This window comes from Hyla sarda, chromosome 5, assembly GCF_029499605.1.
Source record: "Hyla sarda isolate aHylSar1 chromosome 5, aHylSar1.hap1, whole genome shotgun sequence".
NCBI classification, from domain to species: domain Eukaryota; kingdom Metazoa; phylum Chordata; class Amphibia; order Anura; family Hylidae; genus Hyla; species Hyla sarda.
Window position 1 is genome coordinate 162,994,694 of NC_079193.1, and position 72,089 is coordinate 163,066,782.

General features: G+C 42.2%; 1 protein-coding gene across 2 annotated transcripts; it reads right to left on the bottom strand.

The window, feature by feature from the left end:
• Nucleotides 1–22,452: 22,452 nt before the first annotated feature.
• On the bottom strand, nt 22,453–47,567 carry CCK (cholecystokinin). Of its 2 annotated transcripts, none has more exons than XM_056518441.1 (3): nt 47,431–47,567; nt 44,694–44,945; nt 22,453–23,068 (listed from the first exon to the last, which is right to left on the bottom strand). In XM_056518441.1, exons 2-3 carry the CDS (start codon nt 44,941–44,943, stop codon nt 22,932–22,934), a joined length of 387 nt encoding a protein of 128 aa, XP_056374416.1. In that variant the 5' UTR covers nt 44,944–44,945; nt 47,431–47,567; the 3' UTR covers nt 22,453–22,931. The 2 variants fall into 2 exon arrangements, with proteins under 2 accessions (XP_056374416.1, XP_056374415.1); XM_056518440.1 differs by having other exon boundaries at nt 22,467–23,071.
• Between the last annotated feature and the right edge of the window lie 24,522 nt (nt 47,568–72,089).

Here is a 72,089-nt window from a genome sequence, read left to right on the forward strand (position 1 = left end):
CTGCAACATTTTTTTTTATAAGTCTCTTTAAATTAATCTTTATTGCTTGTGTGGTAGCCCAGTACAGCATTTCTAGCTGCTACCCATTGGAGTTGTCTTATTAAATAAAGGTTTGTCGAATGCATAAGGTGTCTATCGAGTACTGGATAGTATTGCAAACGTGTTTATCTGCATTGCATATTTGTCTGTCTGGATTCTGAATATATATATATTTTTTCTTGCAGCAGAATTCTAGTGCATACACTGAGATTTAACTTTCTTAAATTGCCTTGCATTTCATGTACAGCTGAATGGTTGATTTGGTCACATAAAGTCTCCTAGCCAAAAGATGCATGATAAAGTCCCAAGCCCACCTCTTCTCTCCTGGAGGAAGAGGTGAACCTCAATCTGTTCTAGTCAAAGTTTAGGTCTGGCTTTTGCTAGAGACACTCATACTTTAACTAGTTCTAGTCAGTACCACATGTACCCAAATGTTGCTGTCCAAAAGTCTAATTAGAGTCCTGCTGCTAGGATTCATTGTCTATTTTGAATAAACTTTTAAGGGGGAAATATAACCAGAAAGTGTAGTGCTTATAAAGGACCTTACTTAATTTCACTGGTTTATAGTGGGACTTCCCTGCATATGCTTCTATAAGTGTCGTGTCACAGCCAAAAGAGTGTTATTGCATCTAATCACCAGTGAAAATCCTCAGCTAGCAGTTTTAGTAATTTGGACTTAGAAATATAGAGCTAGAAAACTGTAAATATCAGCATACATATATACAGAAGTTGTTTTCATGTACACTTGCTAGTGCACTTCAAGATTTCCAACACCCAGTTAAGCTGCCATCAAAGCACTACCTCAAGGGACAATGGCCAAATCTGCATTCTCCTCACTCCTAAGCTGTACGATAGTAACATAGTTCATAAGGTTGAAAAAAAGACCAGAGTCCATAGAGTTCAATCTATAACCCTAATGGGTCCCTACTGAGTTGATCCAGAGGAAGACAAAAAATCCTCATACTAGAGGTATAAATTGCTTCCCGACTCCAAATATGGCAGTCAGAATAAATCCCTGGATCAACCTTCTGTCCCTATAAATCTAGTATACATAACCAGTAATGTTATTATTCTCCAAAAATGCATCCAGACCCCTTTTGAACTCTTTTACAGAGTTTGCCATGACCACCTCCTCCGGGAGAGAGTTCCACAGTCTCACTGCCCTTACAGTAAAGAATCCCTGTCTCTCCTGGTGTAGAAACCTTCTTTCCTCTAAACGTAGAGGATGCCCCCTTGTTATAGATACAGTCCTGGGTATAAATAGATCATGGGAGAGATCTCTGTACTGTCCCCTGATATATTTATATATAGGTATTAGGTCTCCCCTAAGCCTTGTTTTTTCTAAACTAAATAACCCTAATTCTGATAATCTTTCTGGGTACTGTAGTTCTTCTATTCCCTGTATTACTCTGGTTGCCTGTCTTTGAACCCTCTCCAGCTCCACTATATCTTTCTTGTACACTGGTGCCCAGTACTGTACGCAGTATTCTATGTGTGGTCTGACTAGTGATTTGTACAGCGGTATAATTATTTCCTTGTCATGGGCATCTATGCCCATATTGATGCACCCTATGATTTTATTTGCCTTGGCAGCAGCTGCCCGACACTGGTCATTACAGCTAAATTTAATGTTGACTCCCAAGTCCTTTTCCATGTCAGTCGTCCCAAGTGTTCTCCCATTTAATACATAATCCCAGTCCGGATTTTTCTTCCCATTCTCTTACATTCTCTTAAATTTATCAGTGTTGAACCTCATGTGCCACTTCTCAGCCCAAACCTCCAACCTATCCAGATCCATTTGTAATAGTGCACTGTCCTCTATAGTGTTTACCGCTTTACAGAGTTTAGTATCATTGCTACTTTATTCTTCAACCCCTCTACAAGGTCATTAATAAATATATTAAATAGAACAGGACCCAAGACTGACCCCTGTGGTACCCCACTAGTAACAGTCATGTCATGGTGAGCGCTCCGGTCCGGTGTCCAGACCGTGAGCGCCCGCTGCCATATTGCAGCCCATACCTTACCTGTTGCTGCACGGCTCTCTGCCTCCATGCACGCACGCCCCCGCCTCCTAGGTCGCGCGTGCACCGGCTTCTCCAGATTTAAAGGGCCAGCGCACCACTAATTGGTGCCTGGTCCTCTCCATACGTGTTATAAACCAGCTCCTCCCCCTCTTCCCTGCTGGATCTTCAGTGCTTATTGCCTGAGATTAAGCGTACCCATTGTCTGTTGCCTAGCCTGTGTTCTGACCCTTCCGCTATGTTAATTGACTACGAACCTTCGCCGCCTGCCTTGACCTTCTGCTAGTCTGACTTTGTCTCTGCCTCATCCTACTGTACTTCACCTCGCCCAGCTACCTGTGTGGTGGGGTCGTATCGGGGGTATTGACCTGGGTGTCGCCTGCCACAGCAAGCCCGTTTTGTCTTGCGACGGACTCTGGTGAAGGCCAGCGGCACCTTAGACTCTTCTCTCCAACATGGCCCTTGTCATAAGCCACCCAGGTCAGTGGATCCACACCCTGCACCGTTACAAGTCACTCAATCAGAATAAGTACCAATAATAACCACCCTCTGTTTCTTATCACTGAGCCAGTTACTTACCCACTTGCACACATTTTCCCCCAGTCCAATCCCTCTCATTTTATGCACCAACCTTTTATGTGGCACCGTATCAAATGCTTTGGAAAAATCCAGATATACGACATCCAGCGATTGCCCCTGGTCCAGTCTGGGGCTCACCTCCTCATAAAAGCTGATCAGTTTAGTTTGACAGGACAGATCCCTCATAAACCCATGCTGATAACGAGTCATACATTTATTTTTATCAGGAAACTACAAAATAACATCCCTTAGAAAACCCTCAAATAATTTACATACAGCGGAGGTAAAACTAACTATAATTCTATAATTCCTGGGGTCACCGTTTGACCCCTTTTAAAATTATCGCACCACATTTGCCATGCGGCAGTCCTGGGGAACAGTCCCTGTTACTATAGAGTCCCTGAATATAAAATATAGGGGTCTGTCTATTAAATTACTTAATTCCTTTAGAACTTGGTGGTGAATGCCATCTGGACCTGGCAATTTGTCTATTTTGATTTTTTGTAGGCGGCATTGTAATTCTTCCTGGTTTTAGACAGGTGACCTGTACTGGGGAGTTTACCTTATCTCTCTGTATTTCACTTGGCATTTCATTTTCCTCGGTGAATACAGTGGAGAAAAATTTGTTTAATAAATTTGCTTTTTCCTGATCCCCATTTATAATTTCTTCCACATCATTTTTTAAAGGGACAACATTTAAATTTTTAACCTTTTTACTATTTTTATAGTTAAAGCGTACCCGTCAGATCCAACAAAAATTTTTTTTTTTTTAAATATATCACTCAGTACCTAATCCTGACCATGTAATTTAGCTCACTAGTCTGAATTCTTCTCTGTGCAGGTCACTGTGCAGGCCCCCTCCCTCAATATGCTGTAAGCTCACATCTCCCCTAGCATTAGCAAAACTACAACTCCCAGCTTGTCCTCACTGACAGTAGCGGGACATAAACTGACAGTGGGAGGATTTTTCCTCCAGCTGTGGGCCCTGCGCTCACAGCTGTCAATCAAGGAAGTGGGTCCATTACATAGGTGATGATGCCTGGACACAGCAGGACTAGTATGTATCCAAGCAGGCAGGGGGTGCAGTTGTTTGACTGGCTTTTTCGGTATGAAATACTGAAAATTTTCTAATGAAAGCAATTGCAAAACCTATTTTGGCATGCTTTACAACAAGTTTTTGTATCTGACAGTGCCCATTTAAAAAACATTTTGGGGTTAGTTTTACTCTCTTTGGCAATGAGCCTTTCTGTCTCTATTCTTGTGGCTTTTATATACCGTATTTATCGGGGTATACCACGCACCGGCCTATAACACGCACCCTCATTTTACCAAGGATATTTGGGTAAAAAAAGTTTTTTACCCAAATATCCATGAAAAAATGAGGGTGCATGTGTGCGCGTGTATACCCCGATATACCCCCAGGAAAGGCAGGGGGAGAGAGGCCGTCGCTGCCCGCCTCTCTCCCCCTGCCTTTCCTGGGGTCTAGAGCGCTGCTGTCGGCCCTTTTCACCCCCTGGTTATCGGAGCCAGGGGGAGAGAAGGGGCAGCGGCACCCATTGCCGGCGCCGCTGCCCCGTTGCCTTCCCCCATCCCCGGTGGCATAATTACCTGAGTCCGGTCCGCGCTGCTCCAGGCCTCCGTCGTGCGTCCCCAGCGTCGTTGCTATGCACGGCGCGGCGCTCTGACGTCATGCGCCGCGCCGTTCAGCGCATAGCAATGACGCCGGGGACGCACGACGGAGGCCTGGAGCAGCGCGGACCGGACTCAGGTAATTATGCCACCGGGGATGGGGGGAGGCAACGGGGCAGCGGCGCCGGCAATGGGTGCCGCTGCCCCTTCTCTCCCCCTGGCTGACCAGGGGGTGAAAAGGGCCGACAGCAGCGCTCTAGACCCCAGGAAAGGCAGGGGGAGAGAAGCGGGCAGCGACCGCCTCTCTCCCCCTGCCTTTCCTGGGGGTGTATCGGCGTATAACACGCACACAGACTTTAGGCTAAAAATTTTAGCCTAAAAAGTGCGTGTTATACGTCGATAAATACGGTATATATATATATATATATATATATATATATATATTTTTTTTTTTACATATTTAAAATTTTTCTCTATAGCTTTTTAATGCTTCTTCACTGCAGTTTTTTTTGTCATTTAACCCCTTAATGACCAAGCCCATTTTCACCTCAAGGACCGGGCCAATTTTATTTTTGCGTTTTCGTTTTTTCCTCCTCGCCTTCTAAAATCCATAACTCCTTTATATTTCCATGTACAGACCCATATAAGGGCTTGTTTTTTGCGTGACCAATTGTACTTTGTAATGAAACCAATAATTTTACCATAAAATGTACGGCGAACCCAAAAAAAATTTTTTTAGGGAGGAAATTTAAATGCAAAACAAAATTTTGCACATTTTGGAGGGTTTTCTTTTCACACTGTACACTTTACGGTAAAAATGACATGTGTTCTTTATTCTGTGGGTCAATACGATTAAAATTATATGGCTAGATACTTTTATATTTTTGTACCGCTTAAAAAAAAACTAAAACTTTTTGTACAAAATCAGTAACCTAAAATCGCCCTATTTTGACCACCTATAACTTTTTCATTTTTCCGTATATATGGTGGTATGAGGGCAATTTTTTTGCGCCATCATCTGTAATTTTTTTAGATACAACATTTGCATATATAAAACTTTTAGATAATTTTTTATTAATTTTTTTGAATAAAATGTGACAAAAAAAGCTGCATTTGTGGCCTTTTTTAATTTTTTACGTTTACACCATTGACCGTATGGGATCATTAACATTATATTTTGATAGTCCGGACATTTACGCACGCGGTGATACCAAATATGTTTATTAAAAAAAAAAATCCGCTTTTTGGGGGTAAAATGGGAAAAACGGACAATTTTCATTTTTATTGGGGTAGGGGATTTTTCACTTTTTTCAAAACTTTTTATTTTTACATTTTTCAACTTTTTTTTTACACTTTTTATGTCCCCATAGAGGACTATCTATAGCAATCGTTTGATTGCTAATACTGTGCAGTGCTATGCATAGCACACAGCACTGCTCAGTATTATCGGTGATCTTCTGCTCTGGTCTGCTCGATCGCAGACAAGAGCAGAAGACCCCGGGAGCCGGCCGGAGCTAGGTGAGGGGACCCCGGGCTGTCATAGTTACATAGTTACATAGTTACATAGTTAGTACGGTCGAAAAAAGACATATGTCCATCAAGTTCAACCAGGGAATTAAGGGGTAGGGGTGTGGCGCGATATTGGGGAAGGGATGAGATTTTATATTTCTTCATAAGCATTAATGTTATTTTGTTCCAGGAATGTATCTAATCCTGTTTTAAAGCTGTTAATTGTTCCTGCTGTGACCAGTTCCTGAGGTAGACCGTTCCATAAATTCACAGTCCTCACGGTAAAGAAGGCGTGTCGCCCCTTGAGACTAAACTTTTTCTTCTCCAGACGGAGGGAGTGCCCCCTCGTCCTTTGGGGGGGTTTAACCTGGAACAGTTTTTCTCCATATTTTTTGTATGGGCCATTAATATACTTATATACCTTTATCATATCCCCCCTTAAACGTCTCTTCTCAAGACTAAACAATTGTAACTCCTTTAATCGCTCCTCATAGCTAAGATGTTCCATGCCCCATATTAGTTTAGTCGCACGTCTCTTCACCCTTTCCAACTCCGCAGTGTCCCTTTTATGGACAGGTGCCCAAAACTGAACAGCATATTCCAGGTAAGGCCGTACCAATGATGTATAAAGGGGGAGTATTATGTCCCTGTCCCTTGAGTCCATGCCTCTTTTGATACATGACAATATCCTGCCGACTTTGGAAGCAGCAGCCTGACATTGCATGCTAATCTGTAGTCTGTGATCTACAAGTACACCCAGATCCTTCTCTACCAGTGACTCTGCCAGTTTAATCCCCCCTAAGACATACGATGCATGCAGGTTTTTAGTACCCAGATGCATAACTTTACATTTATCCACATTGAACCTCATTTGCCAAGTGGATGCCCAGACACTTAGTCTATCCAAGTCATCTTGTAACTTATGCACATCCTCTATAGACTGTACCGTGCTACAAAGCTTGGTGTCATCTGCAAAGATAGAAACAGAGCTGTTAATACCATCCTCTATATCATTGATAAATAAATTAAACAGCAGCGGGCCCAGTACTGAACCTTAGGGTACACCACTAATAACCGGGGACCAATCAGAGTACGAATCATTGACCACCACTCTCTGGGTACGATCCATGAGCCAGTGTTCAATCCAGTTACAAACTAAAATTTCCAAACCCAAAGACCTTAACTTACCTGTCAGACGTCTATGAGGGACAGTATCAAAAGCTTTAGCAAAATCCAGAAACACTATATCCACAGCCATTCCTCTGTCAAGGCTTCTACTCACCTCTTCATAAAAGCAAATTAGATTGGTTTGACAACTTCTATACTTAGTAAACCCATGCTGGCTATCACTTATAATACAATTATCCCCTATGTATTCCTGTATGTAATCCCTTATAAGTCCTTCAAACAATTTACCCACAATGCACGTTAAACTTACCGGTCTATAGTTTCCTGGGGAAGACCTAGAGCCCTTTTTGAAGATTGGCACCACATTCGCCTTGCGCCAGTCCCTTGGCACAATACCAGACACCAGAGAATCTCTAAATATCATGAACAGGGGTACAGATATTACTGAACTTACCTCTCTAAGAACTCTTGGGTGTAGTCCATCCGGTCCTGGGGATTTGCTTACATTTAAATCACTTAACTTACCTTGTACCATCTCTACATTAAGCCAGTTCAGTACATTACATGATGTGTTACCAGCACTGACCTGGCCAATGTCAGCTCCTTCTTCCATAGTGTATACAGAACTAAAGAACCCATTCAGTAGCTCCGCCTTCTCTTGATCGCCTGTGACAACCTCCCCATTATCATTATTAAGGGGTCCTACATGCTCTGTCCTTGGTTTTTTTGCATTTATATATCTAAAAAAATATTTAGGATTAGTTTTGCTTTCTTTGGCCACCTGTCTCTCATTTTGAATTTTTGCTGTTTTTATTACATTTTTACAGATTTTATTAAGCTCTTTGTACTGTTTAACCCCTTAAGGACCAGGCCATTTTATACCTTAAGGACCGGAGCGTTTTTTGCAATTCTGACCACTGTCACTTTAAACATTAATAACTCTGGAATGCTTTTAGTTATCATTCTGATTCCGAGATTGTTTTTTCGTGACATATTCTACTTTAACTTAGTGGTAAAATTTTATGGTAACTTTTATCCTTTCTTGGTGAAAAATCCCAAAATTTGATGAAAAAAATGAAAATTTTGAATTTTTTGAACTTTGAAGCTCTCTGCTTGTAAGGAAAATGGATATTCAAAATAAAACATTTTTGGGTTCACATATACAATATGTCTACTTTATGTTTGCATCATAAAATTTATGAGTTTTTACTTTTGGAAGACACCAGAGGGCTTCAAAGTTCAGCAGCAATTTGGAAATTTTTCACAAAATTTTCAAACTCGCTATTTTTCATGGACCAGTTCAGGTTTGAAGTGGATTTGAAGGGTCTTCATATTAGAAATACCCCATAAATGACCCCATTATAAAAACTACACCCCCCAAAGTATTCAAAATGACATTCAATAAGTGTATTAACCCTTTAGGTGTTTCACAGGAATAGCAGAAAAGTGAAGGAGAAAATTCACAATCTTCATTTTTTAGACTCGCATGTTCTTGTAGACCCAATTTTAAAATTTTTGCAAGGGGTAAAAAGGAGAAAATTTTTACTTGTATTTGAAACCCAATTTCTCTCGAGTAAGCACATACCTCATATGTCTATGTTAATTGTTCGGCGGGCGCAGTAGAGGGCTCAGAAGGGAAGGAGCGTCAAATGGTTTTTTGGGGGCATGTCACCTTTAGGAAGCCCCTATGGTGCCAGGACAGCAAAAAAAAAAACACATGGCATACCATTTTGGAAACTAGACCCCTCAGGGAACGTAACAAGGGGTAAAGTGAACCTTAATACCACACAGGTGATTCACGAATTTTGCATATGTAAAAAAAAAAAAAAAATGTTTTACCTAAAATGCTTGGTTTCCCAAAAATGTTACATTTTTAAAAAGGATAATAGCAGAAAATACCCCCCAAAATTTGAAGCCCAATTTCTCCCGATTCAGAAAACACCCCATATGGGGGTGAAAAGTGCTCTGCTGGCGCACTACAGGTCTCAGAAGAGAAGGAGTCACATTTGGCTTTTTGAAAGCAAATTTTGCTCTGGGGGCATGCCGCATTTAGGAAGCCCCTATGGTGCCAGAACTGCAAAAAAAACCCACATGGCATACCATTTTGGAAACCAGACCCCTCGGGGAACGTAAAAAGGGGTAAAGTGAACCTTAATACCCTACAGGTGTTTCACGACTTTTGCATATGTTAAAAAAAAAAAAATTTACCTAAAATGCTTGGTTTCCCAAAATTTTTACATTTTTAAAAAGGGTAATAGCAGAAAATACCCCCAAAAATTTGAAGCCCAATTTCTCCCGATTCAGAAAACACCCCATATGGGGGTGAGAAGTGCTCTGCTGGCGCACTACAGGTCTCAGAAGAGAAGGAGTCACATTTGGCTTTTTGAAAGCAAATTTTGCTCTGGGGGCATGCCGCATTTAGGAAGCCCCTATGGTGCCAGAACCGCAAAAAAACCCCACATGGCATACCATTTTGGAAATCAGACCCCTCGGGGAACGTAAAAAGGGGTAAAATGAACCTTAATACCCTACAGGTGTTTCACGAATTTTGCATATGTTAAAAAAAAAAAAGATTTTTTACCTAAAATGCTTGGTTTCCCAAAATTTTTACATTTTTAAAAAGGGTAATAGCAGAAAATACCCCACAAAATTTTAAGCCCAATTTCTCCCGATTCAGAAAACACCCCATATGGGGGTGAGAAGTGCTCTGCTGGCGCACTACAGGTCTCAGAAGAGAAGGAGTCACATTTGGCTTTTTGAAAGCAAATTTTGCTCTGGGGGCATGCCGCATTTAGGAAGCCCCTATGGTGCCAGGACAGCAAAAAAGAAAACACATGGCATACCATTTTGGAAACTAGACCCCTCGGGGAACGTAACAAGGGGTAATGTGAACCTTAATACCCCACAGGTGATTCACAACTTTTGCATATGTAAAAAAAAATAAAAAAAATTTTACCTAAAATGTTGGTTTCCCAAAAATTTTTGATTTTTAAAAAGGGTAATAGCAGAAAATACCCCCCATAATTTGTAACACAATTTCTCCCGAGTACGGCGATACCCCATATGTGACCCTAAACTGTTGCCTTGAAATACGACAGGGCTCCAAAGTGAGAGCGCCATGCGCATTTGAGGCCTAAATTAGGGATTGCATAGGGGTGGACATAGGGGTATTCTACGCCAGTGATTCCCAAATAGGGTGCCTCCAGCTGTTGTAAAAGTCCCAGCATGCCTGGACAGTCAGTGGCTATCTGGTAATACTGGGAGTAGTTGTTTTGCAACAGCTGGAGGCTCCGTTTTGGAAACAGTGGCGTACCAGACGTTTTTCATTTTTATTGGGGAGGGGAGGGGGGCTGTGTAGGGGTATGTGTATATGTAGTGTTTTTTACTTTTTATTTTATTGTGTGTTAGTGTAGTGTAGTGTTTTTAGGGTACAGTCGCACGGGCGGGGGGTTCACAGTAGTTTCTCGCTGGAAGTTTGAGCAGCGGCAGAAAATTTGCCTCAGCTCAAACTTGCAGCCGGATACTTACTGTAATCCTCCGCCCATGTGAGTGTACCCTGTACGTTCACATTGGGGGGGGGGAACATCCAGCTGTTGCAAAACTACAACTCCCAGCATGTACGGTCTATCAGTGCATGCTGGGAGTTGTAGTTTTGCAACAGCTGGAGGCTCCGTTTTGGAAACGGTGGCGTACCAGACGTTTTTCCTTTTTATTGTAGGGGTATGTGTATATGTAGTGTTTTTTACTTTTTATTTTATTGTGTGTTAGTGTAGTGTTTTTAGGGTACAGTCGCACGGGCGGGGGGTTCACAGTAGTTTCTCGCTGGCAGCTTGAGCTGCAGCAGAAAATTTGCTGCAGCTCAAACTTGCAGCCGGATATTTACTGTAATCCTCCGCCCATGTGAGTGTACCCCGTACATTCACATTGGGGGGGGGGGGGGGGGGACATCCAGCTGTTGCAAAACTACAACTCCCAGCATGTACGGTCTATCAGTGCATGCTGGGAGTTGTAGTTTTGCAACAGCTGGAGACACACAGGTTGTGAAACACCGAGTTTGACAACAAACTCAGTGTTTTGCAACCAGTGTGCCTTCAGCTGTTGCAAAAGCTACAACCCCCAGCATGTACGGACAGCGGAAGGGCATGCTGGGTGTTGTAGTTATGCAACAGCCGGAGGCATACTACTTTGGCTGGGGATGCAGGGGATTGTAGTTATGCAACAGCTGGAGACACACTGGTTTGCTACTTAACTCAGTGTGCCTTCAGCTGTTGCAAAACTACAACTCTCAGCAGTCACCGACAGCCAACGGGCATGCTGGGAGTTGTAGTTATGCAACCAGCAGATGCACCACTACAACTCCCAGCATGCCCTTAAGCTGTTTGTGCAAGCTGGGAGTTGTAGTTACACAACAGCTGAAGGTACACTTTTCCATAGAAAGAATGTGCCTCCAGCTGTTGCAAAACCATAAGTCCCAGCATGCCCATAAGTGCATGCTGGGAGTTGTGGTGGCCTGCCTCCTCCTGTTGCATAACTACAGCTCCCAGCATGCCCTTTTTGCATGCTGGGAGCTGTTGCTAAGCAACAGCAGGAGGCTGTCACTCCTCCTGCTGCTGCTTGATCGCCGCACAGGTCAGTCCTGCCGCCGTCGCTCCTGGGGCCCCGATCCCAACATTAACGCCGGGGATCGGGGTCCCCAGCACCAGGGGTGCACGTCCCGCACCCGCTCACGTCCTCCGGAAGAGGGGCGGAGCGGGTGCGGGAGTGACACCCGCAGCAGGCGCCCTGATTCGTCGGCCGGTAATCCGGCCGACGAATCAGGGCGATCGTGAGGTGGCACCAGTGCCACCTCACCTCTGCAGGCTCTGGCTGTTCGGGGCCGTCTCTGACGGCCCCGATCAGCCAGTAATTCCGGGTCACCGGGTCACTGGAGACCCGATTGACCCGGAATCGCCGCAGATCGCTGGACTGAATTGTCCAGCGATCTGCGGCCATCGCCGACATGGGGGGGCATAATGACCCCCCTGGGCGATATGCCGCGATGCCTGCTGAACGATTTCAGCAGGCATCGGGCACCGGCTCCCCTCCGGCTAGCGGCAGGTGGCCGGGAAAGGACGTACTCCTACGTCCTCGGTCCTTAAGGACTCGGAAATGGGGGCGTAGGAGTACGTCCATTGTCCTTAAGGGGTTAAATGTTATAGCTGACCCATCAGATTTGTATTTTTTGAAGGCTATTTTTTTGTTGTTTATTGCTCTTTTAACATCATAAGTCAGCCATGTAGGATTTAGTTTTAATCCTTTATATGTGTTCCCCTTTGGTATATATTTAGCTGTATAGTTATTTAGAGTTGATTTAAAGATGTCCCATTTACCTTCTGTATCAGTATTTGACAACACCTCCCCCAGTCTATGTCCTGTAGTGCAGCCCTCAGCCCAGGGAAATTTGCCTTTTTAAAGTTATATGTTTTTGCCTTCCCTGCCTGTCTTTGTTTTCTACATTTTAAGTCAAAAGTAACTATATTGTGGTCGCTATTACCAAGGTTTTCCTGCACAGTTACATTACCAACCAGCTCTGCGTTGTTGGAAATGATCAGATCCAACAAGGCATCACTTCTTGTTGGGTCCTCCACAAACTGGCCCATAAAATTATCCTGCAATAAATTTAGGAATTGTCGCCCCTTTGTAGTTTTAGCCAACCCCGGACCCCAATCTATATCTGGATAGTTAAAATCTCCCATTATTACCACTGTACCTGCCCGGGCGGCCCTCTCTATTTGTTTATGAAGCCGACCTTCTATCTCTTCAGTGATATTAGGGGGTCTGTAGATTACACCAAATACTATTTTTTCAGTATTTCCCTCCTTTTGTAATTCTACCCACAATGATTCCACATCCTCAGAATCATCACACACTATGGCATCGTTCACACTGACTTTCATACCACTTCTTACATACAGACAGACTCCACCACCTTTTCTGTTCATTCTATCCTTGCGAAACAATGTAAACCCCTGCAGATTGACAGCCCAGTCATGCGAGGAGTCCAGCCATGTCTCAGTGACCCCAACTATATCAATATGTTCCTCCAGTATCAAGGCCTCAAGCTCCCCCATTTTATTTGCTAGGCTTCTGGCATTTGTGAACATACACTTTACATTTCCATCCTTTATGTTATTGGGGTTAATGGGATTCAAGGGTGTAAGTTTTATTTTCCTATGAAGCTTATTCCTATTAACTATTCTAACCCCTCCCTCCGCTCCACCCCCAGGTACATTTATAATTCCCACCTCTCTATCTACACTATCTTCCCCCTCTTTGCTGTAGGTTCCCTCCCCCCAAGTCCCTAGTTTAAACACTCCTCCACCCTTCTAGCCATCTTCTCCCCAAGCAAAGCTGCACCCTCCCCATTGAGGTGCAGCCCGACCCTACGGTAGAGCCGGTAACCGACAGCGAAGTCAGCCCAGTTCTCCATGAACCCAAACCCTTCCTTCCTACACCAGCTTCTGAGCCACTTGTTTACCTCCCTGATCTCCCGCTGCCTCTCTGGTGCGGCTCGTGGTGCTGGTAGTATTTCAGAAAAGACTACCTTGGAGGTCCTTGCCTTAAGCTTGCGGCCTAAGTCCCTGAAATCATTTTTAAGGACACTCCACCTACCTCTTACTTTGTCATTGGTGCCAATATGTACCATGACTGCTGGGTCCTCTCCAGCCCCGCCCAACAACCTGTCAACCCGATCCGCGATGTGCCGAACTCGTGCGCCAGGCAGACAACACACTGTTCGGCGATCCCGGTCTTTGTGACAGATTGCCCTTTCTATCCCCCTAATAATTGAGTCCCCCACCACTAGTACCTGTCTGGCCTGCCCTGTACTCCTCCCTCCCTCCTTACTGGAGCAGACACCCCCCTGGCGGTCAGGGGCGGTATTCTGCTGCAGTTCTGCTAGCTCTGTAATGGCATCCCCCTCATCAGCCAAGCGGGCAAACTTGTTGGGGTGTGCCAGTTCAGAACTAGCCTCCCTGACACTTTTTCCCCTACCCCTCTTTCTAACTGTAACCCAGCTAACTGCCTGACTGTCCTGCAACTCCGTCCCACTGTCCTCCCCCACCTCTATTCCTGAGAGTGCCTGCTCAGTGAGCAGGAGACTCCTCTCCATGTTGTTAATGCTTCTCATTGTTGCCAGTCGCCCCTCTAGATGCAGGATCTGGGCTTCCAAACGGACAACTAGCACACATCTCGCACAACAATATGCACCCTCAAACTGTTGTTCAAGGATTGCATACATTGAACAGGATGTACATTGGACTGCATTTTCCAACATGGAGGCCATCTAGTTATGGGGATTTTACAAATGTATAGGAAAAAACAGACAGTCAAAATGACACTTAAAATTTTTTGTAGACCTTGTGGGTTCAAAAATTAAAACTCACAGCGATCTCAACCTCCTGCTTTCAAACTCCAGTTTTTGAAACTCCTCTTTCACGCCCCCTCTTACACAGCAACACTCAGAAAGAGCAAGCTCTCAATAAGAGTCCCAAGCTAAGATTTATACACCTGTGCCCAATCTACTCCTCCTCCCCCTAGAGGTGGAACAGAGAAAAAAAAAAAAAATAAATGAAAAAGGGTGTTTAAACTCTAACAGTTATCCCACTATGTGCAAAAGAGAAAAACTTACCCAAAATATGAATGTGAGCTATAGGCAGTCGCACCCACTCCACAGATTCACTCCGCACAACAGATAATCACAGTTTTTGAAACTCCTCTTTCACGCCCCCTCTTACACAGCAACACTCAGAAAGAGCAAGCTGGATGATCGGATCGCCACGGCAGCGCTGTGGGCGATCCGATCATCCAAGCAAAGTGCCGCAATGCTGCAGATGCTGTGATCTATATTGATCACGGCATCAAAGGGGTTAATGGCGGACATCCGCGCGATCGCGGATGTCGGCTATTACGGGCAGGTCCTCGACTGCTGCTAGCAGCCGGAACCTGCCGTGTATGACGCGAGCACCCTTCCGATGCTCGCGGCCATACACAGGACGTAAATGTAAGTCCTGGTGCAGGAAGTCCCGCCAACCAGGACGTACATTTACGTCCGTGGTCGTTAAGGGGTTAAATGCTTTATTTTTGTCATTTATTTACCCCTTAACATTTTTATTCATCCATATTGGTTTTCTTTTATTTCTGACCCTTTTATTTCCACATGGTATATACATCTTACAGTGAGAATTTAATATATTTTTTAAAAGTCTCCTATTTCGTGTCAGTATTCTTGTTTTTGAGGACATTATCCAATTTTATATTGTTAAGGGCTTATCTGTGTTGATGAAAGTTTGCCTTCCTAAAGTTCATTGTTTTTGTGGCCCCTCGAGAGATTCCCTTATTGTAGAACAAGTTATAATGTATTATATTATGATCCCTATTTCCTAGGTGTCCTTCTACTTGCACATTAGTTACTCTGTCAGGTCTGTTGGTTAATATTAAGTCTAGTAGGGCGCCCCCTCTGGTCGGGCCCTGCACCATTTGGGACAGATAATTGTCTTTAGCTATAGTCAGAAACTTGTTTCCTTTATGAGATTCACAGGTCTAGTCTCCCAGTTTATATCAGTACAGTTAAAGTCCCCCATTATTATCACCTCATTCTGATTTGCTGCCTTGTTTATTTGCCTCATTAATTGATCTTCTGCCTCTTCTATTATGTTTGGTGGCTTATAGCAAACCCCAATCATATTTTTTTTTTATTTTTATCTCCATATATTTCTACCCATAATGACTACACATTATAATTTCCCTCCCATATATCCTCCCACAGTATGGCCTTCAGACTCGATTTCACATAAAGACAAACTCCTCCCCTTTCGGTTTTGTCCGATCCTTCCTGAATCGACTATAACCCTGTATGTTGACCGCCCGGTCACAGCCTTGTGGTACAGGTAATATTTCAGAAAATATTACCTTGGAGGTCCTTGCCTTAAGCTTGCGGCCCCAGTCCCTGAAATAATTTTTAAGGACACTCCACCTACCTCTTACTTTGTCATTGGTACCAATGTGTACCATGACTGCTGGGTCCTCTCCAGCCCCACCCAGCAAACTGTCAACCCGATCCGCTATGTGCCGAACTCGAGTGCCAGGAAGACAACACACTGTTCGGCAATCCCGGTCTTTGTGACAGATCGCCCTGTCTGTCCCCCTAATAATTGAGTCCCCCACTACCAGTACCTCTCTGGCCTGCCCTGTACTTCTCCCTCCCTCCTTACTGGAGCAGACACTCCTTTGGTGGTCAGAGGCAGAGTCCTGCTGCAGTACTGCTAGCTCTGAAATGGCATCCCCTCATCTGCCAACCGGGCAAACTTGTTGGGGTGTGGCAGATCTGTACAAGTCTCCCTGACACTTTTTCCTCTACCCCGTTTTCTAACTGTAACCCAGCTAGCTGCCTGACTGTCCTGCACCTCCATCCCACTATCCTCCCCCACCTCTACCCTAGAGAGTACTTGCTCAGTGAGCAGGAGACTCCTCTCCAAGTTGTCAATGCATCTCAATGTTGTCAGTTGCTCCTCTAGATTCAGGCTCTGGGCTTCCAAATGAACAACTCGCACACATCTTGCACAACAATATGCACCTTCAAACTGCTGTTCAAGGATTGCATACATTGTGCAAGATGCACACTGGACCTCCTTTTCCAACAGGGAGGCCATACTAGATTAGGGGAATGCAAAAATTAAAAGTGAAAAAAAAAAAATCTAATATTTCATTTAAGCTTCCTTAATTTTACGTCCCTTGCACTTTTATACTTACACTCACTTGTATACTTCACCCTCTTGTATACTTCCCCCTCTTGCATACAGACACACAATCACTAGCTGAGACAATTGCTTAGTATACTTTCTTTTATAGTTACCAGACACCACCTCTCTCTTCCACTGCCTGGAACTTAATCAAAGTTGTATTTGAAGAGACAGTATTTTTTTTTCTGGAATGTCAAAAGAAATTCAGTAAAGTTGCAAACTTTTTTGCAGAAACTTCACTTCAGAGTTCTCATTCCTGGGCTTTGTTTGCGGGAACAGCTTTAGTTTAAAAAAGAACAAAAAACTAAACATTTGTGAGGTTCACAGAGGAACATTGGGTTAACACCACTCAGCAATGTTTACATCAGGGATTACCACCCTCATCATTGTCCTTGTGTTCACCATTGTGTTTGGAATATGGAGCATATGAATCTTTGTACCTGAGGTTTCCACGAGACCATTGTTTAACTATTGTAGTACCTTTGTGAATACACCCTTTTCCCTGTCCACACTTATGGTCAGTGAGTATAAGGGTTAGAATAGGTAGGGCTATATATTGCTTAGTGTACTCACCTGTATCCTACCCCCCCCCCCTTTTCAGGTCATCACTTGACCTCATCTTTTGATATTTATTGACACCACGGTATGTAATTGCTTTCTATATTTTTGCTGAGGCCAATCTACATGTATATTGTACATATTTTGTATTATTTATTTTTGCATATGCTTATGTTTTAAAACTATCCTAGTAAAAGCTATGTTTTATCAAAAATTATCTGTGCCTTATTGGTAGAATTTATTTTGTGTTCACCAGATATATCCACTTTCTTTTCTGTACCTTTCAATCACAGATGTAGAAATTTAATGCACTGTGTACAGAGATCTCTGGAAAAAGACTCCAGATATTATGCAGCCTTAGGACATCTGCAAATTGGCTCTTTTAGTACCATATATAACCAAAAAAGAGAAGGTACCATTAAAACACAATATAATGAAACACAATCTTTATTTTCTTAAATGCACATACATTTAGAATACTCTTAAAAACAGAAAATGTGGGCATACAGAGAGGATGGTGCAGGCATCCAAGAGAGGGTACTCATAAATTGCGGTAGTATTAGATACTGTATATATAAATAAGTATTATTGCACATTCCCAAGGTAAACAGCATACAGAAGTAAGGCTAGATAAGCACTTAGATTACAGGGAAATGTGAAGTATAAAATACTGGCAGTATAGAGTATAATTCAACCAAGATACCAAACATTACAGATCAATACTGGCCATGTACCCAAAAACTGGAGACCAGTTCACCTACACCCAACGCAAGTTTCTCGTATGTGCTTTGTCAGGGGGCATTTGACGTCACGCGCCCCCTGACGAAGCCCATACGTGCTATAGTGTTTACCTTGGGAATGTGCAATAATATTTATATATATCTAATACTACTGCACTTTATGAGTACCCTCTCTTGGATGCCTGCACCATCCTCTCTGTATGCTACTCTGTTAAGAGACTGTTGCCTGATTATTAATGCAGTCATATTAGGTTATTACCACAGTTTTTTACTAGTTAAATTAAAAATATTCTGTTCTCTGTTGCCCAAAGCTCCTGCATATCTTACAGAGTACTTAGGCTCCCTTGTGCCATACCTTTGTAGTATGGACGCTCTTTGTACTCCCACTTTGTAGTTAGGTCCCCATATGTGTCCCTACATTGTAGTTACACCCCTTTGTGTTCCTCATACTGTATTTAGGCCTAGCAGAAAAAAAGTGAACTTACCTCTCCCTGTTTCCACGCCACATGGTACTTCCTCTTCCTCTTTTAAGCATTCCAGGGCAGGCAGTGCAATATTGCACTTCCTGGTCTAGGAAGCTCATATGTCAGCTGCTCTGAATCACTTGTAGGCCACAGGTCTAAACAGCCTTAGGCCTACAAGAAAGAGTAATAGGCAGGGAGCCAAAGGCTTTCTGCTCAGCCATAGTTTTCAACTCTATGTCAACTCAAAGTGGGAAAAATTTGAAAGCATGTGCCCTTTATTCCTGTGAAAGCCTTACTTCCCTGCTGAGCCATGTTGTGGTTGCACCCCTGGCACCGGTCATAGTCACACCTGATTGTTACTCCCCTGTTCACTACCATGAAAAAAAATGTTCCACTCACAAACAAATATTTCAACTGCCAACTATATATCAGTGTGTGCTATGGAAGTGAAGCCTTACAAGTGACTGATGCGTTCCAGTCAGAGGCAGAATAAACATTTACATGTAGTGACTTACAGGTGATGTCTTCTCTGATTGTAGTTATTCTGCTTCATTTTCTTCTCCATCTAGTCCAGACTGCATCCTTCCACTATATTGCCCCTGCAATTCAATATAATACATGTTGTGCCTGCTAGAATGATATTCTAGACAAGGGTCTCTGATACTTTTTATAATGTATACTGTGCCCCCTAAAATTTATGTTTATACACACTGTACGCTGAAATCAATTTTCATACGGACTGTGCCCCCTTACTTTAACCATAAAAATGAATTATCCTGCTCCTGGCACAGGGAAAAGACACTTACATGTGTCTGTCCCTATGCTGTCACCTAGAGATACTTTTCTGGTCTCTTATGGCCAGGTCTGGTTCCTGGGAAAGGCCGTGGCGTAACATCATCACACTGCTTCTCTGAATAGGCAGGAGACTAAGAACTCTCTTGTCTGCCAAAGCATAATCATTCAGGCGTATCTGCATCCTAAGGACATTGTTACAATTTAATTTAGGGGAACCATCTTGGGATCCCTCTTCTCCCCTGCTCCCTAGAATTGTATGTTGTCATTAAAACTGGGTTCAGAAGAATGCGGGATCCCATCCGGGGCAGAGGGACTTTTGGACCCCCTTGGAATCAGGGCCTGGGTGTCAGGGTGTCTTTCTAGTCCAGGGGTCCTCAAACTACGGCCCGCCGGGTGTTTTTGCGCATTTACCCCGCCCGCCGGGTGTTTTTGCCTTAGGACATCCCTGTGTTCCGAAAGATGCTTTCGGAACACAAGGATGCCTCTGTGAAGTCCCTGCGGCCCGTGTTTACTTTAAAAACGCGGGGACCGCCGGGAGCAGGCACACGCAGCGACGTCACGGACGTCCCATGCGTGCGCCCATGGCAACCGAGCGCGGAGCAGCAGAGAAGAAGAAGCAAGGACGCGCACGCTGGTAGTAGGTAAGTGTTTACCGGCGGCGCATCCCTTCGGTGTTCTGACCACCGACCCTCCGGTCCTGCTATGGCCAGAGCGGTGGTCGGAACACTGAAATGGGGCAGTACACAGGCATACAGCCTCTAGCCATACTTTATGGCTGGAGGCTGTATGCCTGTGGGGGACTATACTGCCAACGTAATTTGGGGGACTATACTGCCAGCCTAATGTGGGGGAACATACTGCACCTAATGTGGGGGAACATACTGCCAGCCTAATGTGGGGGAACATACTGCACCTAATGTGGGGGAACATACTGCACCTAATGTGGGGAACTATACTGCACCTAATGTGGGGGAACTATACTGCACCTAATGTGGGGGAACATACTGCCAGCCTAATGTGGGGGACTATACTACCAACGTAATTTGGGGGACTATACTGCCAGCCTAATGTGGGGGACTATATTGCACCTAATGTGGGGGAACTATACTGCCAGCCTAATGTGGGGGACTATATTGCACCTAATGTGGGGGAACTATACTGCCAGCCTAATGTGGGGGACTATATTGCACCTAATGTGGGAACTATACTGCCAACGTAATGTGGGGGACTATATTGCACCTAATGTGGGAGAAGTACACTGCCAGCCTAATGTGGGGGACTATATTGCACCTAATGTGGGGTAACATACTGCAAGCCTAATGTGGGGGACTATATTGCACCTAATGTGGGGGAACTACAACCTAATGTGGGGGAATTGTACTGCACCTAATGTGGGGGAACTGTATTGCCAACCCTAATGTGGGGGAACTGTATTGCCAACACTAATGTGGGGGAACTACAACCTAATGTGGGGGGATCTATACTGCCAACCTAATGTGGGGGGAACTGTGCGGTGTACTTAAAGTGGTAGTCCACTAATAAGATATATAAGTGTGCATAGGAATTTATTCATGTTTTGTTATCTATAGTCCGGCCCTCCAATGGTCTGAGGGACCGTGAACTGGCCCCCCGTTTAAAAAGTTTGAGGACCCCTGTTCTAGTCCATCTGTCTCTATGTGAAATGCATTGTATTACGACAGTTGTTCTTGTGTCTTAGATATACTTACATTTGCTTGCTACTGTTTTCCACAGTATTTCTGTTGGTTTGAGGTACAGAAAATACAGTATATATTTTCATAGTGGGAAAAGGTGTTATTAAACAGACAATTGTAATTGTGTCATATTGGGTCTCTTTCTCAGCCAATACAGACAGGTATCCCACAATTACAATGCTCTACAGATACTAAACCAAAGGAACCTGTCACTAGTTCTGCATTGCCTGAACCACGTGCAGCATGAGACACAATGCTTCTTCTCACTAGCACTGGATGCAAGCGAACGTCCGTAGAGAATCAAAAGAACACCAAAGGCAGATGTAGCATGTAACAATAGCTACATGAAGAAGCATTTTTTTATATGATTCCAGTTAAAAATTCTTATGTTTCAGATAATATGAGAGAAAACAATGTGATTTTATTCACTGGCCTCCCCCTTTTAACAACATTGAAGCTGAGTTTACAAACAATGTAAAAATTACGCTGTAGAACCTGCCTAAAAGATTTGTGCCTAAGCTCGCATTAAATCCATAGGGAATTTAGCAATGACTTTCCTTATTTGCAATTCTTCAGCAAATAGAACAAGCTGCGGATAGCCTAGAATCTACTGTAGATTTTTTACACAGTGAGTAACACATGCTCACACAACCAATATTCTGCAACAAATCCTGGAGATGTAAATCCAGCTTTTAGAGTAGCAACATCAGTTTCAGAAAATATGCCAAAGGCAGAAGTGGATCCAGCTGGAAGGGGAAAAGAAAGTGTTATACTTCCCCTTCCAGCTGAATCCACTTCTGCCTTTGGCACATTTTCTGCTGCAGAAAATCTGCAGCGTGTATCCCTACCCTTGGGCAGCCATTACTGCACAAAGAAGAGTAAAATATAAAGATAAACTTTGTTGAATTTTGTCATTTAAATATTGTATCTGTATTTCTACTATTTAAGGGGCAAAACAAATGCCCCATTGTCTCCTGGTTATACAGTCTGGTTTTACTAATACCAATGGTAAATACTCATAAATGTGAAATGTCTCATATTTGAGAAGTGTTGTACGTACATTAGAGTTACAAGCTGAGAAAAGGGGAAGCAACCAAGGATCAGGAAGGCCACTTTTTCTTCTTCTTTAGAAAGAAGTCTTCTGAGAACAGTTGGTGCCCTATTCAGACTTTAGCACAACTTTAATGAATTAGGACTTCCTCTCTTTCATGTAGACCACTGACGTAAACATCCTTACACTAGTATAATGAAAAGTTTGTATTGCCATTTTCTGTTGGCAGTACAAAATGTTGCACTAAGGGTACGTTCACACGGGCGGAATTTTTTGCGGGTTTATTTGAAAGTGGGCGGGCTCTTCTTGGCTGCCCGCAGCAGATTTTCCACGGTGGAATTTACACTGCGGAAAATCCGCCACAGTCCCTTACTGACTTCAATGGGGCTTGCGGCGGATTCCGCCACAAAAAATCTGCTGCGGACAGCCGAGAAGAGCCCGCCCACTTTCGAATACGCAGCGGGAAACCCGCAAAAAAATCCACCCGTGTGAACGTACCCTCAGGCTAAGTTTCCACTTTGTTTTTGTTCTGGCAGTTTTTGGAAAACTGCCACTGCAGTTATATATTTTTGTTTGTTTTTATGTTTAGTATTTTTATTTAGTAGGCATTTGCAGTTTTTCATCTACAGTTTATTGTGCAATACCCAGGGACTTGGATTGACAAAAGGTGGTAAACTAAATAATTTTTAATACGGAATATCGGTAGCATATGATATGAAATTAAAAAAGACAAAAAAAAAAAAAGGATGAAAAATAATTATGTTTCTGTAAAATTCTGCATATGTGTATTGCATTGTAAAGTTTTACAAACAAATTTACAAGTACATAATAAATATATGTTTAGAACACTGATTTGTAAAGACAACAAATTAATTTATTTAGTCTGTACAGAATCTGGAGTATGTTTTTATAGGGTTGGGCATTTTAAGAAGAGTATTCATATTCTTCAGCGCTGCGACGGCCGAAATCCATCCAGCCCATGTAATCTCTGTCATTTATCCGATGGGTAGGGTCAATGATGGGTCTGCTTGGCAAAACTGCATACCGTCCAGAAGAAGGCCCTGCTAAAACACAAAATATACAATGTCACCAAATAAACATAGATAAATAGAATCCTATCATAACCAATATTTCATGTGTAGCTACTCAGGGGGACACAAACAAGGATAAGTTGGCCAACTTATCCTTGTTTGTGTTACACATATGGGGGAGTGGCTAACTCCATGTTGGCTCCTGCACCCCACCCACCTCTATTAGGTGATGTATAAAGTGCGGATGTCTCAGACCTTGCAATGCCTGTTTAACTGATTGCACAGAGGCATATTCACAGTGTAGGGTCCATCCCAATGAGGTCACCTTACCGTGGTGGGATGGTCCAAACTATTTGGCCGCCAAATTGTGAGCTAAGTACCTCACTTTTTCATTTTTTGCATTATACCTATATAGCATTTCATGTTTTATCTGTATCTTTGTGCTAACAGTGTGCTGCTGTATTCTCCTGTTTATGTTTACTCAGGGGGACATATATCATGGTATTTAATCATCTAATAATACCCCACATAAGTTTATTTTCCATTATTTCATGTTCTGTCAGGAGAAGGGCTATTCTGCTCCAACACTGGAAAACATATAGTTGTGGCAAAGAAGATCAAATTATACATAATATTTATGCTGAAAAGTGGATGAAAGCTGCTACGAGCACATAAGCTGATAGAAATGTTGTCATTATCGGAGGTGTAACTTGATTCTCCTGGTCCCCAGTGCAAAAGCATTAACAAGGCCCCCACGGCCTAAGTACCCTGTTTACATGGCAGAAGAGCCTCTTGGGGCCCCTAGGCACCAAGACCTAACTGTGAGTGCTAAATTTGCATCCCCTGTAGTTATGCCCCTGGCTTTCATACAGCATTGGATACTGACGTGGCCAAATAATTGGTGTATTATATGTTACCTTTTGACATTAGAGGTGATCCATGTAACGCATAGTTGAGCCAAGTTCTCCAGAAGAAGTGTTCTCCTTATCTGATGTTTACTGAGTGGGTCCCAAGCAAGGGACGTGTTCTTTTACATTTATGTATATACACATTGGGGTTTTCTAAAGCAGGCAACCCATTTAACCCCTTAACGACCAAGGACGTATATTTACGTCTGTGGCCGGCTCCCGATCTGTGACGTGCACTCAGAAGCCGAGCACACTTCGTATCTGCGGGCTCCCGGTTGCTATCAGCAACCAGGACCCGGGGCTAATATCGTACATCGCCGATCTGGCTGATATCCGGTATTAACCCTTTAGACCCCCCGTCCAACTTTGATTGCGGACCCTGCAGATATGAAGTCGTCTAAAACGGGAGAATACACTGCTTGTTAGCTCAGCGGAGCTGTCTGGGACCGTCACTGTGAAATCACGGCATCCCGAACAGCTGAGAGGACAGCGGGAGATGCCTTACCTTCTTCCTGGCTGTCTGATCGGCGTTTCATTGCTCCAAGCCTGAAATCCAGGCTTGAGCAATCAAGTGCAGAAAACACTGATCAATGCATTCCTATGGCAATGCATTGAACAGTGCCTGCAATCAGTATATGCAATGTTACAGCCCCTAGAGCAGCAGTCTTCAATCTGTGGCCCTCCAGATGTTGCAAAACTACAACTCCCAGCATGCCCGGACAGCCGTTGGCTGTCCGGGCATGCTGGAAGTTGTAGTCTTGCAACATCTGGAGGGCCACAGTTTGAAGACCACTGCCCTAGAGGGAGCTATAACACTGCATAAAAAAAGTTAGTAAATATGATTTAACCCCTTCCCTAATATAAATCAGAATCACCTCGCTTTTCCCATTGAAAAAAAAAGTGTGTAAATAAAAATAAAAACAAACATATGTGGTATCGTCACTTGCATAAATGTCCGAACCATAAAAATATATTGTTAATTAAACTGCATGGTCAATGGCGTATGCGCAAAAAAAAATTTCCAAAGTCCAAAATAGCGTATTTTTGGGTAACTTTTTATACCATGAAAAAAAATGAATAAAAAGCGATCAAAAAGTATGATCAAAACTAAAATCATACCGATAAAAACTTCAGATCACGTCGCAAAAAATGAGTTCCAAACTGCCCCCTTTGTGGAAAAATAAAAAAAGTTATAGGGGTCAGAAGATGACAATTTTAAACGTATTAATTTTCGTGTGTGTAGTTATGATTTTTTCCAGAAGTACGACAAAATCAAACCTATATAATTAGGGTATCATTTTAATTATATGGACCTACAGAATAAAGATAAAGTGTTATTTTTATCGAAAAATGTACTGCGTAGAAACGGAAGCCCCCAAAAATTAAAAAATTGTGTTTTTTCTTCAATTTTGTCGCACAATGAATTTTTTTCCATTTCGCCGTTGATTTTTGGGTAAAATGACATTACAAATTACAAAGTAGAATTGGTGGCGCAAAAAAAAAAAAGCCAACATATGGATTTTCAGGCGCAAAATTGAAAGGGTTATGATTTTTAAAATGTAAGGAGGAAAAAAAATGAAAGTGCATAAACTGAAAAACGCTTGGTCCTTCAGGGGTTAAACCACTTTACTTAATCCCATGTGCCTCATTACCTCCACATTACCTTATTTTTTCAGATTGGTGTTTTTAAAACTTTTTCTTTCTTTTCTGATTTTTCTTTACCTATTATAGTCTATGGAAGCTGCCCTCTATAACCAGACCACTCCCCTAGGCAACAAAAGACCACTTTTTGAGAAAAAAATTTCCACAGTAAAGACCACACAATGAACTTAGATGTACTCTGAGTTATCTGGATGCAGATCCAAATTGGAGCAAGAAGGAGGAGAAGACTTAGAGGGAACATCAAGGGAGAAATGATTCCATAATTGGAGCTGAGGCAGAAGGAGGAGCATTTGCAACACCCATGAGCTTCATTGGGTAGAAGGCAGGAGGAGGTAGGCAGTCAGACAGGGAGGGTGCAGCCCACACCATGCTTTATTGGGGGAAATGAGTTATATTGGGGGCCAGGAATGAGCTATGAAGTCATGCTGGGGGAGCTGGAATGAAAGGGGGCAGGGGGGGGGGGCATTCTGGGATCAGGCACGAGAAGGAGAGCCATTTTGAGGGCCATGAATGTGATGAAGAACCGTACTGGGGGCCATGATTGAGATAAGGGGCCATGCTAGCGACTAGGAATTAGAAATGTGTTTTTCTGTGGGCTAGGGATGAGATAAGAAACCATGTTGTGGTCTAAAAATGAGACTGGGAGCAATGTTGTGGACTAGGAATGAAATCATAAACCATACTGGGGACCGGGAATGAGATTGGTAGCCTTGCTGGGGACTATGAATAAAATGGGGAGCAATGGCTGTGAATAGAAGGGTGTACCATGCTGGGGAACACTAATTTAACACATAAGTAAATACATCATTTTTGGGCTCTTGCATCATTATTTGTGTTTGTTTGTGTTTTACATGCTTGCTAATGTCATTAAACAATTATACAGCATTCTGTGTACCTTTTTCTTTAAAATATGCAACTGCTCTTTTTTGTGCAAATTCGGCCCCAAAAATGATGTACTGCACTTAAAATAATAAAAAAAAATAAATAAAAAAAAATAAGTTTTCTAACTTCTGAGTAATCTTGTTGTTGGGCTATACTATATACCGCATCGAATCTGAACAAGCTGAGCTCCAATGAAAGGTTACTACGTAGCAGACTGCTAAATCTGCTAAATTAAACTGCTTAAAGCAGTGGTTCTTAACCTGGGTTCGATCGAACCCCAGGGGTTCGGTGAGTCAGTCCCGGGGGTTCGGCAGGGGGAGGTCGCAACAGGACAGGCAAACCAAGCAATTGTTGGGGCCCCGAGCAGAGCCGGTGTTTGCCCGTCCTGTAGTGATGGGGCAATTCCCACCATCACTATTAACTCCCTGTGGCCCCACGTTAAGTTTAAAAACGCAGGGGCCGCCGGGACATAGCGCACGCCGGGACGTCACTGACTTCCGTGGGTGCGCCCATGGAAACGAAGGCGCCAAGGGCCGGAGGATAGAGAAGGAGGAAGATGCGCGCTGGCCAGCTTGGTAAGTGACCAGCAGCACGTCATCTTCGGTGCTCCGACCACTGGTCCCGAGACCTACTGCTATAGCCGGAGCGGTGGTCAGAGCATTGAAGTGGGCAGTACACAGGCATACAGCCTCCAGCCATACACTGTATATGTCTGGAGGCTGTATGTCTGTGGGGAAACACTGCCTGCATCAGTGGTCTTCAAACTGTGGACAGCCAACGGCATGCTGGGAGTTGTAGTTTTGCAACATCTCGAGGTCCGCAGGTTGAAGACCACTGGCCTGCTTAATGTGGGGGAACACTGCCTGCCTAATGTGGGGGAACACTGCCTGCCTAATGTGAGGGAACACTGCCTGCCTAATGTGGGGGAACTCTGCCTGCCTAATGTGGGGGGACACTGCCTGCCTAATGTGAGGGAACACTGCCTGCCTAATGTGGGGGAACTCTGCCTGCCTAATGTGGGGGAACACTGCCTGCCTAATGTGAAGGAACACTGCCTGCCTAATGTGGGGGAACACTGCCTGCCCAATGTGGTGGAACACTGCCTGCCTAATGTGGGGGAACACTGCCATTGTTGTGAAAATGACATGAGGTGGCACTTGCCAAGGTAAAGCCGCGCATTTCTGAACTGGTCTCTGAAAGACAACAGCAGAAGTCACACTGATTTGCAGTAAATATTCATTATGTTTTTGTTTTTGTGTGAAAATCATGTTTTCATGGTTTTCTTCTTTGTTTTTAATGGTTTTGTTCATTTTGTGCACCTATGTATAAATATATACTTAAATATATACCTCCTATGTTTTGAATTTGTAAAAATCATATTTTATTTTTCCAATTAAGAGGGGTTCGGTGAATGCGCATATGAAACTGGTGGGGTTCAGTACCTCCAACAAGGTTAAGAACCACTGGCTTAAAGGGAGTATGTCAGCAGTTTAATGAGTTTTATAATGGTTAAACCTGGGGCAGCTTGGGATGCCAAAAGGCTCCCTTATCATGAACAATTAAGTTTTACTCTGAAACATTGTGATGAGTTTAAAACCAAGCTGGGGCGTCAGGGAAGTGTCTGCTGCTGAGAGCTGCAGACACTGTAAGATAGAGTAGAACAGCAAACTGCATCTTTCCTTGACACTTTCTCAGCCATAGTGTCAAGGAGGTGGGTCCTAGCTTCTCAAGTGCACTTCCTGTCACTCCTTTAAACTGGCACTCACATCTAAGCCTTTTTTTGATTGGCATCTAAACCATGTAAGTCAGTCAAGGAGGGACTGGGTGGTGGGGGAGAGTGAAGAGATTTTATTCTATATGTTACAAAGTCTCATGCAATGCCAATCTGTGCAGGATGCAGTTGGCTGAAACAATTAGCCAGTCAACATGAGCCTACCATTGATAAAATGATGATGAATCTGCACATCACTTTGGTGGCAAGTAGACATAATCAGTGGAGGATGTATTACTAAAATGCATGTGCTGACTGACTGTCTTGTAGTGCATCTGATGTACAGTGCACTGCTGCAAAGCTGTCCTTACCTAAGACCGATAAATCCACCGTATTTTTTGCCGTATAAGACGCACTTTTTCTGGGGGGGGGAAGTTGGGCCGTCTTATACGGCAAATACGCATTAAAACCGGCGGTCCCTGCGGCCATCAACGGCCGGGACCCGCGGCTAATACAGAACATCACCAACCGGTGATGCCCTGTATTAACCCTTCAGACGCGCCGATCAAAGCTGACCGCTGCGTCTGAAGCGAAAGTGACACTAAACCTGCTGCTCAGTCGGGCTGTTCGGGACCTCCGCGCTGAAATCGCAGCATCCCGAACAGCTTACAGGGCACCGGGAGGGACCTTACCTGCCTCCTCGGTGTCTGCTCCGTGCCGAGATCCCCTGCATGGCCGGCGCTCTCCTTTGTCGTCATCACGTCCTCGCGCACGCCGTCCCGTCATCCAATAGGAGCGGCGTGCGTAGCGGCGTGATGGCGGCGACGGAGAGCGAGGATACCGGGCAACAGAGACGTTCCGGAGCGACGTGGACACCCCGGGGACGCGGCGACAGCGATGGAGGGCAACATCCAGGGCAGCGGTGATGAGCAGTGACTGGTACGGAGCGGCGGGGACACGTGAGTATTACCTCCTATACCAGTGGTCTTCAACCTGCGGACCTCCAGATGTTGCAAAACTACAACTCCCAGCATGCCCGGACAGCCAACGGCTGTCCGGGCATGCTGGGAGTTGTAGTTTTGAAACATCTGAAGGTCCGCAGGTTGAAGATCACTGTCCTATACTTTACGTTGTATTTGGTTCAGAATCTTTATTTTCTAGATTTTTATGCTTTAAAATTGGGTGCGTCTTATATGCCGGAGCGTCTTAAATGCCGAAAAATACGGTACTCTTTTCGACACCTTAGCAGGGTTGTTGCATTTTATTTTACACTGTGGGTACAGTCTAATCCCTGAAGAGTCTCCTATCATGTACATAGAAAGGGATTAACAGCCTTCATCTACACTATCTAAGTTTTATATGTAAAGACTGGTTTTATCTGTATGAGTAAGGCTTCTTTCACACTACCGTCATGTCCTTGCATTTTAACCCCTTAAGGACCACAGGTTTTTTCCGTTTTTGCACTTTCAGATTTTCCACCTCACCTTCTAAAAATCAGAACGCTTTCAATTTTGCACCTACAGACTTATATGATGGCTTGTTTTTTGCGCCACCAATTGTACTTTGTAATGACATCAATCATTTCACCCCAAAATTTATGGCGAAACCAGAAAAAAATTATTTGTGGGGCAAAATTTAAAAAACCACCCGCTATTTTGTAACTTTTGGGGCTTCAGATTCTACGCAGTGCACTTTTTGCTAAAAATGACACCATATTTTTATTATGTTGGTCCATACAGTTACAATGATACCCAATTTATATAGTTTTTTTTTTCACTACAAATTATAACTACATGCACCAAAATTAGTATGTTTAAAATTGTCATTTTCTGACCCCTATAACTTTTTTATTTTTCCCTATACGGGGAAGTATGAGGGATAATTTTTTGCGCAGTGACCTGAAGTTTTTATTGGTACCATGATTGTTTTTATGGGACTTTTTGATCACTTTTTATACATTTTTTTAGGGTATACAAAGTGACCAAAAATACGCAATTTTAGACTCACTTTTTTTTACTCTATTTTTTAGCCCCTATAGGGGACTATTACATGCAATCCTTTGATTGCATACACTGAACAATACTATGCCATAGCATAGCATTGATCAGTGTAATCTGTGCTCGATTGCTCCAGCCTGGATCTCAGGCTTGGAGCAATGGAGCGACGATCGGACAGCGAGGAGCAAGGCAAGGTGCCTCCTGCTTTGCTCTCAGCGCTTCGGGATGCCGCAATTTCACCGTGGTGGTCCTGAACAGCTCCACTGAGCTAACCGGCAGTATTTTCTCCCTGTTCAGACGCTGCGATCAACTTTGATTGAGGCGTCTAAAGGGTTAATACCGTATATCAGCCCGATCGGCGATGTCCAGTATTAGCCGCGGGTCCTGGTTGCTGATGGCAACTGGGACCCAGCAGGTACGAAGCGCGCTCAGCTCCTAAGCCCAATTCACAAAACGGGAGCCGGCCACGGACATAAATATATGTCCGTGGTCGTTAAGGGGTCAACAGCAGTTTTTCTGCTGAAAGAAGAAAAACAACAGATGATAATGGATAATCAATGTCCGTTATTTTAATGGGCATTCTGTCGAAACAACGGACATGTTCCATCTGTTATCACCCATTATTTCATCTGTTATTGTCTGTTATTTTATATCCATTATTTTATTTTCATGTTCTGAGCATGCGCAATAAAAATAACGGATCATAACGGACGTTAAAATAATGGGCACTAACAGATGTCAATTGGGAACATCTGTTACGCATAGACTTCAGTGTTATTCCACCGTTATTTTTTACAGGACAAAAATTTGTGCATGCACCGTCTTTTGTGCCGTCAAAAATAACGGCCGTTAGTCATAACGAGACATAACTGGTGCTGCAAGATGGTCAAAAAACCCCATTGACATGAATGGGATTTTTTTGATGGCCGTATTAGGGACTTTTAGATGGGAGTTCATGGTGAGAGTTTTTGCAGGATGACTGTGAAAGGGGCCTTACCTGCTATTGTATTATTTGTGCTTATTATTTTAAAGTTCACAATTTGGAACTTGTCAAATTCACTGGTGCCATAATGACAATTATTACAAATTTGTAAATTATTTCTCTTTAAAAAGAGGCGTAATAACGGCGTAATAACGATGCCGGAAAGCGAGGCCCGGACCCCGGAGAAGATGCAGAAGATGCCAGAGGATCGCGAAGTGGACCCAGAGCAGCGGGGATAGGTAAGTGAACCTGTCCGGGATGCTTAAAATGCTATCCGACAGCAGCTTAAGCATTTTGTGCTGCCGGATAGCAGTTAATGCGATGGCCCCGACATATAAAAGCATTGTATGTCGATGCTGACATCGACATGCGATGGCCTTTGAGAAGCCATCGTATGTCGATTTGATCATATGTCGGGGCCATCGCATGTCGGGGGGTTACTGTACTGTCTTTATGTAATGAAAACTGAGCATGCCTAACCAGAAGAGAAAACAACAGGACAAATCCTATGGCAGCCATCTAAATGCAAAATAGCATCCAGCCTATATAGGTAGGGCTACCTTTCGAAAAAATTAGATTTTTGCAATTATATTTATTTTCACATTTAACATACCTGTTTCATAAACTCTACATGGTGTGGTGTAAAAACTCCTTTATCCGCTTTCTGGGCAATTTCCTTTATTTCACTTTAATTTTTTAGGAATTTTTTTTAATTGTATCTACACTATTACTATATAATTATTTGTCACTTATTAATATTGTCATTTTTGCTTAATATGACATAAGATGTATAATTTGTAATATCTGTGATAAGTGGGAGTTGTTGGCTTTTCCCCTTGTGGGCTTGGCTCACATTGCTCCTACTTATATGTACCTGCCACTAGTGATTTTTATAAATTGTTCTATGTGTCCATAGGCAATGTCTGTTGTTGATGATCGCCCCCATTAGAATAAATATGGTTGAGCTTCCATACCAGACAACTAATAGGCAAATATGGCACAGTTTTTTTGAAGAAAAGTAGATCAAAGTAGATCAGGGGATGCTGATCAATATGCCGCCTACCATGCCCGGATCTGCCCCGCTGTTCGCCTGTTATCTTCATTCTTCTGGATATGCAAATGAGCTGCTAACTACCACGGGCGGGGTTACAAGGCTTCTTCCGACATTCTAATGTCGGCACCACTCGTCCGCCGCACCGCCCGGCTTATGAATATTCATCCCCTCCCTCCTCAGGGGAGTCCAGTACAGAGCGGGGAGGAACAGTCGGAGGGAGGGGATGAATATTCATAAGCCAGGCGGTGTGGCGGACGAGTGGTGCTGACATTAGAGTGCCGGAAGAAGCCTTGTAACCCCGCCCGTGGTAGTTAGCAGCTCATTTGCATTTCCAGAGGAATGAAGATAACGGGCGAACGGCGGGGCGGATCAGGGCATGGTAGGTATCAAATTAATCAGCGTCCCCCGCACAACCAGCCAGTCAGGGCCAGTTTTAGACTTAAAGGGGTTATCCAGGTAAAAACTTTTTTTTATATATATCAACTGGCCCCAGAAAGTTAAACAGATTTGTAAATTAAATCTTAATCCTTTCAGTACTTATGAGCTGCTGAAGCTGAGTTGTTCTGAGTGCTCTCACATAACACCTGTCTCGGGAACTGTCCAGAGTAGAAGCAAATCCCCATAGCAAACCTCTTCTACTCTGTGCAGTTACCAAGACAAGCAGAGATGTCAGCAGAGAGCACTGTTGCCAGACAGAAATAACAACTCAACTTCAGTGGCTGATAATTATTGGAAGGATTAAGATTTTTAATAGAAGTAATTTACAAATCTGTTTAACTTTCTGGAGCCAGTTGATATCATTTTTTTTTCCCTGGAATACCCCTTCAAAGTGGCCCTGGGAAAAATGAAAAGCTGAAAATAACAAACAAGTCAGTCACATTTAGTTAATTCATGATGTAGCATGCCGGGAATGTTGCAAGTTTATTAACAACTTGGGGACTCAGATCGTACATACACATCCTGGTCCCATTGCCAGCATTTAAAGCGTTCTCACGAGCAAAGGACGCTTTAAACTCGGTGAGTCCCAACTGCTATCAGCAGCCAGGACCCAGGGTTAATGCCAGGTATCACCGATAGGGCCGATGCCCAGCATTAACCCTTTAGACGCCGCAATCAAAGTTTATCACGGCGTCTAAAATTAAACTGAAAGTATCCCGGCAGCTCTGCGGAGCTGATGTCCCAATCAGCTGAGAGGACGGCGGGAGGGTCCTCACCTGCAGCAGAGCACCAATAACACTGAGGACAAAAAAAAAAAGTCTCATCAAAACAAAAATGGTACCGATAAAAACTACAGACCAAGGTGCAAAAAATGAGCCCTCATTTAGCCCCGTATGCGCAAAAATAAAAAAGTTATAGGGGGTCAAAAGAGGACATTTTTAAATGTACTAATTTTGGTGCATGTAGTTATCATTTTTTTAAAGTAGTAAAATAAAATAAAACCTTCAGACATTGAGTATCCTTGCAACCGTATGGACCTACAGAATAAAGATACCGTATATACTCGAGTATAAGCCGAGACCCCTAATTTCAACCCAAAATCCCAGGAAAAGTTATTGACTCGAGTATTAGCCTAGGGTGGGAAATACCTCATCCCCCCCCTGTCATCATCCAGACCCGTCATTAACATCCTCATCATCCCCTTGTCATCATCCCACACATCCCCCCTTCATCATCCCCTTGTCATCATCCCACACATCCCCTTATCATCCCACACATCCCCCCTTCATCATCCCCTTGTCATCATCCCACACATCCCCTTATCATCCCACACATCCCCCCTTCATCATCCCCTTGTCATCATCCCACACATCCCCCCTTCATCATCCCCTTGTCATCATCCCACACATCCCCTTATCCCACACATCCCCCCTTCATCATCCCCTTGTCATCATCCCACACATCCCCCCTTCATCATCCCCTTGTCATCATCCCACACATCCCCTTATCATCCCACACATCCCCTTATCCCACACATCTCCCCTTCATCATCCCCTTGTCATCATCCCACACATCCCCCCTTCATCATCCCCTTGTCATCATCCCACACATCCCCTTATCATCCCACACATCCCCCCTTCATCATCCCCTTGTCATCATCCCACACATCCCCTTATCATCCCACACATCCCCCCTTCATCATCCCCTTGTAATCATCCCACACCCCCCCTTCATCATCCCCACCCCCCTTCATCATCCCCACACCCCCCCCCCCTTCATCATCCTCTGCTCATCATTCGCCCTCAGTGGTCTTCAACCTGCGGACCTCCAGAGGTTTCAAAACTACAACTCCCAGCAAGCCCGGGCAGCCATCGGCTGTCCGGGCTTGCTGGGAGTTGTAGTTTTGAAACCTCCGGAGGTCCGCAGGTTGAAGACCACTGCGGCCTTCAACATGCGGACCTCCAGAGGTTTCAAAACTACAACTCCCAGCAAGCCCGGGCAGCCATCGGCTGTCCGGGCTTGCTGGGAGTTGTAGTTTTGAAACCTCCGGAGGTCCGCAGGTTGAAGACCACTGCGGCCTTCAACATCATCCAGCCCCCTCTCACCCCCTTTAGTTCTGAGTACTCACCTCCGCTCGGCGCTGGTCCGGTCCTGCAGGGCTGTCCGGTAAGGAGGTGGTCCGGTGAGGAGGTGGTCCGGGCTGCTATCTTCACCGGGGGCGCCTCTTCTCCGCGCTTCCGGCCCGGAATAGAGCCGTTGCCTTGACAACGACGCATCTGCGTCGTTGTCAAGGCAACGTGACTATTCTGAGGCCGGGCCCGAAGCGCTTAGAAGAGGCCTCCCCGGTGAAGATAGCAGCCCGGACCACCTCCTCACCGGACCACCTCCTTACCGGACAGCCCTGCAGGACCGGACCAGCGCCGAGCGGAGGTGAGTACTCAGAACTAAAGGGGGTGAGAGGGGGCTGGATGATGTTGAAGGCCGCAGTGGTCTTCAACCTGCGGACCTCCGGAGGTTTCAAAACTACAACTCCCAGCAAGCCCGGACAGCCGATGGCTGCCCTGGCTTGCTGGGAGTTGTAGTTTTGAAACCTCTGGAAGTCCGCAGGTTGAAGACCACTGCGGGTGGGGGAGTTCACTCGAGTATAAGCCGAGGGGGGTGTTTTCAGCACGAAAAATCGTGCTGAAAAACTCGGCTTATACTCGAGTATATACGGTAAGTGATTTATCATTTTTACCGAAAAGTGCACTGTGTAGAAATAGAAGCCCTAAAAAGTAGCAAAATGGCATTTTTTTATTTCACCCCGCAAGTACGTTTTTTTTGTTTGGCCGCAGACTGTTATAAAATAATTAATGTCATTACAAAGTACAATATATGACACAAAAAACAAGCCCTTGTATGGGTCTGTTGGTGCAAAATTGAAAGCGTTATAATTTTTAGAAGGGAAGGAGGAAAAAACGAAAGTGCAAAAACGAAAATCCTTAAGGTCCTTAAGGTGTTAACAGATGAGGAGCACAAGCCACAAAGGACTCTACACACACAATACCGCTATAATGTTCCTAAATAAAAACCACTATACATAGACCAATATTCTCTCATACAGTGATCATATGGTGGTAGATACCAGCTATGCGCTGGCACCCTGCTGACTGAATAAGTGGTGGCCTAAGCCGCATATTTTTATACACTGCTCCACACACTACCCCCCCCCCCCAACCAGCCCCCCTCCCCACCACTAGCATGTCCCCACTCAGCATTTAAAAAAATTATTTTATTTGGCTTCTGGCAGGTGGTGACTTCTACATGGCCAAATCCTGGGCATCCACAAGAGGAGGAGGGGCAGGGGGCTTTTCCTCTTGTTGGAACTTGGGTGCCCGGCTCCTCCTCCTCCACTCCATCTTGACTCCCACTGCAGACAAAACATAGGGGCGGGGCTATCGGGGGTAGGGCTTCAGCCCGGGTGAGCAAATCCAACATCCAGCACACTGGGGCCCCCACCAGAGCATCTCCCTGCCAGCTTTATGTGAGTGACCTCCGCTGAGAGCCTTAAACAGCAGTGATGCTCACTTCTAAATGATGCTTGCTGCAGTATTACATTCCTCCCCCCCCCCCTGAGCCACAAACACACTAGCAGCCACAGGGGGCCCCCTGGAGGATGGGGGCCCTGGGCAACTGCCCTGTTTGCTATCCCCTAATGCTGGCCCTGCAGCCAGTACCTCTGGTTAGTGTGGGGGGAGTTTACAGACAGTTTTCCTTTAATTCTAATATTGCATATATAAGCTGGCAAAACTGAAAACCTAGTGAATTTAACTTTGTAACATATGGTTACACATAGCTTTTACCCTGTTTCATCATTGTACTGTATATGTATTATTTGATGGCTAATAATTCATTGATGGCACTTTACTAAAATAATTACCAGCCACATGATAAATGACTTGATAATATCTACTATATGGTTAAATATTCACATTTAGCATTAGGAAGCCATCAGTTATATAACACTTGATTCTATTATCAGCAATAATTATATGCTCTCATTACCAAGTTATGCCTCTTTATATTAACGTGTTTGCGGAGTATTTGAATTACATTTGATTCAAAACTTTGATTATGTCGTTAAAACATTAGTCAATTTAAGGTATTTGACTAGAATGCCATGATGCAGAATTTCATCTCAATTTTAAATCAGTATATAATAGTAATATCAACTTAAACTTTTGTAATGTCAAATCTAACATAACCCTTGCTCAAGCTACTCAATATCCTTGTTGCCTGTATAATCTAAATTTGGAGACAATCTTATTACCAAGGGTATAACTAACAGTGTAGCCAACAGAACAGATGCTATGGGGCCTGGCCTGGTAACTGGGTAGGTCTACGTCCAATATTTAATGAGCCTTGGAGCCATTGCTGATAACTTCAGGAAGAGGAAGAGGAGGAGGTAGAGTTTGCAGGAAAATATGGCTAGAGTACAAAAATACCATCAAATGGAAGAAAAAGACATGGAGGCATAGCCTATATAATTGATTGCAAAATGGGGCCTTCTATAAGTTTTACAGTAAGTTAAGTTGGCTATATATGAAAGATTTTATATTTTTATTAAGTTTTCATACAGCTTGTTCTCCCTTCATCAATTTGACTAAGTACTTTATTATAAGGTGTACTCTTCCATGACACATATATAATTAAATGGATTTTCTTCTTTATCCAAAAATACTTCACCAACAATCCAGAGATCAGCGTTAGTGGAGATTATTCCACTTCCTTTTATTGTACAGCTGCAATTTGTTAAAATGTGAATCAACTGTTTTACTCAGGGGACGCTGCCCTTAACAACCATTTGCCTTCATGGCGTAAACTATTTCATTCACCCACTTCCTCATTTTGGCACACATTACCAACTTATGTCCTCATTTTAAGTGAAATTGGCATACCTCCATACTGTATGTTGTCTATCACATGTGCCGGGTGTTATCCCAGCATCTGCCATCTTTACTTGCCTCTGAATTAAATCAATCCAGCATCTGTTCACACAATTCCCCAATTCATTACATGGTTCTGCTTCCAATTTTTCATCACGCTTACATGTGGATCCGACCATTGAAGCGTAAACTACTTCATTGCGTAGTAAATGCTCAAAACATAGCATCTCTGACTGTATTCTGCAATGCAAAATGTGGTCCGCTAGATCAAAGCTAGGTGACATTCACATGAAGAGCGTGGCACTACCATTTATTAGCATCTGGATATAAATGCTAAATTTGTCTAATGACAGGGAAGAGTGTCTCATTCATAATTTCAGGTGCCATTAGAATTAATCTTAGTAATCTCTTTTTAGCTGTAATAACTAGTCGCCAGCTGTATTGTTAGCAGTAAATTGCACATCTGAGGTCTATTCCTGCTAAAACAATCTCCGACAGATTGCAGACTAGTGAACATAAGGGCTTGGTGTTTTCAGCAGACCATTCAGTACCTTGCCCCCACTGATCCACTTGCTTGTATATCTGTTTTATATATCTGTATACCCAATCTGTGGAGTGGGTGCGACTGCCTATAGTCCACATTCATATTTTGGGTAAGTCTTTCTCTCTTGCACATAGTGGGATAACTGTTACAGTTTCAACACCCTTTTTCATTTTTTTTCTCTCTGTTCCACCTCTAGGGGGAGGAGGAGTAGATTGGGCACAGGTGTATAAATCTTAGCTTGGGACTCTTATTGAGAGCTTGCTCTTCTGAGTGTTGCTGTGTAAGAGGGGGCATGAAAGAGGAGTTTCAAAAACAGGAGTTTGAAAGCAGGAGGTTGAGATCGCTGTGAGTGTTAATTTCTGAACCCACAAGGTCTACAAAAAATTTGAAGTGTAATTTTGACTGTCTGTTTTTTCCTATACATTTGTGAAATCCCCATAACTAGATGGCCTCCATGTTGGAAAGTGCAGTCCAATGTACATCCTGTTCAATGTATGCAATCCTTGAACAACAGTTTGAGGGTGCATACTGTTGTGCGAGATGTGTGCTAGTTGTTCATTTGGAAGCCCAGATCCTGCTTCTGGAGGGGCGACTGGCAACAATGAAAAGCATTAACAACATGGAGAGGACTCTCCTGCTCACTGAGCAGGCACTCTCGGGAGTAGAGGTGGGGGAGGACAGTGGGACGGAGTTGCAGGACAGTCAGGCAGTTAGCTGGGTTACAGTTAGAAAGCGGGGTAGGGGAAAAAGTGTCAGGGAGGCTAGTCCTGAACTGGCACACCCCAACAAGTTTGCCCGCCTGGCAGATGAGGGGGATGCCATTACAGAGATAGCAGAACTGCAGCAGGATACTGCCTCTGACCACCAGGGGCGTGTCTGCTCCAGTAAGGAGGGAGGGAGGAGTACAGGGCAGGCCAGACAGGTACTAGTGGTGGGGGACTCAATTATTAGGGGGACAGAGAGGGCGATCTGTCACAAAGACCGGGATCGCTGAACAGTGTGTTGTCTGTCTGGCGCACGAGTTCGGCATATCGCGGATCGGGTTGACAGGTTGCTGGGCTGGGCTGGAGAGGACCCAGCAGTCATGGTACATATTGGCACCAAAGACAAAGTAAGAGGTAGGTGGAGTGTCCTTAATAATGATTTCGGGGACTTAGGCCGCAAGCTTAAGGCAAGGACCTCCAAGGTAGTATTTTCTGAAATACTACCAGTACCATGAGCCGCACAGAGAGGCAGCGGGAGATCAGGGAGGTAAACAAGTGGCTGAGAAGCTGGTATAGGAAGGAAGGGTTTGGGTTCATGGAGAACTGGGCTGACTTCGCTGTCGGTTACCGGCTCTACCGTAGGGACGGGCTGCACCTCAATGGGGAGGGTGCAGCTGTGCTTGGGGAGAAGATGGCCAGAAGGGTGGAGGAGTGTTTAAACTAGGGACTTGGCAGAGGGACCCTACAGCAAAGAGGGGGAAGGTAGTGTAGATAGAGAGGTGGAAATTATAAATGTACCTGGGGGTGGAGTGGAGGGAGGGGTTAGAATAGTTAATAGGAATAGGCTTCATAGGAAAATAAAACTTACACCCTTGAATCCCATTAACCCCAATAACATAAAGGATGGAAAAGTAAAGTGTATGGTCACAAATGCCAGAAGCCTAGCAAATAAAATTGGGGAGCTTGAGGCCTTGATACTGGAGGAACATATTGATATAGTTGGGGTCACTGAGACATGGCTGGACTCCTCGCATGACTGGGCTGTCAATCTGCAGGGGTTTACATTGTTTCGCAAAGATAGAATGAACAGAAAAGGTAGTGGAGTCTGTCTGTATGTTAGAAGTGGTTTGAAAGTCAGTTTGAATGATGCCATAGTGTGTGATGATTCTGAGGATGTGGAATCACTGTGGGTAGAATTACAAAAGGAGGGAAATACTGAAAAAATAATACTTGGTGTAATCTACAGACCCCCTAATATCACTGAAGAGATAGAAGGTCGGCTGCATAATCAAATAGAGAGGGCTGCCCAGGCAGGTACAGTGGTAATAATGGGAGATTTTAACTATCCAGATATAGATTGGGGTCCGGGGTTGGATAAAACTACAAAGGGGTGACAATTCCTAAATTTATTGCAGGATAATTTTATGGGCCAGTTTGTGGAGGACCCAACAAGAAGTGATGCCTTGTTGGATCTGATCATTTCCAACAACGCAGAGCTGGTTGGTAATGTAACTGTGAGGGAAAACCTTGGTAATAGCGACCACAATATAGTAACTTTTGACTTAAAATGTAGAAAACAAAGACAGACGGGGAAGGCAAAAACATATAACTTTAAAAAGGCAAATTTCCCTGGGCTGAGAGCTGCACTACAGGACATGGGGGGAGGTGTTCTCAAATACTGATACAGAAGGTAAATGGGACATCTTTAAATCAACTCTAAATAACTATACAGCTAAATATATACCAAAGGGGAATAAATATAAACGATTAAAACCAAATCCTACATGGCTGACAAATGATGTTAAAAGAGCAATAAACAACAAAAAAATAGCCTTCAAAAAATACAAATCTGATGGGTCAGCTATAACATTTAAACAGTACAAAGAGCTTAATAAAATCTGTAAAAATGTAGTAAAAACAGCAAAAATTTAAAATGAGAGACAGGTGGCCAAAAGACAGCAAAACTAATCCTAAATATTTTTTTAGATATATAAATGCAAAAAAAACAAGGACAGAGCATGTAGGACCCCTTAATAATGATAATGGGGAGGTTGTCACCGGCGATCAAGAGAAGGCGGAGCTACTGAATGGGTTCTTTAGTTCTGTATATACTATGGAAGAAGGAGGAGCTGACATTGGCCAGGTCAGTGCTGGTAACACATCATGTAATGTACTGAACTGGCTTAATGTAGAGATGGTACAAGGTAAGTTAAGTAATATAAATGTAAGCAAATCTCCAGGGCCAGATGGACTACACCCAAGAGTTCTTAGAGAGGTAAGTTCAGTAATATCTGTACCCCTGTTCATGATATTTAGAGATTCACTGGTGTCTGGTATTGTGCCAAGGGACTGGCGCAAGGCGAATGTGGTGCCAATCTTCAAAAAGGGCTCTAGGTCTTCCCCAGGAAACTATAGACCGGTAAGTTTAACGTGCATTGTGGGTAAATTGTTTGAAGGACTTATAAGGGATTACATACAGGAATACATAGGGGATAATTGTATTATAAGTGATAGCCAGCATGGGTTTACTAAGGATAGAAGTTGTCAAACCAATCTAATTTGCTTTTTTGAAGAGGTGAGTAGAAGCCTTGACAGAGGAATGGCTGTGGATATATTGTTTCTGGATTTTGCTAAAGCATTTGATACTGTCCCTCATAGACAGGTAAGTTAAGGTCTTTGGGTTTGGAAATTTTAGTTTGTAACTGGATTGAACACTGGCTCATGGATCGTACCCAGAAAGTGGTGGTCAATGATTCGTACTCTGATTGGTCCCCGGTAATTAGTGGTGTACCCCAAGGTTCTGTACTGGGCCGCTGTTGTTTAATTTATTTATCAATGATATAGAGGATGGCATTAACAGCTCTGTTTCTATCTTTGCAGATGACACCAAGCTTTGTAGCACGGTACAGTCTGTAGAGGAGGTGTATAGGTTACAAGATAACTTGGATAGACTAAGTGTCTGGGCATCCACTTGGCAAATGAGGTTCAATGTGGATAAATGTAAAGTTATGCATCTGGGTACTAATAACCTGTATGCGTCGTATGTCTTAGGGGGGATTAAACTGTCAGAGTCACTGGTAGAGAAGGATCTGGGTGTACTTGTAGATCACAGACTACAGAATAGCATGCAATGTCAGGCTGCTGCTTCCAAAGCCGGCAGGATATTGTCATGTATCCAAAGAGGCATGGACTCAAGGGACAGGGACATAACGCTCCCCCTTTATAAAGCATTGGTACGGCCTCACCTGGAATATGCTGTTCAGTTTTGGTCACCTGTCCATAAAAGGGACACTGCGGAGTTGGAAAGGGTGCAGAGACGTGCGACTAAACTAATATGGGGCATGGAACATCTTAGCTATGAGGAGCGATTAAAGGAGTTACAATTGTTTAGTCTTGAGAAGAGACGTTTAAGGGGGGATATGATAAACGTATATAAGTATATAAATGGCCCATACAAAAAATATGGAGAAAAACTGTTCCAGGTTAAACCCCCCCAAAGGACGAGGGGGCACTCCCTCCGTCTGGAGAAGAAAAAGTTTAGTCTCAAGAGGCGACACGCCTTCTTTACCATGAGAACTGTGAACTTATCGAACAGTCTACCTCAGGAACTGGTCACAGCAGGAAAAATTAACAGCTTTAAAACAGGATTAGATACATTCCTGGAACAAAATAACATTAATGCTTATGAAGAAATATAAAATGCCATCCCTTCCCCAATATCGCGCCACACCCCTACCCTTCAATTCCCTGGTTGAACTTGATGGACATATGTCTTTTTTCGACCTTACAATGTAACTAAAGAGGTTTTACCAGATAAATGGGTCTAAACAGATACATGTGAAGTTAAACATATTTGCCAAAATAAGTAAGTATCATAAATTATTGTTTTTAAAAGGCATCCCTACCAATAGGCTGGTAGCTCTCTTGTTTTTTTTTTTGCTTGTTGCCATAAGATACGTTCTGTAGGCAGTTTTCTCTTCATCCTCACTTGCTCTGTTCTCCTTACGCACAGTGAATGTACAGCCAAATGGACTGCAGCATATACCGCTGCTACACTGCATAAAGTTCATTTACATACTTAGTATGAGGGAGTCTGGCTGAATATGAATATGTCCTATGTTATTCATTTTTGCTAACAATGGTATGTGATAGCTGGTGTGATGACAATAAATATTAAAATCAATGGACCTATGAATTTACCTATCATTATGTTTAATGAGGATCACTACTGTTCTTCATCTGGTAGAAAAGGATCTGGTGTGGAAGATCCCTATTTGCTAAACCTGCCTGTAAATATTTTCTCAAACTGGGCATCTTATCTTAAACTGTGAAGATTATTTGAGTGTTTTGAGGATTGTGTAGGTTCCACAGGTGTAGTTAGGATGTTTTTCACCTAGACAAAGATTAATTTCCCAGTCTTTCACCCAAACCATCTATCTAAATACACTGGCTCGAGCAGAGTGGTTTACCCCCCCCCCCCCCCTATCCCACTCCCAACTAGAACTCAGGTAACATGGCCACCAGCCCTTATCTTAGTTATGCCCCTGCCATTGACTATTGGACTATTGGTACATTTTCCAATTAAGCTGGACTAAACTATCAAGCATTTAGTACAAATGCAAACTAGAAAGCCTACATTAACTTTACCAAAATGAAATTAGCCTAGATTATCTCACGGATAAACCACATTTATACGTTTTCATAATAATCAAAATTAAATTAAAGGGATATTCCAGGGAAATTTTTTTTTTTATATCAACTGTCTCCAGAAAGTTTTGTAAATTACTTCTATAAAAAAATCTTAATCCTTTCAATAATTATCAGCTGCTGAAGTTGAGTTGTTCTACTCTGTCTGGCAACAGTGCTCTCTGCTGACATCTCTGCTTGTCTCGGGAACTGCACAGAGTAGAAGAGGTTTGCTATGGGGATTTGCTTCTACTCTGGACAGTTCCCGAGACAGGTATCATCAGAGAGCACTTAGACAGAAAAGAACAACTCAACTTCAGCAGCTCATAAGTACTGAAAGGATTAAGATTTTTTTTATAGAAGTAATTTACTAATCTGTTTAGCTTCCGGGAGCCAGTTGATAGATATAAAAAAAGTTTTTTCCTGAATAACCCCTTTTAAAACAATCACTACTAAAAGGAAAATCGAGATCAAAAACATTATGGGGGTTGTGTATTTCTAAAAAAATTTTAAAAGAATGAATGGAATGAAATGTATGGGGCATCAGTTCACCAAACTGACTGTCAGTAGGAATTGTGATGATGGCAGATCTCATTAAACGAAATCTTCTAATGATATCTGTGAATATTGACCCATCCATGCTGCCCATGCCTGTTTATATCTTTCATGGAGAATCACAGAGGAAACTAACACTTGAGCACTAAAATATTTTAATTTTTCGACCCCCCAAATATGTTAGTGAGAACTGCTTTGTTCCTTGGGTCCCATCGACTAAAAGTAAAATTTGACAATTTAACTGATTTAGCTCAAGATAAAAATGGACAATAGTATCTTTTATATCAGTGTGAACTTTTAAAAGGTCAGTTCTGGAAACCTTTTGTTACCACTTCCATATACGGTATACTGCTATGTTGACAAACATAGAGCAATATCTTCATAACATCTATATAGAATAACATCAATTTTTCCTGAAATCGGCACTCAAGCACTAGATTTATTAGTAGTAAAATATAATAAGTAATTGGTTGCTGTGGGCTTATATTTATTTTAAAGTTATTTTTGTCTAAATTTTTCTACTTTTTTTTTATTTACTTCTCATTACAATCTATTGTATGAAAACTATAGTAAAATTAAGGATATTAATACAAAAGTCTAATCTTACCTTTCCTGGTCTGGAGATATTTGGCCAACATTGCCCCAAAGTTGGTCTTTTGATCTCCATTTCCATCGAAGCGTTGGAAGGTTCTTAACTGGCCGGATGAGGCACGAATATGTCTTGGGTGATGTATAAGGTTCTCCTGTTTTATATCATGGGTCCCTAGGTCTTTATTCATGGAGCCCACAGTGTCCTGTCCTGTCGAGCTTGCAGACAGCACGGCAAGTAATACACAGATACATATTCCTCTGTACATAGCTAAGGAAAAAGTAAGAAACCATGATCATTTTTTAATGGCTTCGATCTATAATTCAGTGAGCATACATCTGCATCCATGTATAAATAATTACTATCTAATATAAAATGTGCAAAAATATTGTTATGCAAAAATGTGTGTAAAAATATGAAAATCCCTGAACAAATGTGTTCCAAATATGCCTTAAGTCATAGTAACAAAGAGCACAAATGCAGAGCTGAGTTTGTAATTTCATATGGTCCACTATGGTATCACATCATGTCACCAGCTTTTAAATAGAATTATAGGCAAAGACATTGTACACACTTAAAATAACTATTACTAAGTACAAACCATATACGGTAGCCTCTAAGAGTTAAACTCTGCTCAATCCTTGTGCTCCACAATTCAACTTTTAGTACAGGCAGGAATTTCCTATGAAGAGTCCATCCAACATTCATTACAGGCTGCTTCAATTCATACATGTGCCATATTACATTTCATACATGTGCCATATTACATTTCATACATGTGCCATATTACATTTCATACATGTGCCATATTACATTTCATACATGTGCCATATTACATTTCATACATGTGCCATATTTCATTTCATACATGTGCCATATTACATTTCATACATGTGCCATATTACATTTCATACATGTGCCATGTTACATTTCATACATGTGCCATGTTACATTTCATACATGTGCCATGTTACATTTCATACATGTGCCATATTACATTTCATACATGTGCCATATTACATTTCATACATGTGCCATATTTCATTTCATACATGTGCCATATTACATTTCATACATGTGCCATGTTACATTTCATACATGTGCCATGTTACATTTCATACATGTGCCATATTACATTTCATACATGTGCCATATTACATTTCATACATGTGCCATATTACATTTCATACACATGCCTAACATAACAACATCTCGCCTGCTAATGACCTACCATAAGGGCAAGATCAATGGTTAATATGTTTTACACAGTGCTGGGTGATGCACATTGGTTGTTGTATGTGAGATTGTATGGACTATGGCACGGAAATGTCTGGTTATGAGTTTTATTTCAGTCATGAACAAGAGTAATCCTATTTGCTATGAAATCCTTATCTGCGCATAATAAAACTTTTTTCGATTTGTCCTAATATAAGACACATCAATTCAAATGTCAAAAACTCAAAAAACTCTTGGACCTTATGAAATGGTCACTTGAGTAATGGACTGACTGAGATATTCAGATTTTTTCCCTGCATAAGAAACAGGTGCAGGGTCCAATTTATTATTCAGGCCCCTAAGTCAATATCATTTGGTGAAAAATCATTATAATCATATGGGTATTATAGACAGTTAGTCCCCAAAGGGCTAATTCTAAAGCATATAAGGTCTCTCCAAATGCCAAAGGATGATACTTGTCTATCATTATTAAGGCAGAATTACACATCACTACAGTATTTTGGTCACCTCATGGTTAACTGGTCTGTGTACTTACCTCGATCTTCCAACTATTTTGTCCTATCATATTTTACCTGCAGCCACACTTTCCTTTTCTAAGAATTCTATTTTTTGTCTAGTACCTGTCCTAAAACATGACAGGAGATGCCAAGTGCATTCAATAACCACTCCTGGCATATTTTCTACAAATGCTTCCTATGACAATTTTATATAATAATTCCTTTTGGCATGTTTTTTATGTAGGTGAGTCATTTATAGCTGATGTATAGATGAGGTATCAATGTATTAGGCTAATACATATCAATAATTGAAATCTTATAATGATATACGTAAAAGCTAGGGAGATGTTAGCAATTAAATACACATTTATTGCAAATACCAGGCACTCGGTGAAGTTCTAAGCACCAGTCCTCTTCCTCCTAAATTTAGGAGATATTTAAAATCTGATTTTACTTTTCCATTTCTAATATTGTAATAAGATTTGCAGTGACGACACACTGCACAGATTAGTACACATACGGATAAGACATATATGATGCAATGCAAAGTTATCTATTATTCTCATATATTAATGTCTATGTAAAAACACAGAATGAGTTTGCATATACTGTAGGTGACATAGTAAAACATAGGATAACTTTATCAGCATATCTTCATATAACAAAATACGGTAAAATATTTCCTATACAAGAAATGAATCAAGACTCTTGTTATAGTAATTAGATCCTTAAACATCTCCAGATTAAAACAATAAGTAGAAGATCTATTTAGTTTCTGCCTAACAGGATGGAAGACCGGTTGTCCATAGAGAACCTGACTGCCTCAAACTTCACAACTACTTCACTATACTGGGGATACTGCAACGTTTGCTGCCGGTTGTTCTGCACAGGTACCACCTGTATAAAACAACTTCTTTGTATGGCAGGTTGAATGACCTGAATTGTATCTGTACAGAGTCATTCATTCTCCTTCTCTTTATAGCAGCGATGCACATGTTCAATAGAAGAGACTGAGTACTCACCTTTCAGAAAAGATCTGCTTTTCCAAAAGAGAAGCAGGGGAGGGCAGTGCTCAGTGTGCAGGAATAGTTACTGTGCTCTTGGCTGCTGTGCTGGAGCTTATATACTCCCCCCCTCACTGTCATCTGTTTGCACAAGCTGATGCAAACAAGGGATCATCGAATGCTCAACTGGATGCCATCAAGTCATGACATATTCATGTCACTCCAGGCGAGTCCACAGATAGACCTCTTACCTTCACTAACATCCCCCCTTATTGTTACTTTATCCCAGTCATTATACACAGTCCCTGCAGTACATGGTCAGTCTGTCCTGTTCATCACGGGAGACCGCGTAATCCTATAAAGGGGTTAAATAGCTTTAGAGAAAAGAGAACTCTGGTTCGTTCCTTCGCTACTGAACTCGCCTTAACTAGAGAGCCAGGCTGCATCCCTTACCTTGCATATAATATATAGGTCTACTGCCAGACAAGAACAGCTAACATGCTTTAAAAGCTTCCAGAAATAAAATATTGCATTGTTAACTCTTCACACGCTGCTCTGTTGTCCAGAGATCCTAGTGATATTTCTCTATTCTGTCCCATTTTTTTAAAATTACTTTAGGACTTTGTGTGTAAGCATATACAGTGGTCGCTCAAGTTACAATATTAATTGGTTCCAGGACGACCATTGTATGTTGAAACCATTGTATGTTGAGACCAGGACTCTATGGAAACCTGGTAATTGGTTCTGAAGCCCCAAAATGTCATCCAAAAATAGGAAAATGTGAGAATTAAAGATAAATAAGTAGATATCTAATATAGATAAAGCAAATCATTACATATAAAAGTAAGAAAGATTTGCTGGGAGCTGTAATCACTGTCTATGTCAGTGTTTCCCAAGCAGGGAGCCTCCAGCTGTTGCAAAACTACAACTCCCAGCATGCCCGGACAGCCAATGGCTGTCCGGGCATGCTGGGAGTTGTAGTTTTGCAACAGCTGGGGTCACCCTGCTTGGGAAACACTGGTCTATGTAGAGGACAGGAGCTTCTTCAGGATCCTATACAGTACACAGTGTCCTAAAAAAGTAATGGAGTCGCCCTCACCTGGTGTCCAAAGGAGCAGCTAAGCCTGGTACAGGTAAAGTGTACAGAACATGTAATACCTCCCTGTACTGTACGGGGCGCTACCAGACACCAGTCAGTGCATACACTTCAGTAATACAGGTAAAGAGTACAGAACATGTAATACCTCCCTGTACTGTAGGGGGCGCTACCAGACACCAGTCAGTGCATACACTTCAGTAATACAGGGGTTTTACCAGTGAATGCCCATTTTGATTGGTCGGTTCTTCCAGCCATTGACACGTTTCACAGATCTGGACTGTCTGTACATTGTATGTTGAGTCTGGTTTCAACTTACGATGGTCCAGAAAAGACCATTGTATGTTGAAACTATTGTATCTTGAGGCCATTGTAAGTTGAGGGATCATTGTATGACTTTATCTTAGTGACAATTAATACTTGACATGTCAGATCCTAAACATTAAAGAAAGAGAAAATACATAGTTCAATTCTTTTTTACATAAAGCTGCTTAAAACGTGACAATTATTCGGAGTCACAGCTCAACACGCATGTGAGAGTAACCCTCAGGCTTTCCACACTATGTTTGTGGTATACTTAGCTTACAATAGCGTCAGATTATGTTATAGGATTGCCTTACACAAAAAGAAACTTTAGGAATGTTTTTTTTTCTTCTAATTCCCATAGTTTAATGCGATGCCTGTATTTGGAGCTAACTATATGACATTCACCTGAGCTATAACGCACCTTGACACATGCAAATGACAAATAAGTTAAATGTACCCATTGTTCCTTTTCTTTGTTATTTTTACTATACAGTAAAGCAGACTAATACTATAGCATCATAACTTTCCTTGTCTATCTCCCACTGGAAATAATTAGTAAACTCGCCAACATCTTTCCTCTGGTGATGTGAAGATGACGTGCAGGACAAGTGGAGGAGTATAATATCTATGTCAAGCATTACGTTATCCTACATCCAAATTCTTTAACCTTTTCAGGTGCTAATGAAGAGGTGTGTAACCCATTCTATTCCTATGATGATGGCCTAGCTATGGCTCCTGTAACTGTAATACATAGAAAGCACATCTATGTCTACTATGTGTGACTAAGACTAGCAGATGAAGCATATAACAAAAGGTCACAACTAAAATACAAATCCCTAAGGCTTGGATAATGGGCCACCTCATAACATTTCATCCATACACTGACATTCTCTATCTTATTGCACTTGATAGTGTAACACTCACGGAGGTAGTGGATCCACTGTACCTGTGTTGAAGATGACATGGGCCGTACCAGGGAGCGGAGTCTAAGGTGCCGCTGGTTTTCACCAGAGCCCACCGCAAAGTAGGATGGACTTGCTGCTGCATGCGGCACCCAGGTCGCTACCCCTGGTATGACTTGTCCACACAGGCTGCTGAGATGAAACGTTGCACAGGAAGGATGAGGCAACTCGTAGTAAGGAAAAGCAGAAGGTCAGGGCAGGCGGCACAGATGTGTGGTCGTTAAATGTAACAGGAGGTCAACAGGCAGGCAGCACAGAAGCAAGCTCAGGTCATGGAGCAGAAGGTGAGAACACAGGCTGGGCTAAGCACAGTAACGCTTTCTCTTGGGCACAGGGCACACAAAGATCTGGCAAGGGGTTGTGGGAGGTGCACATACTTATAGAGAAGGGACAGGTGCAAGCAATAAACAAGGGCACACTGGCCCTTTAAATGACAGGATGCCAGCACAAGCACGCCCTAGGAGGCGGGGGCGTACGTGCCGGGGAACAGAAGCAGCAGAGAAGCCAGCAGGAGCAAGGGGTAAGTGACGGCCCGAGATTTGCATGCGGGCGTGTCCCGCGATGCGAATCCCGGACCCGCTGGAGGAAGGAGGAGGAGAGTGCTCACGGCCAGAGTGAGTGGCTGGAGAACTCGCCGCAACAGATAGACTTTAACTGCATAACATCTAAGTGCTATTGTGACTAGTTTTAGTATGACTGCTACTATTAGCATTAATGCTGTGCGGCTTTAAGGCTGTGTTGAATACAACGTAATCACTGTACAGATTACAATTCAATGTTTGAAACATTATGTGCAATATGTACAAGAAGATGCTATATTAACCCATTCTCTATAATTCCATACATACCTTCTTCCCTTTCTAACATAGAGCTTGCCATATCATATTCATGTTTGTGTACTAAGGTTTCCTAGTTAAAACTGGTTTTCATATAATAGGTTCTGTCTATAGCACATCATTTCCATGTTTTTGGTTGGTATCTGAACTGTCCACATGACTCAATCCTTTACACTCAACTATCTGTCCACTTTTCATTACCCTGATCCCTTAAGTTACAATATTACTTGGTCATTTCATAATCAAATCATTGTATCTTGAGACCTTATCTCTATAAAAAAAACTGGTAATTGGTTCCAAAGTCTCCAAAATGTCATCCCAAAATAAAAAACTAAGAATAAAGAAAAATTGCAAGATTACTAATAGATTAAGCAAATTAATCCTTGCATATAAATGTGAGAAATAGCTGCATCCCTTTATACGTAGAGGACGGGTTCTCTCCAGGGTCCTGTTCAGTACACACAGTGTATCAGAGATATAAGTATGGAGTTGCCATCATCACTCCTCAAACGGAGCAGCTAGACCTGGTAAAGAATAGTATAGTACTGCATTATACTGTAGGGAGGTGCTACTAGATAGCAAATCCGTGCATGCACTACAATAATACAGGGGTTTTACCAGTGAAATGCCTGCTTTGATTGGATCTTACAGCCACTCATACAAGCCACAAATCAGAACTGTTTTTGCATTGTATGTTGAGTGTGGTTTCAAGGCACAATGGTCCAGAAAAGATCCTTGTAGGCTGAAAACATTGTAACCTGAGGCCATTGTAGCTTTATTTGCTTTATTTGTATCACTGTATTTGCTACACACATATAACTTCATTTATCCAAACTTTTTCTAAGTATTTAGAAAACATAAGGAGAGGCAGTACGGATTAGGCACTTACTAATCTGTGTCATCAAACCATATACATATAAAAAGGGTATTCTGTCAAACAACTTTTTTGAGCATACTGCCCAGAACGCTTGCATGTAAAAAACAAAAAAACAAAACAAAACTGGATTTATCTCCCACCACTCCCCCCATGCCTATGGTATCCTGCTTCCGGCCTCCGCAGCAATCCTCTTCCTGCTTCTTGTCACACTGCGGCTCAGCTAATAGCTGGCCATAGCGGCAGTGGGACCTATGGGGCCCTGGCACCAGGAAGAAGGAACAGGAAGAGAATAGCTGCAGAGTTTGGGAGCAGGATACCAGAGGCACCAGGGGAGAGGCCGGAGGTAAGTACAGTTATTTTATTATTATTATTATTTTTTTTTACATGCCAGGATTCTGGGCACAATGCTAAAAAAAAGTTGCATCCTGGAATACCCCTTTAATAGCCAATAATGTCTTAATATGGACATAGTAGACTTTGTGTGAATGACTGTCAATCCTGACCTGAAATCTAGCCTGACGTTTTCTGGTTCTATCCCTTGATAATGTAGGAGTCACATATTTAAGAGACGTCCATTCAATCAATAAAGCTTGGGTATAGTTCACTATGTCTGTCAATGGACTCTAAACACAAATAGGATTACAAACATTGTAATAACAGGCATTTGTTCTTATCCCCTTCCAGCATCATACACGTATTCTTACTAAGTCCTGTGGCATCATATCATTTCCAGCACAGTGAGAATGTCTGCCTGGATTAAGCATCTGAAAATCTATACAGCGCTTCTTCATTTTAATCACTGTCCAGCAGGATCACACGGCAATAAGCATCGTCATTGTGAGCTGTTACATTCTCTCGAGAGACAGATTAAATCCCTTCTCCAAACATGACATTATCATTTACTGCGCTCTGTAAGATCTATAGTGTTGACACTGCAAGCAGCCTCTTTCCTGAGGTGTAATCCATTTAAACGTTTTCCCTATCCCTAGATCAACCAAATGCTGCTCACTCATGTACATATCTACACATCGATCAGGAGGAGCACTGTCACTAACAGGTGTCTTTTACATCATCATAATGATATTAATGGCTACCACATCAGGCCTGTAAAGTGCAATGGAAACAAGCAAATTAAACCATGCTTCTTCATTCAGTCGTATTTTGGTGCATATTTCCACAATACTGTACCATTAAAGGGGTACTCCGGCCCTGAAACATCTTATCCCCTATCCAAAGGATAAGGGGATAAGATGTCTCACCGCGGGGGTCCCGCCGCTGGGGACCCCCGCAATCTTGTGTTCGACACCCACCTGTTTGAGCTGCACACTGCGGTGCCAGCTCACAAACAGCCGTGTCGACCACGGGGCCGGAGTATGATGACGTCACGACTCCGCCCCCGTGTGATGTCACCCCCCGCTATGCAAGTCTATGGGAGGGGGGCGTGACGGCTGTTTGTGAGCTGGCACCGCGGTGTGCAGCTCAAACAGGTGGGGGGCGAACACAAGATTGCGGGGGTCCCCAGCGGTGCGACCCCCACGGTGAGACATCTTATCCCCTATACTTTGGATAGGGGATAAGGTGTCTCAGGGCCGGAGTACCCCTTTAACACAATATCCTTGTGACAGTGCTTGCTAATTAAACTATTTCAGGGTTCAAAGCTTATTTCTAATACTTTAAGGGAATCTGTCAGCTGTATATGATACAGTCACTATTTTTCTGGAGCTGATGATGTTGGCCAGAATCTTTTTATTTTTCAACCAAATGTCAAGGAGGTGGAGCTCAGCTGCTCAACTGCTCAAATGCCATAGCCTGGTATTCCACTTTGCTTGCCTTGCCTCCCAGCACCTCCTTGACTGAAGTGCAGAGCTCCAGACATAAATCAAGGAGAGGCTGGGAGATGAGGGACAGTGAAGAGGTGTGCCAGGCTGTGGCATTTGAGCACCTTAGCATCACTTTCTAGACACTTGAAAGTTTGCAACATCTCCAGGAAAGGTAAAGTTTGCTTTAATAACCTAACAGCTATCCAAAATGTCTGTAGTGCCGTAGAGGCTACGGATTCCCTTTAAATGTTACTTGCATAAATGCAGCTAGCATAGGGTTTTACTGACAGCACGGTTACCATATATATACAGGTAGATAGGGAAGGTGATCCTGTTCCTAACACTTCTTAAAGGGTGAAAATCAGTGCAGCTGTTCTGGAGATATTCGTCTTGTTGCAATAGAGGCGGCTTCTGCTATTCGCTAACTGCTTTCTCCTGCTCGCTCAAGACAATCACCACGCCCGTTTGGCCAATGACTCCACCCCTCTGTATATATTTATCCCCTCTTTCTCAGCATGTCCATGAAGAAAATACCATAGTAGCAACAAGGCTACACCGATTTTCACCCCATAAGAAACACAAGAAACAGAATCACCTGCACTGTCTACCTGTATATTCAGGTTAGTGCGGTTGAAACTGTTAATTTCCTTTTAACCCCTTTACGACAATTGATGAAAAGGTACGTCATGGTGCGGTGGTACTTAGCGCACCATGAAGTACATTTACGCTCTGTAATGACCGCGAGCACTGGACCGATGCTCCTGTCATACACGGCAGGTCCCGGCTGCCATCAGCAGCTGGGGACCCGGCGGTAATTGCAGATATCAGCGATCATGCTGATGTCCGCCAGTAATCCCTCAGATGCCGTGATCAATACAGATCAGGGCATCTGCGGCAGTGTGGTACTTAAAATGGATGATCCAGATTGCCTGCAGCGCTGCCACGGGGTTCCGATCATCCAACATGGCAGCTGGAGGCCCCCTCCCCTGCCTCCGTCTGTCTTCCAGGGGTCTAAGATTGAGCAGAACAGAGCAAAAAGATCGCCGATAACACTGATCAGTGCTATGCCCTATGTCCAGCACTGAACAGTATTAGCAATCAACTGATTGCTATAAATTGTCCCCTATGGGGACATAAAAAGGGTTAAAAAAAAAGTAAAATAATGTGAAAAATCTTCTCCCCAATAAAAATTTAAATAGTCCCTTTTTCCCCATTTTACCACCAAGAAGCGTAAAAAAAATAAACAAAAATAATTGGTATTGATGCGTGTGGAAAAGTCTGAACTATTAAATTATATTGTTAATTATATTAAACATGAAAACAATTTTTTTATAAAAATTTTTTAAAAAGTTAAATAGAAGCAAAGGTGGTACAGATAAAAACTACAGATCACAGCGCAAAAAAAAGGAGCCCTCATACTGCCCCATATACGAAAAAATAAGAAAGTTATAGGTGGTCAAAATAGGGCAATTTTAAACATACCGTATATACTCGAGTATTAGCCGTTCCGAATATAAGCCGAGGCCCCTAATTTCACCCCAAAAACCTAGGAAAATTTATTGACTTGACTATCAGGCTAGGGTGGGAAATACATCATCCCCCTGTCATCATCCAGACCCCCGTCATTAACACCTCCGTCATCATCACCCCCGTCATTATCACCCTCATCATCATCATCACCCCGTCATCATCCCCCTCGTCATCATCCCCCCCCTTCATCATCACCGCCTGTCAATCCCTTCGTCATCATTCAGACCCCCCTTTTGTTTTCTATTCTCCTCCCCAGTTGTGGAAGGGTTAGCTGGTCCGGGCCGTCCATCTTCGTCCATCTATGCTGCAGGGATAGGTGGGGAGGGTTAGTCGTTCCGGGATGTCCATCTTTACCGGGAGGCCCTCTTCTCCGCTCGGGGACCGTCACGGACTAGTGACATTGCGTTGACGACAACGCGCAGGGACATCCGTGCGCAGCAGACGTCCGCGACGTCCCTGCACGGTGGCGTCAATGCAGCGTCACTAGATCGGGGCCGGCCCGGAGCGGAGAAGAGTGCCTCCCGGTGAAGATGGACAGCCAGGAACGACTAACCCTCCCCACCGGAAGATCCCTGCAGCATAGATGGCCGAAGATGGATGTCCTGGCTCATCCCCTCACAGATAAGCCAGAAGCGTTTTTTGTTCACTCGAGTATAAGCCGAGGGGGGGCGTTTTCAGCACAAAAAATCGTACTGAAAAACTCGGCTTATACTCGAGTATACACGGTACAAATTTTGTTAAAATAGTTTGAGATTTTTTAAAGCAATACAATTATAAAAAGCATATAACATGGGTATTATTTTAATTGTATTGACCCACAGAATAAAGAAAAAAAATTTTAACGGTAAAATGTACAGCGTGAATACAAAACCTTCCAAAATGTGCTAAATTGCGGCTTTCTTTTCAATCTCCCCACATAAATAATATTTTTTTGGTTGCGCCGTACATTTTATGGTAAAATGAGTGATGCCATTACAAAGTAAAATTGGTGACGCAAAAAGCAAGACCTCATATGGGTCTTGTCGGTGAAAATATAAAAGATGCTAGGGACGTTAGGGACCCACTCTGGATAGGTGGCCTTGACGTGGCGAGTGGGCTTGTACTTTTTGATCAAAATGTATACTAACAACCTGTTAGTTTTTGATATTATGCTGAGAAGCAATCAGATCATTATACAAGATTGTAGATGTGCACCATGACAGCTCTTCTACCCGAATTCACACGAAAATATAAAAGAGTTATGATTTTTAGAAATCAGGTAAGGAGGAAAAAATGAAAATGCAAAAATAAAGTTGGCCTGGTCCTTAAAGGGATATTCCAGGAATTTTTTTTTATTTGACTATGCTACTGGGGCTGTAAAGTTAGTGTACTTCATAATATAGTGTCTGTACCTGTGTGTGACAGTTTTCTCACAATTCTTCTGTGATTTTAACCTCAATATTAATTTTTAACAGCATACAAAATGACTGTTGTCTCAGATTTTTCTCAGGCTGCAAAGCAGCCGAGACCTGACCTCACTAGTCAGCTGATGACAAGGAGCCTGTCTGCTTCAATGGGTGGAGAAAGATCAATCTGCAACTAATGCAACAGATGTAGGCACCCTGATTAAAAACCACAGGTCTTTTGAATGGATCCAGCTCATTTATGTTTCAATAGGTGGGGTGGCTGATGTGTGGGAGGGAGGAAAATGGAATTATGGGATTTGTAGCCCAAAAAAGAAAACTCAAGCAGGAAATACCAGTTCACAGAAAACTAGCCACAGTGTTTATGGTAATCTCACAACTCAGCCATTTAGCCCCAAGACCAGCGCAGATCCTTCCTAAGCATGTCCAATACTGTCTTACAGGTACGTACTAAAATCACCTTATGCTCGATAGCCCCTTTAAGGCCAAAATGGGCTTGGTCCTTAAAGGGGTACTCCATTGGAAAATATTTTTGTCCAGAGTAGGAGCAAATCCCCATAGAAAACTTATCCTGCTCTGGACAGTTCCTAAAATGGACAGAGGTGTCAGCAGAGAGCACTGTGGTCAGGCAGAAAGGAAAAAAAAAAAAAAGAACTTCCTGTGGATCATAACTGGAGCTGATAAGTACTGGAAGGTTTAAGATTTGTTAAGAGAAGTAATTTACACATTTGTTTAACTTTCTGTCACCAGTTGATTAAAAATTTTTTTTCCCAGTGGAGTACTCCTTTAAGGGGTTAAGTGAACCAAACTTGAGGAAATGCCCATGGTGCTGGAGTGCTGGAAAGAAATGTGACTGTTGTCTCCACCTGGTGTGTCTTGTATTGTAGTATAACTACAAGATGAAATGTAATAATAAGAATAAGGATAAGAATTCAATAATAAGAATGACTGTTTCTGAAAAAAATATGATCCTTTGATTTCTCCAATATAAAATAAAACATACAGCCTGCTATAGTAATAAAATATCAAAATACACTATATACCGCCAGTCTGCCCCCTTCTGTTTACTTGCCTGATATAAAACCCACACAGCTCCGCCAATCACTGCCCTCAACAGGACCCTGCAGTGTGTTCCGAACATCACCAGCAGGGTATAAAGAGGGCATCATCCAGGGAAGTAAACAGAGGCAGCAGGGAAGATGAAAGGTGAGTATAGTGTATTTTGTTATTTTATAACCATAGCAGCTGCCAATATATATTGAAAGACACGTTTAAACATTATTTTAGGTTTTTGAAATCATGCAGTTGTGTGTGCAGTTATAGCAACATATATATATATATATATATATATATATACATATATATAGATATATATGTATATATATATAGTATATAAATACATAGTAGATGTTAGCAATGTATTCTGTTGTTATTCAGGGGTTATTTCACAGATTTTATCTTTCATGCACTTTATGGAGTTATTAAATGTTATGTCCTAACTTGCTTTTTTTCAGTGAAATTGTTAATAGTACTTTGGTGATGTGATCCTGCCATGTAGAGGAAAAGCAGAATGGGGTATACAATAATTTTGAGGGGCCTGGCACACCCATTATTGAGAGAAATATTAATGGACTAGCAAAGATATCTAATCAATAAAGAGATGGCAATGGGACATGATGGCATGTGAGAATGTTTTGCAATCCTCTACCCTGTACCTATATTCATTCATGCATTCATTCATCTCTAACTGAGACCAAGAAAACCGTGTTTTCACCATCCAGTAGGATATCAGACACCTCTACATTGCCAGTTATCTAGAAAAGTTTTCCATTAACCAGGTACAGTAGATACTGGCTGAAGAAGTGTTCCAAGAACAAGCTATGCATATAGTCTTTTAAATTACAGTACATTATAATGCCATGCTTTTGGAATGTTTTAACTGATGGTTTATTCAATTTAGTAATATAAAACAAAAGACAGACAGCGCTCCATAGTGTGATACCGTTGTTGCACAGAGGAATTAATGCAGGTGGATGTTGCTCTTACCACAATGGGTTACACTCCACCAAGTGCAACAATGGATTAGGGTGTAGAATATGAATAAGGTGTCAGCAGCCACTCCTCGTCTCGTCAGATATAGCCCAAAAAATAGTAGAACTCCAGATACACGGGCGCTCAACAACCAAGTAGCAGGATAAAATGTTTATTCACCCATAATGCAACGCAGCCTGATGAAGCAGCTGTGCTGTGAAACGCGTTGCATTATGGGTGAATAAACATTTTATCCTGCTACTTGGTTGTTGAGCCCCCGTGTATCCTGTCCACACCTTTGGAGTTCTACAATTTTTTTGGGCTCAATTTAGTAATGTGATTAAGGGCAGACAAATATTCAAAATGTCAAGTACCTCAAGCCATGTGTGCCTCCTTATGAGTGTTACAAAACAAGCAGATCACTCTTTTATCATAGAAGAAACCCTGCATCAACCCTATAATTCAAGTTATGCATTTAATTAGCAGTAAAAATAGAGTAATTTTACAACAATTTCTATCCCGATTTTATGTTTATGCAAATTGTGGAAAAATGTTGCTATTTTTACAGAAATTTGAAAAATTTGTAGTGGTAAACGCAGCATCATTTAAGTGATATGTGTAAACACAGCCTTAAAATACTTAAATGGACACTATCAGATACAAAAAGTTTTGATATGTTGTAAAGCATGCAAAACCAATAGGTTTTGCAATTTCTTTCATTAGAAAAAGCCAGTCAAACAACTGCCCCCCCCCCCTCTGCCTGCTTGGACACATACTCGTCCTGCTGTGTCCATGCATCATCCCCTATGTCATGGACACACTTCCTTGATTGACAGCTGTGAGCACAGGGCTCACAGCTGGAGGAAAAATCCTCCCACTGTCAGCTTGTGTCCCGCTCCTGCCAGTGAGGACAAGCTGGGAATTGTAGTTTTGCTAATGCTAAGGGAGATGTGAGCAGACAGCATACTGAGGGAGGGGGGGGGGGAGACCTGCACAGTGAGGCCACAGTGAGTGATATATATATATATATATATATATATATATATATATATATAAAAATATTTTGTTGGATCTGACGGGTACGCTTTAATGAATTTGTCCCTTTCAGTTTAAGGGAATTTTAAAGCTTCAGCATCACCCCGCCTTAAAGTATGACAATACTGATTATCATACGAAAAAACTGATTAAAATACGACCCTGTATATTATCTCTTTCACATACATGTAGAGTGATAAGGTAAGAAATGCATTTGAATTTTTTCTTGTTCCATGATTTTTATATCTTTTGTCATTGTTGATAAACTAGCAACCATCCTGTCATGTGCAATATGTTGTATTTGTCTTCTTCAGTCGAAAAAGAATGACACACACACACACACACACAATAAATGCAACTGAATTCAAGATTGCATACCTTTAGAGAATTGGTCATTTATGTAACGTTTTTAGTGAGCAAGCAAAACACATTTTATTTATTTATTATGGGATTCATAATTAAGTGTATGTTATAACAAAATAGCACAATCATAAATGAAACATAGAATAAAAAAACAGAGCAGGATGCGCTCCGTAGTGTTATATCGCAAGGTATATGGGTAACGCAGAATGTGAATTTGCGCTTCCCAAAATGGGTTGTACTGCGTCCAAGTACAACCATGGATTAAAATGCATATAGTATGAAGTTCCAGCAGCCGTTCCATTACCTTTCACAGACAAAGATCCAACACAATTTCCTCAAATATAGGCAGAGTCAGAGAGACGCTTGAAACCAAGGTGAGGATAAAACTTCTACTTTATTCCCATAATGCAACGCGTTTCGCGGAGGTTCCGCTTCATCAGGCACGAAACATGCCAACAACAAAAAATAATTGTATTTTCCTCCTTTAGCATTAAAGGGGTACTCTGCCCCTAGACATTTTATCCCCTATCCAAATGATCTCTCCTGCAGCACCCCCGTTCACCAGCTGCACGTAGCATAGAAAGCTGGATAGGGGATAAGATATCTAGGGGCAGAGTACCCCTTTATTGACAGCATGTAGTCTTTTGTAATAGTTGTCTATAAGGCCCAGCATTTTTGTAAGTGGTATAGCTGCCCATTTGTCTTGGCAAAATGCCTTCAGGTCATGCAAGTCTTTGTTCGTCTTGCTTGAACCGTCTTTTAGATCTTCCCACAGTGACAACTTCACTTTTTTCTGTTGTAACCACTGGAGGGTCAATTTGGTCTTGTACTTGTACTGGTCATTGTCATGCTGGAAAGTCCCAAAAAGTCCCATGTGCAGCTTTTGTGCAGAAAATTGCAAATTGTTTGACATTATTTTATGATAACTTCGTGCCATCAATTTTACTAAAAAACTTCTGTGCCCTTAGCGCTCACACATCCCTGAAGCATCACCAAGCAACAACCATGCTTTACAGTGAGGCTAGTATTCTTTTCCCAATAGGGCTTGTTAAAGGGGTATTCCGGGCAAAAACATTTTATCCCCAACGGATAGGGAATAAGATGTCCGATCGTGTGTGTGTGTGTGGGGGGGGGGGGGGGCGCTGCTGAGACCCCCGCGATCTCCCTGCAGCACCTGCATTCTATGCGGGTACTGAATCTCCAGTTTTGGAAACCTCCGGCTTTCCGGGACTGGGGACGTGACGTCCCGCCATGCCCCCTCCATTCATGTCAAAGCGCTTTTGGTTGTGAACATACAGATTTATTTTGGCCTGCCTATTGTAGCCAAGATTTTTTTTATGGCATTAGTGCAGTAAAGGTTTCCATCTGGCAACTCAACCATTTGCATCTCATATTTCCTGTATTGTCATATTGTGCTTCTTGAAGCTACTTGTCAACCACACCATCTTTTTCCAGAGCAAACAGTATTTCTCCCCTGGTTTCCTGTGGGTTTTCTATGTATCTCAAACAATTCTCCAAGCATTTGTGGCTGAAATCTTTCTTGGTCTACCTGACTTTGGCTTGGTATCACGATATCCCCAAATTTTCCTCTACTAAATAAGTGGTTAAAAAGTACTAAGTGGCTTTCAATGTCTTTTTACATCATTTTCTATCTTTTTACACAGGTTTTGACAGTTTTTTTTGCTCCCCATGGCTCAGTATCTGACCTGCTTGGTGCATCTATATGATAGCTAATAAATTGAATGGCTATTTATACACAAACACTAACTGCAATTTCAAAAGCCACAGGTGTGGGAAATTATTTTTAACCTGTGTGTGTCACCCTGTGTATCTGTAATAATTATTCCAAATGTTGATCAGGGCCATTTGGGCGATTTCCATTATCATTATGATTAACCCCTTAAGGACCAAGCCCATTTTGACCTTAAAGGGGAACTCCGGGGGAAACAAGTAGAAATTTTTTTTCAAATTCACTGGTGCCTGAAAGTTAAACAGATTTGTAAATTAGTAAAAAATTAAACATAAACCAACCCCTGAAAGCTAGTATCAGAAAAAACGATACATAAATATAACTGGTTATATAAATTGAAATAAATTAAAATAAGAATGTGCTTCAATTATAGGATGCAAATAGTATAAAATTTTATTAAAATACAAATATAAGCAAATTAAACCTTATAGCACAGGGCCCTTGTGCAGAGGTAGTGTAATGAAGTTATAATATCACAACTTAATAAACACCGATAACTAGCAATGTTTTCATAAAGAAGATGAGTTTTTCCGGTAATCCAGTATCTGATAATCCAGACAATGATAGAATGTCCCGTATTTAAAGTCCTGATATGATGATAGGATAGAGATATATTTCCCAGCCTGGTAGATAGCTCAGCCGTGGTCTCCTTAGGACAATAGATGAGGTCCGCAATCCTTGCATGGTGTACAACACTGGCATGCATTACTGCAGCGGTCTGCCTGCCACAGACCGAGATGTAATTGGAATTATGCCGCTCCCAAGGTGCTCGCTGATAGATGGTAACAAGCGGCTTCTGGATACGGACCTCGTGGCGTCCTATGGCGTGTGACGTCACAGGCAATCGGCAAGATAACCTGGATGCTGGATCAGGATAATGCGGCTGGCTGGCTAAGAACCTTTGGCTGCTTTCGGGCTGGTCTGGAAGTCCTTAGGTAAATATGTGCTTGATGGATATCGGTGATGCAATAAAATTTGTTAGAAATCACCTAGACACGTTTCAGGGCACTTGTGAATAAAAATGGCCCTTACCTCAGTAGGCATTACCTCAGAAAGGGCCGTTTTTATTCACTAGTGCCCTGAAACACGTCAGTTCGCGGAATTCGAGTGGAATTTGCGCGGAATTCACGCATTTTACTGTGTGTCCTATCTTCTTTCATTTCCGTGCGGAATTCAGTGCAAATTCCGTGCAAATCCCACGCAAATCCTGCGCAAATTCAGCGCAAATTCTGCTCAAATTTTGTGCAAATTCCGCATGGAAAAAAACTAAGTTTTGGAGCAGATTTTGTAAGAGAACATTCCGCTCACACCTTAACCAGTGTGAACATACCTGTATACAGCAGCTGATAAGTACTAGAAGGTTTAAGATTTTTCAATGGAGGGATTTACAAATCTGTTTAACTTTCTTGCACCAGTTGATTTGAAAACATTTTTTTTTTCACCGGAGTTCCCCTTTAAGGACCAGGCCAATTTTATTTTTGCATTTTTGTTTTTTTCCTCCTCGCCTTCTAAAAATCGTAACTCTTTTATATTTTCATCCACAGACAAGTATGAGAGCTTTTTTTTGCGTGGCCAGTTGTCCTTTGTAATTACATAAAATGTATGGCGCAACCCAAAAAATACTATTTGTGTGGGGAAATTAAAAAGAAAACCGCAATTTTTCAAATTTTGGAAGATTTTGTTTTCACTCCGTACAATTTACTGTAAAAATTACATGTGTTCTTTATTCTGTGGATCAATACGATTAAAATGATACCCATGATTACACACTTTTCTACTATTGTTGCGCTTAAAAAACATCACAAACTTTTTAACCAAATTAGTATGTTTAAAATCCCTCTATTTTGACGACCTATACATTTGAAATTTTGTATTAATTATGTATAAGCAGTGGTATGAGGGCTAATTTTTTGCGCTCTGATCTGTACTTTTTATTGATACCACATTTGTGCATATAAAACCTTTAATAATTTTTTTATTCATTTTTTTAATAAAATGTGACAAAAAAGCAGCAATTTTGACTTTTCTTTTTTCATGCCGTTCACCGTACAGGATCATTAACATTATATAATAATTCAGACACTTACGCACGTGGCGATACCAAATATGTTTATAATTTTTTTTTTTTACACTTTTTGGGGGTAAAAGGTAACATTTTACATTTTTATTGGGGGAGGGCATAGTCAAATTTTTTTTTCACTTTTTATTCACTTTTTATGTCGCCATAGGGGACTATCTATAGTAATCATTTGATTGCTAATACTGTTTAGTGCTATGCATAGGGCATAGCACTGATCAGTGTTATCAGCAATTTTCTGCTCTGGTCTGCTCGATTTCAGACCAGAGCAGAAGAAGCTGGGACGACAGCGGAGGCAGGTGAGTGAACCTTTGTCCACCATGTTAGCTGATCTGAGCTGATCACGGCCGTGGGGGCGATCAGATCAGGATAAAATGATCAGCACTGCCGCAGATGCCGTGATCTGTATTGATCACCGCATCTTAGGGGTTAATGGCAGACATCCGCGCGATCATGGATGTTGGCCATTATTGGCGGGTCCCTGGCTGCTATCAGTAGGCGGTACCTGCCGCACATGACCCGATCATCATCCGTGGTCATGTGGTCATGTACAGGATGTAAATGTACGTCCTGGTGCGCAAAGTACCGTTGTTAAGGGGTTAAAAAGTCAAACTATGTGATAATAAATAGCTTCATTTAAACTATGACAATTGCAATCCTTTAATAAATTACGTTTTTGGCATGATTAGTAATATTTTTTTTAAATCAATGGCAACATTTTACAATACCTGCCAGGGTGTGCAAACTTTTGAGCACAACTGTGAAGTTTTATGTTGTAGACTTGTCCCCCATCATTCTGCACTCAATAATCAATGATGACAAAGTGAAAACATAAATGTTAGAGAACTTCGTTAATTTATTGAAAAGAAAAAAAACAAAATATTGCGTTGACATAAGTATTCAGACCCTTTACTCAGTACTTAGTTAAAGCACCTTTGACAGTGATTTCAGTCTTCTTGGGGTGATGCCACAAGGTTTGCACACTTGGACTTGGGCATTTTCTTCAATTCTTTTCTGCAGAGTCTCTCATGTTCTGTCAGGTTCTATGGTGGACCACATAAAGCCAATTTTAGGTCTCTCCATAGATGTTTCATTGGGTACAAGTCATGGCTCTGGCTAGGCAACTCAAGAACATTAACAGAGCTGTTCTTAAGCCACTCCTGTGTTGTCTTCGCTGTGTGCTTGGAGCCGAATCTTCAGCCCAGTCTGAGGTCCAGAGCACTCAGAATCACATTTAATTAGGAATGAAGCTATTCACACATGGAATCTCCAAGTCTTCACTGTCAGACTCGCCCTACTTTATGTGGGCATTTGACTTGTGTTAGGGATGCGACAATTTAAAATCACTGCCACCAATCCAATATGAGTTCATACCTATAATTCCCAATGACCCAAATCTAAAAATAAGCCAAACAATAAGGTTAACTCAACACTATACACTAAACCTCTTCAGGATAATGTTTTTCTTTTACTAGGCAAAGGTATTCATATTTTTATAACTGCACCTTGGGTCAAGTACTCCAACCTGACAACCTCCACTAAAGTATTCTCACTTAGCAATGGCTAACATGTAGATGAAAAGAAGACACTAAATCAAACTAGTAAGGCAGCAAACACAAATAGTACTCAGACAGGGAGAGTTCAGGACAAGAGGAGTTCTTGGTATTCAGGCAGAAGTTCAGGGCAGGCAGCAGAAATAGGACATAGTCTGAAAATAATCCATGTGTTCACCAAACTAGAACACGGGCAACCATAATTGTAAAACACAGGAATCTGCTCATACACTGGATGATGAGGAAAGGGTTCCTAAGCATGGCAGTATGTTTCCACTAGGCACCTAAAGGCACACGCTTAGGGCGGCATTGTTGAGGGCACAACACTAAAATTTATAAAAATAATGATGAAAATAACTTTTTTTTAATCTAGATGCTGTCACTGTGGTCTGGAGAAAAAATAATTGATTTTGCCTTTAGCCTGCAACTACAGAATTTATAAGCAGTGGGCTGAGGGTATGTGAGTGTTTGGTTTGATAGACATTCCTGGTGTTTGGCAGTCTGCTAAACCAGCCACTTACACACCCTGCCCACCACTTACAACTACCTGACAACTATGCCAGGTAGGGGAGAATCCTTTCTTAGTAGCCCTCTGAAGACCTAATCCCCACAGCCTCAGCCTGTAAGCAAAGAGATTTGTGATTGACTGCCCCCATATGCTTACAGGACATCCAGATATAAACATCTATAGGTCATGGTAGAGGGAAGTACTGGATGCCAATACACTATATGACACTGGGTCACACACTATGCAATAGGACAGGGGGTGACATGAACTCAATAGGATTAATAGGGGGAGCAATTGGATCATGGGAATTAAAAGAGTATGAAAGGGGGTTAAATAGGGTGGTAGAGGATAACAGTAAATTACAGAAAGTAAAAAATGGCACCAGAATAAATGTAGCACAACCAAGGGCCCCGGGTACTACATGGGTACTATTAAACCATGTCTCCACCCATCCTTTGGGTAAAACTACACAGGCCAGAATTGCTGAGGATTTGCAGCTGCAGCATGCTTGTTATGTTGTGGGTTTGTGGTTGACCCCCATTTTTATTGTATAGTGAAGAAGTCCACTGGGAATATGCAACAAAACCTGCATGCAACACATAAGTATTTTGTTATGTATTTGTGACAGACCTGTATGAAAAAATTCTTACGTGTGTCTAGGGCAGCCCGAGCTGTAAACATGGCCCTGTTCCTAAGCAGCCTAGGGCAGCTTGGCATTGGCTAGAGAGAGATGGGAGTCAGCTTGCAAGAGAAGGAAACCCAAAGGTTCCAGAAAGAGGTCAATGGGTAGGAATCCATAAAACTGGAAATCAGCCATAAGCAGAATGTCGATCACATAATACCAAGCCAGGGAAATGGGGAACAAGAGCAGGACACCAGGCAGAGATAGGAATGGAGTGACGAGATATGACTGGACTTTTTTTTTTTTTTTTTTTTTTTTTTTTTTTTTTTAAAGCTTATCTTTGTTTAGTCTGGAGTATAGTAATTTACTTTAGAAGATTAGAGATTAGAAGACTGCTGTTTTTTCTGTTGTTTGTGGGTTATGTCGAATACTGCATAATGGACTCAGCCCAGAATACAAAGTTTAAACAAAATCTTTTTAGAGCTGACAAAGAAAATTATTCTTCAATGTGCATTACAATTGGCAATGATAGTACTGAAGCATTCTCAAATGTAGACATAGTTTTTAGTAATTTATGACAGAAAATTTTGTTTGTATCTGCAGCTAGAGATGAGTGAATTGAAGCTGACGAACCCGAATTTGTTACGAATTTCAGGAAATATTCGATTTGCAATGAATGCGAATATCGCCGTGATTCTATCACACAAATTACTTCATTAAACTCCATTTTACAGCATTCCAGGCACCAGGGCATCTAAAATGGGGGATCCACATGTCAGTACATGGAGCAAGGGACGCTGGGAAGGTGGGAAGGCAAGGCGGGTAGGGAAGTAGGCGGGATGACCCTGAATCACATGCAGGATGCAGCCTATCAGCAGCCAGTCACCCCAGCCCTATATAATTGGCAGCCATATTGCGGCCAGCCACTTCATTCATGACACTGCAGAGAGATAGGACGGACAGCCTGTGTGTGTGTGTTACAGCAGAGAAAAGCGCATTCCAGCAGCATTTAACATCCTTGCCAGTCACATCAGCGTTCTCGTGGACGGAGAGCATTGTTTTTTTCACTGAAAAGGATTTTTGCTGCAGGCATTAACCTCCCAGTCACTTTCTTCGGCATAGTATTACAGAGAGTGGCAGATAGCTCTGTGTTGCCTCATACATTTCAACAAGCTGCCTCAACTTCATAAACCTTAGCAGAGGAGGCAGGAATAATTTTTCAGCACAATTCAGTGTCTTTGTTCCACAAAAAATCATCTACTGGTTATACTAGTCTGTAGATGGTATAATACCCAGCAGTCCATTCCTAATAGTCTTTGACAGAGTGCAATTTTTTGTTTAGCACACAGCTTTTTTTGGCTGCAGCACTGTTGTGTACTGCTGGTGTTTTACAAAAATATATATATTTTTTAAGGGTACTGTAGCGCATTATTCTGCCCTCATCAGTGCATACCGCATATGTACATCTAAATTGTGTACTATTTTGTGCCTGTTAATCTGTCAATGGCCCACATACTGTGAAAGGACAGACAAAAGTAATCTCCTGCTGGTGTTTTACAAAAATACAGAATTTTTAGCCGTATTGTAGCGCATTTTTCTGCCCTCATCAGTGCATACCGCATACGTACACCTAAGTAGTGTATTATTTTTTACCTGTTAATCTGTCAAGGGTCTATATACTGCTGCTGTTCTAGACAAATATTGTTTTAAGTGAAGTGAAGCGTATTGTACTCCCCTCATATACGCAATAAGTATGTCATGCAGAGTAGTGAAATTTCAATTACAAAATCCATTATATCAATTTCAAAATCTTAAATTAAAATGTAAACATCATAAATTTCAATGGTCTCGTCATGCTGCTGCCAACTCCAGGCTGTAACATTCAGGCAATATATGGTTTACTGAAGCTGCTGGGCCTGGGTCTGGGAATAAAACTTTTGTAATGGTAGCAGTAGCTACCCAAAATCTTCAGTTTAAATTTCAAACTTCGCTTTTTTTTTTTCTTAGGGATTGTGAAGCCCTGGGGTCTCCTCATGCTTCAGTCAACTTCAGGCTGTGCCATTCAGGCAATATATGCTGGTCTGGGAATAAAAATTTTGTTATGGTAGCACTAGATTCCCAAAATCTTCTGTTTAAATTTCAGAATTCATCTTTTAATCTTTGGGATTGTGAAGGCCTAGTGTCTATTCATGCTGCTGCCAAATCCTGGCTGTGCTATTCAGACACTATATGATCTCCTCATGCTTCAGACAAATCCAGGCTGTGTCATTCAGGCAATATTTGGTTTACTGATGCTGCTGGGCCTGGGTCTGGGAATAAAAATTTTGTTTTGGTAGCGCTAGCTACCCAAAATCTTCGGTTTTAATTTCAGAATTCATCTTATTATCTTAGGGATCATGAAGGCCTAGTGTCTACTCATGCTGCTGCAAACTCCTGGTTGTGCCATTCAGCCACTATATGGTCTCCTCATGCTGCCAACACCTCCACACTGTGTCATTCAGCCACTATATGGTCTCCTCATGCTGCCAAAACCTCCACGCTGTGTCATTCAGCCACTATATGGTCTCCTCATGCTTCAGGCTCATCCAAGCTGTGTCATTTAGCCACTATATGGTCTCCTCATGCTGCCAAAACCTCCACGCTGTGTCATTCAGCCACTATATGGTCTCCTCATGCTTCAGGCTCATCCAAGCTGTGTCATTTAGCCACTATATGGTCTCCTCATGCTGCCAAAACCTCCACGCTGTGTCATTCAGCCACTATATGGTCTCCTCATACTGATGCCACCTCCAGGCTCTGTCATTGTGCCACTCTGTGGCAGTGATTCTAAAAGCAATGCTGGTAATCTGCATGTCATTCTGAATAACATTATTATTTCACTACCCCAGCACACTCCATATGCGTGTTAGAACACAGCAAGGTGGGCCAGAGGCTCTCTGTAGGCCAGAAATAGCCGTTTTTAATATAGATTCGCTGCAAATAAATTTGGATCAAAACAAATTTTTTCGAAAAATTGGGCGAATCGGTCAAATCAAATTTTTCTAACGTTTGCTCATCTCTACCTGCAGCAAATATTTAGGTGATGGTCTCTTGTTTTTCAGACTAAAGTAAGAGAAGATATAGTGTGACAAACAAACAGACTTACTCATGTTATACAATATTTGTCCATGTGTATTTCTCCCAGGAATCCTGAATACGTCCAGGTTAATTTGGTCCTATTGTAGACACTGTGAAGAATATCAAATTGTCTATCATGAGTATCTTGTCTGTACTGATAAATATTGTAAAGCATTTTATAGACACAGCTACTGCATGCATCAGCTCACTGTTTGTTCCTAGGTGATGCTTATTTGATCCCTTAGGTTAATGACACCCCAGCCCTATATAATTGGCAGCCATATTGCGGCCAGCCACTTCATTCATGACACTGCAGAGAGATAGGACGGACAGCCTGTGTGTGTGTGTTACAGCAGAGAAAAGCGCATTCCAGCAGCATTTAACATCCTTGCCAGTCACATCAGCGTTCTCGTGGACGGAGAGCATTGTTTTTTTCACTGAAAAGGATTTTTGCTGCAGGCATTAACCTCCCAGTCACTTTCTTCGGCATAGTATTACAGAGAGTGGCAGATAGCTCTGTGTTGCCTCATACATTTCAACAAGCTGCCTCAACTTCATAAACCTTAGCAGAGGAGGCAGGAATAATTTTTCAGCACAATTCAGTGTCTTTGTTCCACAAAAAATCATCTACTGGTTATACTAGTCTGTAGATGGTATAATACCCAGCAGTCCATTCCTAATAGTCTTTGACAGAGTGCAATTTTTTGTTTAGCACACAGCTTTTTTTGGCTGCAGCACTGTTGTGTACTGCTGGTGTTTTACAAAAATATATATATTTTTTAAGGGTACTGTAGCGCATTATTCTGCCCTCATCAGTGCATACCGCATATGTACATCTAAATTGTGTACTATTTTGTGCCTGTTAATCTGTCAATGGCCCACATACTGTGAAAGGACAGACAAAAGTAATCTCCTGCTGGTGTTTTACAAAAATACAGAATTTTTAGCCGTATTGTAGCGCATTTTTCTGCCCTCATCAGTGCATACCGCATACGTACACCTAAGTAGTGTATTATTTTTTACCTGTTAATCTGTCAAGGGTCTATATACTGCTGCTGTTCTAGACAAATATTGTTTTAAGTGAAGTGAAGCGTATTGTACTCCCCTCATATACGCAATAAGTATGTCATGCAGAGTAGTGAAATTTCAATTACAAAATCCATTATATCAATTTCAAAATCTTAAATTAAAATGTAAACATCATAAATTTCAATGGTCTCGTCATGCTGCTGCCAACTCCAGGCTGTAACATTCAGGCAATATATGGTTTACTGAAGCTGCTGGGCCTGGGTCTGGGAATAAAACTTTTGTAATGGTAGCAGTAGCTACCCAAAATCTTCAGTTTAAATTTCAAACTTCGCTTTTTTTTTTTCTTAGGGATTGTGAAGCCCTGGGGTCTCCTCATGCTTCAGTCAACTTCAGGCTGTGCCATTCAGGCAATATATGCTGGTCTGGGAATAAAAATTTTGTTATGGTAGCACTAGATTCCCAAAATCTTCTGTTTAAATTTCAGAATTCATCTTTTAATCTTTGGGATTGTGAAGGCCTAGTGTCTATTCATGCTGCTGCCAAATCCTGGCTGTGCTATTCAGACACTATATGATCTCCTCATGCTTCAGACAAATCCAGGCTGTGTCATTCAGGCAATATTTGGTTTACTGATGCTGCTGGGCCTGGGTCTGGGAATAAAAATTTTGTTTTGGTAGCGCTAGCTACCCAAAATCTTCGGTTTTAATTTCAGAATTCATCTTATTATCTTAGGGATCATGAAGGCCTAGTGTCTACTCATGCTGCTGCAAACTCCTGGTTGTGCCATTCAGCCACTATATGGTCTCCTCATGCTGCCAACACCTCCACACTGTGTCATTCAGCCACTATATGGTCTCCTCATGCTGCCAAAACCTCCACGCTGTGTCATTCAGCCACTATATGGTCTCCTCATGCTTCAGGCTCATCCAAGCTGTGTCATTTAGCCACTATATGGTCTCCTCATGCTGCCAAAACCTCCACGCTGTGTCATTCAGCCACTATATGGTCTCCTCATGCTTCAGGCTCATCCAAGCTGTGTCATTTAGCCACTATATGGTCTCCTCATGCTGCCAAAACCTCCACGCTGTGTCATTCAGCCACTATATGGTCTCCTCATACTGATGCCACCTCCAGGCTCTGTCATTGTGCCACTCTGTGGCAGTGATTCTAAAAGCAATGCTGGTAATCTGCATGTCATTCTTAATAACATTATTATTTCACTACCCCAGCACACTCCATATGCGTGTTAGAACACAGCAAGGTGGGCCAGAGGCTCTCTGTAGGCCAGAAATAGCCGTTTTTAATATAGATTCGCTGCAAATAAATTTGGATCAAAACTAATTTTTTCGAAAAATTGGGCGAATCGGTCAAATCAAATTTTTCTAACGTTTGCTCATCTCTACCTGCAGCAAATATTTAGGTGATGGTCTCTTGTTTTTCAGACTAAAGTGAGAGAAGATATAGTGTGACAAACAAACAGACTTACTCATGTTATACAATATTTGTCCATGTGTATTTCTCCCAGGAATCCTGAATACGTCCAGGTTAATTTGGTCCTATTGTAGACACTGTGAAGAATATCAAATTGTCTATCATGAGTATCTTGTCTGTACTGATAAATATTGTAAAGCATTTTATAGACACAGCTACTGCATGCATCAGCTCACTGTTTGTTCCTAGGTGATGCTTATTTGATCCCTTAGGTTAATGACATAAGTGAATTTTGGAATACACTTTTGGTACAGTGAGAATCAGAAATGCA

Bases quoted from the DNA above. Each gene is read 5' to 3' on its own strand.
- CCK (XM_056518440.1), bottom strand. From the start codon at position 44,943: ATGTACAGAGGAATATGTATCTGTGTATTACTTGCCGTGCTGTCTGCA. The intron at 23,072-44,693 runs GTAAGATTAGAC...TTTGTGTTTTAG, and splicing joins ATATCTCCAGACCAGGAAAG to CAGGGCCTTCTTCTGGACGG.